This window comes from Rhipicephalus microplus, chromosome 4 (assembly GCF_043290135.1).
Source record: "Rhipicephalus microplus isolate Deutch F79 chromosome 4, USDA_Rmic, whole genome shotgun sequence".
In the NCBI taxonomy this organism is placed as follows: Eukaryota; Metazoa; Arthropoda; class Arachnida; order Ixodida; family Ixodidae; genus Rhipicephalus; species Rhipicephalus microplus.
In genome coordinates, this window is record NC_134703.1 from 176,514,659 (window position 1) to 176,586,747 (window position 72,089).

Genomic DNA, 72,089 nt, shown 5'->3' on the forward strand with positions numbered 1-72,089 from the left:
TAGCCAACTGCGCAACGGAGACAGTCCTGCTCCACTCTCACCACCCTCAGAACATATCTTCATAGCTATCAGCCCAAAGAAAAAAAAAGCGCCGCACCACCACCGGGTGGGCTCGAAACTCCAACCTTTCGGTTAACAGCCGATCACGCTAGCCAATTGCGCCATGGAGACAGTCCTGCTCCACTCTCACCACCATCAGAACATATCTTCAAAGCTATTAGCGCGAAGAAAAAAAAGTGCCGCACAACCACCGGGTGGGCTCGAACCTCCAACCTTTCGGTTAACAGCCCATCGCGCTAGCCAACTGCGCAACGGAGACAGTCCTGCTCCACTCTCACCACCCTCAGAACATATCTTCAAAGCTATCAGCCCAAAAGAAAAAAAAGCGCCGCACCACCACCGGGTGGGCTCGAAACTCCAACCTTTCGGTTAACAGCCCATCACGCTAGCCAATTGCGCCACAGAGACAGTCCTGCTTCACACTCACCACCATCAAAACATATCTTCAAAGCTATTAGCCCAAAGAAAAAAAAGCGCCGCACCACCACCGGGTGGGCTTGAACCTCCAATTTTTTGGTCAACAGCCGATCGCGCTAGCCCATTGCACCACGGAGACAGTCCTGCTCCACTCTCACCACCATCAGAACATATCTTCAAAGCTATCAGCCCAAAGAAAAAAAAGCGCCGCACCACCACCGGGTGGGCTCGAAACTCCAACTTTTCGGTTAACAGCCGATCGCGCTAGCCAATTGCGCCACGGAGACAGTTCTGCTCCACTCTCACCCCCATCAGAACATATCTTCAAAGCTATCAGCCCAAAGAAAAAAAAGCGCCGCACCACCACCGGGTGGGCTCGAACCTCCAACCTTTCGGTTAACAGCCAATCGCGCTAGCCATTTGCGCCACGGAGACAGTCGTGCTCCACTCTCACCACCGTCAGAACATTTTTTCAGAGCTATCAGCCCCCCCAAAAAAAGCTCCGCACCACCACCGGGTGGGCTCGAACCTCCAGCCTTTCGGTTAACAGCCGATCGCGCTAGCCAATTGCGCCACGGAGACCGTTCTGCTCCACTCTCACCACCATCAGAACATATCTTCAAAGCTATCAGCCCAAAAGAAAAAAACGCGCCGCACCACCACCGGGTGCGCTCGAAACTCCAACCTTTCGGTTAACAGCCGATCACGCTAGCCAATTGCGCCACGGAGACAGTCCTGCATCACATTCACGACCATCAAAACATATCTTCAAAGCTATCAGCCCAAAAGAAAAAAAAGCGCCGCACCACCACCGGGTGGGCTCGAACCTCCAATTTTTCGGTTAACAGCCGATCGCGCTGGCCAATTGCGCCACGGAGACAGTCCTGCTCCACTCTCACCACCATCAGAACATATCTTCAAAGCTATCAGCCCAAAGAAAGAAAAGCGCCGCACCACCACCGGTTGGGCTCGAAACTCCAACCTTTCTGTAAACAGCCGATCGCGCTATCCAATTGCGCCATGGAGACAGTCGTGCTCCACTCTCACCACCATCAGAGCATATCTTCAAAGCTATCAGCGCAAAGAAAAAAGCAACACACCACTCCCGGGAGGGCTCGAAACTCCAAACTTTCGGTCAACAGCCGATTGCGCTAGCCTATTGCGCCACGGAAACAGTCCTGCTCCCCTCTCACCACCATCAGAACATATCTTCAAAGCTATCAGCCCAAAGAAAAAAAAGCGCCGCACCACCACCGGGTGGGCTCGAAACTCCAACTTTTCGGTTAACAGCCGATCGCGCTAGCCAATTGCGCTAAGGAGGCAGTCGTGCTCCACTCTCACAACCATCAGAACATATCTTCAAAGCTATCAGCGCAAAGAAAAAAGCAACACACCACTCCCGGGAGGGCTCGAAACTCCAACCTATCGGTTAACAGCCGATCGTGCTAGCCAATTGCGCCACGGAGACAGTTCTGCTCCACTCTCACCCCCATCAGAACATATCTTCAAAGCTATCAGCCCAAAGAAAAAAAAGCGCCGCACCACCACCGGGTGGGCTCGAACCTCCAATCTTTCGGTTAACAGCCAATCGCGCTAGCCATTTGCGCCACGGAGACAGTCGTGCTCCACTCTCACCACCGTCAGAACATTTTTTCAGAGCTATCAGCCCCCCCCAAAAAAGCTCCGCACCACCACCGGGTGGGCTCGAACCTCCAGCCTTTCGGTTAACAGCCGATCGCGCTAGCCAATTGCGCCACGGAGACCGTTCTGCTCCACTCTCACCACCATCAGAACATATCTTCAAAGCTATCAGCCCAAAAGAAAAAAACGCGCCGCACCACCACCGGGTGGGCTCGAAACTCCAACCTTTCGGTTAACAGCCGATCACGCTAGCCAATTGCGCCACGGAGACAGTCCTGCTTCACACTCACGACCATCAAAACATATCTTCAAAGCTATCAGCCCAAAAGAAAAAAAAGCGCCGCACCACCACCGGGTGGGCTCGAACCTCCAATTTTTCGGTTAACAGCCGATCGCGCTGGCCAATTGCGCCACGGAGACAGTCCTGCTCCACTCTCACCACCATCAGAACATATCTTCAAAGCTATCAGCCCAAAGAAAGAAAAGCGCCGCACCACCACCGGTTGGGCTCGAAACTCCAACCTTTCTGCAAACAGCCGATCGCGCTATCCAATTGCGCCATGGAGACAGTCGTGCTCCATTCTCACCACCATCAGAGCATATCTTCAAAGCTATCAGCGCAAAGAAAAAAGCAACACACCACTCCCGGGAGGGCTCGAAACTCCAAACTTTCGGTCAACAGCCGATTGCGCTAGCCTATTGCGCCACGGAAACAGTCCTGCTCCACTCTCACCACCATCAGAACATATCTTCAAAGCTATTAGCGCGAAGAAAAAAAAGTGCCGCACAACCACCGGGTGGGCTCGAACCTCCAACCTTTCGGGTAACAGCCCATCGCGCTAGCCAACTGCGCAACGGAGACAGTCCTGCTCCACTCTCACCACCCTCAGAACATATCTTCATAGCTATCAGCCCAAAGAAAAAAAAAGCGCCACACCACCACCGGGTGGGCTCGAAACTCCAACCTTTCTGTTAACAGCGGATCGCGCTAGCCAATTGCGCCATGGAGACAGTCGTGCTCCACTCTCACCATCATCAGAGCATATCTTCAAAGCTATCAGCGCAAAGAAAAAAGCAACACACCACTCCCGGGAGGGCTCGAAACTCCAACCTTTTGGTCAACAGCCGATCGCGCTAGCATATTGCGCCACGGAGACAGTCCTGCTCCACTCTCACCACCATCAGAACATATCTTCAAAGCTATCAGCCCAAAGAAAAAAACAACACACCACTCCCGGGAGGGCTCAAAACCCCAACCTTTCGGTTAACAGCCGATCGCGCTAGCCAATTGCGCCACGGAGACAGTCCAGCTCCACTCTCACCACCATCAGAACATATCCCCAAAGCTAGTAGCGCGAAGAAAAAAAAGTGCCGCACAACCACCGGGTGGGCTCGAACCTCCAACCTTTCGGTTAACAGCCCATCGCGCTAGCCAACTGCGCAACGGAGACAGTCCTGCTCCACTCTCGCCACCCTCAGAACATATCTTCATAGCTATCAGCCCAAAGAAAAAAAGCCCCGCACCACCACCGGGTGGGCTCGATACTCCAACCTTTCGGTTAACAGCCGATCGCGCTAGCCATTTGCGCCACGGAGACACTCTTGCTCCACTCTCACCACCATCAGAACATATCTGCAAAGCTATCAGCCCAAAGAAAAAAAAGCGCCGCACCAGCACCGGGTGGGCTCGAAACTCCAACTTTTCAGTTAACAGCCGATCGCGCTAGCCAATTGCGCCAAGGAGGTAGTCGTGCTCCACTCTCACCACCATCAGAACATATCTTCAAAGCTATCAGCGCAAAGAAAAAAACAACACACCACTCCCGGGAGGGCTCAAAACCCCAACCTTTCGGTTAACAGCCGATCGCGCTAGCCAATTGCGCCACGGAGACAGTCCTTCTCCACTCTCACCACCATCAGAACATATCTTCAAAGCTATTAGCGCGAAGAAAAAAAAGTGCCGCACAACCACCGGGTGGGCTCAAACCTCCAACCTTTCGGTTAACAGCCCATCGCGCTAGCCAACTGCGCAACGGAGACAGTCCTGCTCCACTCTCACCACCCTCAGAACATATCTTCATAGCTATCAGCCCAAAGAAAAAAAAGCGCCGCACCACCACCGGGTGGGCTCGAAACTCCAACCTTTCGGTTAACAGCCGATCACGCTAGCCAATTGCGCCACGGAGACAGTCCTGCTCCACTCTCACCACCCTCAGAACATATCTTCATAGCTATCAGCCCAAAGAAAAAAAAAGCGCCACACCACTCCCGGGAGGGCTCAAAACTCCAACCTTTTGGTTAACAGCCGATTGCGCTAGCCAATTGCGCCACGGAGACAGTCGTGCTCCATACTCACCACCATCAGAACATATCTTCAAAGCTATCAGCGCAAAGAAAAAAGCAACACACCACTCCCGGGAGGGCTCCGAACTCCAACCTTTCGGTTAACAGCCAATTCAGCTAGTCGATTGCGCCACGGAGACAGTCTCCCTCCACTCTCACCACCATCAAAACATATCTTCAAAGCTATCAGCCCAAAGAAAAAAAAGCGCCGCACCACCACCGGGTGGGCTCGAACCTCCAACCTTTCGGTTAACAGCCAATCGCGCTAGGATTTGCGCCACGAAGACAGTCGTGCTCCACTCTCACCACCGTCAGAACATTTCTTCAGAGCTATCAGCCCCCCAAAAAAAAGCGCCGCACCACCACCGGGTGGGCTCGAACCTCCAGCCTTTTGGTTAACAGCCGATCGCGCTAGCCAATTCCGCCACGGAGACAGTCGTGTTCCACTTTCACCACCATCAGAACATATCTTCAAAGCTATCAGCGCAACGAAAAAACAACACACCACTCTCGGGAGGGCTCGAAACTCCAACCTTTCGGTTAACAGCCGATCGCGCTAGCCAATTGTGCCACGGAGACAGTCCTGCTCCACTCTCACCACCATCAGAACATATCTTCAAAGCTATCAGCCCAAAGAAAAAAAAGCGCCGCACCACCACCGGGTGGGCTCGAAACTCCAACCTTTCGGTGAACAGCCGATCACGCTAGCCAATTGCGCCACGGAGACAGTGCTGCTTCACAATCACCACCATCAGTACATATCTTCAAAGCTATCAGCGCAAAGAAAAAAACAACACACCACTCTCGGGAGGGCCCGAAACTCCAACCTTTCGGTTAACAGCCGATCGCGCTAGCCAATTGTGCCACGGAGACAGTCCTGCTCCACACTCACCACCATCAGAACATATCTTCAAAGCTATCAGCCCAAAGAAAAAAAGCGCCGCACCACCACTGGGTGGGCTCGAAACTCCAACTTTTCGGTTAACAGCCGATCGCGCTAGCCAATTGCGCCAAGGAGGCAGTCGTGCTCCACTCTCACCACCATCAGAACATATCTTCAAAGCCATCAGCGAAAAGAAAAAAGCAACACACCACTCCCGGGAGGGCTCGAAACTCCAACCCATCGGTTAACAGCCCATCGTGCTAGCCGATTGCGCCAGGGAGACAGTCCTGCTCCACTCTCACCACCATCAGAATATATCTTCAAAGGTATCAGCCCAAAGAAAAAAAAGCGCCGCAACTCCACCAGGTGGGCTCGAACCTCCAACTTTTTGGTTAACAGCCGATCGTGCTAGCCAATTGCGCCACGGAGACAGTCATGCTCCACACTCACCACCATCAGAACATATCTTCAAAGCTATCAGCGCAAAGAAAAAAGCAACACACCACTCCCGGGAGGGCTCCGAACTCCAACCTTTCGGTTAACAGCCAATTCAGCTAGTAAATTTTGCCACGAAGACAGTCTCGCTCCACTCTCACCACCATCAAAACATATTTTCAAAGCTATCAGCCCAAAGAAAAAAAAGCGCCGCACCACCACCGGGTGGGCTCGAACCTCCATCCTTTCGGTTGACAGCCGATAGCGCTAGCCAAATGCGCCACGGAGACAGTCGTGCTCCAGTCTCACCACCATCAGAACATATCTTCAAGCTATCAGCGCAAAGAAAAAAGCAACACACCACTCCCTGGAGGGCTCGAAACTCCAACCTATCGGTTAACAGCCGATCGTGCTAGCCAATTGCGCCACGGAGACAGTCCTGCTCCACTCTCACCACCATCAGAACATTACTTCAAAGCTATCAGCCCAAAGAAAAAAAAGCGCCGCACCACCACCGGGTGGGCTCGAAACTCCAACCTTTCGGTTAACAGCCGATCGCGCTAGCCATTTGCGCCACGGAGGCAGTCCTGCTCCACTCTCACCACCATCAGAACATATCTTCAAAGCTATCAGCCCAAAGAAAAAAAAGCGCCGCACCACCACCGGGTGGGCTCGAACCTCCAATCTTTCGGTTAACAGCCAATCGCGCTAGCCATTTGCGCCACGGAGACAGTCGTGCTCCACTCTCACCACCGTCAGAACATTTTTTCAGAGCTATCAGCCCCCCCCCAAAAAAGCTCCGCACCACCACCGGGTGGGCTCGAACCTCCAGCCTTTCGGTTAACAGCCGATCGCGCTAGCCAATTGCGCCACGGAGACCGTTCTGCTCCACTCTCACCACCATCAGAACATATCTTCAAAGCTATCAGCCCAAAAGAAAAAAACGCGCCGCACCACCACCGGGTGGGCTCGAAACTCCAACCTTTCGGTTAACAGCCGATCACGCTAGCCAATTGCGCCACGGAGACAGTCCTGCTTCACACTCACGACCATCAAAACATATCTTCAAAGCTATCAGCCCAAAAGAAAAAAAAGCGCCGCACCACCACCGGGTGGGCTCGAACCTCCAATTTTTCGGTTAACAGCCGATCGCGCTGGCCAATTGCGCCACGGAGACAGTCCTGCTCCACTCTCACCACCATCAGAACATATCTTCAAAGCTATCAGCCCAAAGAAAGAAAAGCGCCGCACCACCACCGGTTGGGCTCGAAACTCCAACATTTCTGCAAACAGCCGATCGCGCTATCCAATTGCGCCATGGAGACAGTCGTGCTCCATTCTCACCACCATCAGAGCATATCTTCAAAGCTATCAGCGCAAAGAAAAAAGCAACACACCACTCCCGGGAGGGCTCGAAACTCCAAACTTTCGGTCAACAGCCGATTGCGCTAGCCTATTGCGCCACGGAAACAGTCCTGCTCCACTCTCACCACCATCAGAACATATCTTCAAAGCTATTAGCGCGAAGAAAAAAAAGTGCCGCACAACCACCGGGTGGGCTCGAACCTCCAACCTTTCGGGTAACAGCCCATCGCGCTAGCCAACTGCGCAACGGAGACAGTCCTGCTCCACTCTCACCACCCTCAGAACATATCTTCATAGCTATCAGCCCAAAGAAAAAAAAAGCGCCACACCACCACCGGGTGGGCTCGAAACTCCAACCTTTCTGTTAACAGCGGATCGCGCTAGCCAATTGCGCCATGGAGACAGTCGTGCTCCACTCTCACCATCATCAGAGCATATCTTCAAAGCTATCAGCGCAAAGAAAAAAGCAACACACCACTCCCGGGAGGGCTCGAAACTCCAACCTTTTGGTCAACAGCCGATCGCGCTAGCATATTGCGCCACGGAGACAGTCCTGCTCCACTCTCACCACCATCAGAACATATCTTCAAAGCTATCAGCCCAAAGAAAAAAACAACACACCACTCCCGGGAGGGCTCAAAACCCCAACCTTTCGGTTAACAGCCGATCGCGCTAGCCAATTGCGCCACGGAGACAGTCCAGCTCCACTCTCACCACCATCAGAACATATCCCCAAAGCTAGTAGCGCGAAGAAAAAAAAGTGCCGCACAACCACCGGGTGGGCTCGAACCTCCAACCTTTCGGTTAACAGCCCATCGCGCTAGCCAACTGCGCAACGGAGACAGTCCTGCTCCACTCTCACCACCCTCAGAACATATCTTCATAGCTATCAGCCCAAAGAAAAAAAGCCCCGCACCACCACCGGGTGGGCTCGATACTCCAACCTTTCGGTTAACAGCCGATCGCGCTAGCCATTTGCGCCACGGAGACACTCTTGCTCCACTCTCACCACCATCAGAACATATCTGCAAAGCTATCAGCCCAAAGAAAAAAAAGCGCCGCACCAGCACCGGGTGGGCTCGAAACTCCAACTTTTCAGTTAACAGCCGATCGCGCTAGCCAATTGCGCCAAGGAGGCAGTCGTGCTCCACTCTCACCACCATCAGAACATATCTTCAAAGCTATCAGCGCAAAGAAAAAAACAACACACCACTCCCGGGAGGGCTCAAAACCCCAACCTTTCGGTTAACAGCCGATCGCGCTAGCCAATTGCGCCACGGAGACAGTCCTTCTCCACTCTCACCACCATCAGAACATATCTTCAAAGCTATTAGCGCGAAGAAAAAAAAGTGCCGCACAACCACCGGGTGGGCTCAAACCTCCAACCTTTCGGTTAACAGCCCATCGCGCTAGCCAACTGCGCAACGGAGACAGTCCTGCTCCACTCTCACCACCCTCAGAACATATCTTCATAGCTATCAGCCCAAAGAAAAAAAAGCGCCGCACCACCACCGGGTGGGCTCGAAACTCCAACCTTTCGGTTAACAGCCGATCACGCTAGCCAATTGCGCCACGGAGACAGTCCTGCTCCACTCTCACCACCCTCAGAACATATCTTCATAGCTATCAGCCCAAAGAAAAAAAAAGCGCCACACCACTCCCGGGAGGGCTCAAAACTCCAACCTTTTGGTTAACAGCCGATTGCGCTAGCCAATTGCGCCACGGAGACAGTCGTGCTCCATACTCACCACCATCAGAACATATCTTCAAAGCTATCAGCGCAAAGAAAAAAGCAACACACCACTCCCGGGAGGGCTCCGAACTCCAACCTTTCGGTTAACAGCCAATTCAGCTAGTCGATTGCGCCACGGAGACAGTCTCCCTCCACTCTCACCACCATCAAAACATATCTTCAAAGCTATCAGCCCAAAGAAAAAAAAGCGCCGCACCACCACCGGGTGGGCTCGAACCTCCAACCTTTCGGTTAACAGCCAATCGCGCTAGGATTTGCGCCACGAAGACAGTCGTGCTCCACTCTCACCACCGTCAGAACATTTCTTCAGAGCTATCAGCCCCCCAAAAAAAAGCGCCGCACCACCACCGGGTGGGCTCGAACCTCCAGCCTTTTGGTTAACAGCCGATCGCGCTAGCCAATTCCGCCACGGAGACAGTCGTGTTCCACTTTCACCACCATCAGAACATATCTTCAAAGCTATCAGCGCAACGAAAAAACAACACACCACTCTCGGGAGGGCTCGAAACTCCAACCTTTCGGTTAACAGCCGATCGCGCTAGCCAATTGTGCCACGGAGACAGTCCTGCTCCACTCTCACCACCATCAGAACATATCTTCAAAGCTATCAGCCCAAAGAAAAAAAAGCGCCGCACCACCACCGGGTGGGCTCGAAACTCCAACCTTTCGGTGAACAGCCGATCACGCTAGCCAATTGCGCCACGGAGACAGTGCTGCTTCACAATCACCACCATCAGTACATATCTTCAAAGCTATCAGCGCAAAGAAAAAAACAACACACCACTCTCGGGAGGGCCCGAAACTCCAACCTTTCGGTTAACAGCCGATCGCGCTAGCCAATTGTGCCACGGAGACAGTCCTGCTCCACACTCACCACCATCAGAACATATCTTCAAAGCTATCAGCCCAAAGAAAAAAAGCGCCGCACCACCACTGGGTGGGCTCGAAACTCCAACTTTTCGGTTAACAGCCGATCGCGCTAGCCAATTGCGCCAAGGAGGCAGTCGTGCTCCACTCTCACCACCATCAGAACATATCTTCAAAGCCATCAGCGAAAAGAAAAAAGCAACACACCACTCCCGGGAGGGCTCGAAACTCCAACCCATCGGTTAACAGCCCATCGTGCTAGCCGATTGCGCCAGGGAGACAGTCCTGCTCCACTCTCACCACCATCAGAATATATCTTCAAAGGTATCAGCCCAAAGAAAAAAAAGCGCCGCAACTCCACCAGGTGGGCTCGAACCTCCAACTTTTTGGTTAACAGCCGATCGTGCTAGCCAATTGCGCCACGGAGACAGTCATGCTCCACACTCACCACCATCAGAACATATCTTCAAAGCTATCAGCGCAAAGAAAAAAGCAACACACCACTCCCGGGAGGGCTCCGAACTCCAACCTTTCGGTTAACAGCCAATTCAGCTAGTAAATTTTGCCACGAAGACAGTCTCGCTCCACTCTCACCACCATCAAAACATATTTTCAAAGCTATCAGCCCAAAGAAAAAAAAGCGCCGCACCACCACCGGGTGGGCTCGAACCTCCATCCTTTCGGTTGACAGCCGATAGCGCTAGCCAAATGCGCCACGGAGACAGTCGTGCTCCAGTCTCACCACCATCAGAACATATCTTCAAGCTATCAGCGCAAAGAAAAAAGCAACACACCACTCCCTGGAGGGCTCGAAACTCCAACCTATCGGTTAACAGCCGATCGTGCTAGCCAATTGCGCCACGGAGACAGTCCTGCTCCACTCTCACCACCATCAGAACATTACTTCAAAGCTATCAGCCCAAAGAAAAAAAAGCGCCGCACCACCACCGGGTGGGCTCGAAACTCCAACCTTTCGGTTAACAGCCGATCGCGCTAGCCATTTGCGCCACGGAGACAGTCCTGCTCCACTCTCACCACCATCAGAACATATCTTCAAAGCTATCAGCCTAAAGAAAAAAACAGCCGCACCACCAACGGGTGGGCTCCAAACTCCAACCTTTCGGTTAACAGCCGATCGCGCTAGCCAATTGCGCCATGGAGACAGTCGTGCTCCACTCTCACCACCATCAGAACATATCTTCAAAGCTATCCGCGCAAAGAAAAAAACAACACACCACTCTCGGGAGGGCTCGAAACTCCAACCTTTCGATTAACAGCCGATCGCACTAGCCAATTGTGCCACGGAGACAGTCCTGCTCCACTCTCACCACCATCAGAACATATCTTCAAAGCTATCAGCCCAAAGAAAAAAAAGCGCCGCACCACCACCGGGTGGGCTCGAACCTCCAACCTTTCGGTTAACAGCCCATCGCGCTAGCCATTTGCGCCACGGAGACAGTCGTGCTCCACTCTCACCACCGTCAGAACATTTCTTCAGAGCTATCAGCCCCCCAAAAAAAGCGCCGCACCTCCACTGGGTGGGCTCGAACCTCCAGCCTTTCGGTTAACAGCCGATCGCGCTAGCCAATTGCGCCACGGAGACAGTTCTGCTCCACTCTCACCACCATCAGAACATATCTTCAAAGCTATCAGCCCAAAAGAAAAAAAAGCGCAGCACCACCACCGGGTGGGCTCGAAACTCCAACCTTTCGGTTAACAGCCGATCACGCTAGCCAATTGCGCCACGGAGACAGTCATGCTCCACTCTCACCACCATCGGAACATATCTTCAAAGCTATCAGCGCAAAGAAAAAAACAACACACCACTCCCGGGAGGGCTCGAAACTCCAACCTTTCGATTAACAGCCGATCGCACTAGCCAATTGTGCCACGGAGACAGTCCTGCTCCACTCTCACCACCCTCAGAACATATCTTCATAGCTATCAGCCCAAAGAAAAAAAAGCGCCGCACCACCACCGGGTGGGCTCGAACCTCCAACCTTTCGGTTAACAGCCGATCACGCTAGCCAATTGCGCCACGGAGACAGTCGTGCTCCATACTCACCACCATCAGAACATATCTTCAAAGCTATCAGCGCAAAGAAAAAAGCAACACACCACTCCCGGGAGGGCTCCGAACTCCAACCCATCGGTTAACAGCCGATCGTGCTAGCCGATTGCGCCAGGGAGACAGTCCTGCTCCACTCTCACCACCATCAGAATATATCTTCAAAGGTATCAGCCCAAAGAAAAAAAAGCGCCGCAACTCCACCAGGTGGGCTCGAACCTCCAACTTTTTGGTTAACAGCCGATCGCGCTAGCCAATTGCGCCACGGAGACAGTCGTGCTCCACACTCACCACCATCAGAACATATCTTCAAAGCTATCAGCGCAAAGAAAAAAGCAACACACCACTCCCGGGAGGGCTCCGAACTCCAACCTTTCGGTTAACAGCCAATTCAGCTAGTAAATTTTGCCACGAAGACAGTCTCGCTCCACTCTCACCACCATCAAAACATATCTTCAAAGCTATCAGCCCAAAGAAAAAAAAGCGCCGCACCACCACCGGGTGGGCTCGAACCTCCATCCTTTCGGTTGACAGCCGATCGCGCTAGCCAAATGCGCCACGGAGACAGTCGTGCTCCAGTCTCACCACCATCAGAACATATCTTCAAGCTATCAGCGCAAAGAAAAAAGCAACACACCACTCCCTGGAGGGCTCGAAACTCCAACCTATCGGTTAACAGCCGATCGTGCTAGCCAATTGCGCCACGGAGACAGTCCTGCTCCACTCTCACCACCATCAGAACATTACTTCAAAGCTATCAGCCCAAAGAAAAAAAAGCGCCGCACCACCACCGAGTGGGCTCGAAACTCCAACCTTTCGGTTAACAGCCGATCGCGCTAGCCATTTGCGCCACGGAGACAGTCCTGCTCCACTCTCACCACCATCAGAACATATCTTCAAAGCTATCAGCCTAAAGAAAAAAACAGCCGCACCACCAACGGGTGGGCTGGCTCAAAACTCCAACCTTTTGGTCAACAGCCGATCGCGCTAGCATATTGCGCCACGGAGACAGTCCTGCTCCACTCTCACCACCATCAGAACATATCTTCAAAGCTATCAGCCCAAAGAAAAAAACAACACACCACTCCCGGGAGGGCTCAAAACCCCAACCTTTCGGTTAACAGCCGATCGCGCTAGCCAATTGCGCCACGGAGACAGTCCAGCTCCACTCTCACCACCATCAGAACATATCCCCAAAGCTAGTAGCGCGAAGAAAAAAAAGTGCCGCACAACCACCGGGTGGGCTCGAACCTCCAACCTTTCGGTTAACAGCCCATCGCGCTAGCCAACTGCGCAACGGAGACAGTCCTGCTCCACTCTCACCACCCTCAGAACATATCTTCATAGCTATCAGCCCAAAGAAAAAAAGCCCCGCACCACCACCGGGTGGGCTCGATACTCCAACCTTTCGGTTAACAGCCGATCGCGCTAGCCATTTGCGCCACGGAGACACTCTTGCTCCACTCTCACCACCATCAGAACATATCTGCAAAGCTATCAGCCCAAAGAAAAAAAAGCGCCGCACCAGCACCGGGTGGGCTCGAAACTCCAACTTTTCAGTTAACAGCCGATCGCGCTAGCCAATTGCGCCAAGGAGGCAGTCGTGCTCCACTCTCACCACCATCAGAACATATCTTCAAAGCTATCAGCGCAAAGAAAAAAACAACACACCACTCCCGGGAGGGCTCAAAACCCCAACCTTTCGGTTAACAGCCGATCGCGCTAGCCAATTGCGCCACGGAGACAGTCCTTCTCCACTCTCACCACCATCAGAACATATCTTCAAAGCTATTAGCGCGAAGAAAAAAAAGTGCCGCACAACCACCGGGTGGGCTCAAACCTCCAACCTTTCGGTTAACAGCCCATCGCGCTAGCCAACTGCGCAACGGAGACAGTCCTGCTCCACTCTCACCACCCTCAGAACATATCTTCATAGCTATCAGCCCAAAGAAAAAAAAGCGCCGCACCACCACCGGGTGGGCTCGAAACTCCAACCTTTCGGTTAACAGCCGATCACGCTAGCCAATTGCGCCACGGAGACAGTCCTGCTCCACTCTCACCACCCTCAGAACATATCTTCATAGCTATCAGCCCAAAGAAAAAAAAAGCGCCACACCACTCCCGGGAGGGCTCAAAACTCCAACCTTTTGGTTAACAGCCGATTGCGCTAGCCAATTGCGCCACGGAGACAGTCGTGCTCCATACTCACCACCATCAGAACATATCTTCAAAGCTATCAGCGCAAAGAAAAAAGCAACACACCACTCCCGGGAGGGCTCCGAACTCCAACCTTTCGGTTAACAGCCAATTCAGCTAGTCGATTGCGCCACGGAGACAGTCTCCCTCCACTCTCACCACCATCAAAACATATCTTCAAAGCTATCAGCCCAAAGAAAAAAAAGCGCCGCACCACCACCGGGTGGGCTCGAACCTCCAACCTTTCGGTTAACAGCCAATCGCGCTAGGATTTGCGCCACGAAGACAGTCGTGCTCCACTCTCACCACCGTCAGAACATTTCTTCAGAGCTATCAGCCCCCCAAAAAAAAGCGCCGCACCACCACCGGGTGGGCTCGAACCTCCAGCCTTTTGGTTAACAGCCGATCGCGCTAGCCAATTCCGCCACGGAGACAGTCGTGTTCCACTTTCACCACCATCAGAACATATCTTCAAAGCTATCAGCGCAACGAAAAAACAACACACCACTCTCGGGAGGGCTCGAAACTCCAACCTTTCGGTTAACAGCCGATCGCGCTAGCCAATTGTGCCACGGAGACAGTCCTGCTCCACTCTCACCACCATCAGAACATATCTTCAAAGCTATCAGCCCAAAGAAAAAAAAGCGCCGCACCACCACCGGGTGGGCTCGAAACTCCAACCTTTCGGTGAACAGCCGATCACGCTAGCCAATTGCGCCACGGAGACAGTGCTGCTTCACAATCACCACCATCAGTACATATCTTCAAAGCTATCAGCGCAAAGAAAAAAACAACACACCACTCTCGGGAGGGCCCGAAACTCCAACCTTTCGGTTAACAGCCGATCGCGCTAGCCAATTGTGCCACGGAGACAGTCCTGCTCCACACTCACCACCATCAGAACATATCTTCAAAGCTATCAGCCCAAAGAAAAAAAGCGCCGCACCACCACTGGGTGGGCTCGAAACTCCAACTTTTCGGTTAACAGCCGATCGCGCTAGCCAATTGCGCCAAGGAGGCAGTCGTGCTCCACTCTCACCACCATCAGAACATATCTTCAAAGCCATCAGCGAAAAGAAAAAAGCAACACACCACTCCCGGGAGGGCTCGAAACTCCAACCCATCGGTTAACAGCCCATCGTGCTAGCCGATTGCGCCAGGGAGACAGTCCTGCTCCACTCTCACCACCATCAGAATATATCTTCAAAGGTATCAGCCCAAAGAAAAAAAAGCGCCGCAACTCCACCAGGTGGGCTCGAACCTCCAACTTTTTGGTTAACAGCCGATCGTGCTAGCCAATTGCGCCACGGAGACAGTCATGCTCCACACTCACCACCATCAGAACATATCTTCAAAGCTATCAGCGCAAAGAAAAAAGCAACACACCACTCCCGGGAGGGCTCCGAACTCCAACCTTTCGGTTAACAGCCAATTCAGCTAGTAAATTTTGCCACGAAGACAGTCTCGCTCCACTCTCACCACCATCAAAACATATTTTCAAAGCTATCAGCCCAAAGAAAAAAAAGCGCCGCACCACCACCGGGTGGGCTCGAACCTCCATCCTTTCGGTTGACAGCCGATAGCGCTAGCCAAATGCGCCACGGAGACAGTCGTGCTCCAGTCTCACCACCATCAGAACATATCTTCAAGCTATCAGCGCAAAGAAAAAAGCAACACACCACTCCCTGGAGGGCTCGAAACTCCAACCTATCGGTTAACAGCCGATCGTGCTAGCCAATTGCGCCACGGAGACAGTCCTGCTCCACTCTCACCACCATCAGAACATTACTTCAAAGCTATCAGCCCAAAGAAAAAAAAGCGCCGCACCACCACCGGGTGGGCTCGAAACTCCAACCTTTCGGTTAACAGCCGATCGCGCTAGCCATTTGCGCCACGGAGACAGTCCTGCTCCACTCTCACCACCATCAGAACATATCTTCAAAGCTATCAGCCTAAAGAAAAAAACAGCCGCACCACCAACGGGTGGGCTCCAAACTCCAACCTTTCGGTTAACAGCCGATCGCGCTAGCCAATTGCGCCATGGAGACAGTCGTGCTCCACTCTCACCACCATCAGAACATATCTTCAAAGCTATCCGCGCAAAGAAAAAAACAACACACCACTCTCGGGAGGGCTCGAAACTCCAACCTTTCGATTAACAGCCGATCGCACTAGCCAATTGTGCCACGGAGACAGTCCTGCTCCACTCTCACCACCATCAGAACATATCTTCAAAGCTATCAGCCCAAAGAAAAAAAAGCGCCGCACCACCACCGGGTGGGCTCGAACCTCCAACCTTTCGGTTAACAGCCCATCGCGCTAGCCATTTGCGCCACGGAGACAGTCGTGCTCCACTCTCACCACCGTCAGAACATTTCTTCAGAGCTATCAGCCCCCCAAAAAAAGCGCCGCACCTCCACTGGGTGGGCTCGAACCTCCAGCCTTTCGGTTAACAGCCGATCGCGCTAGCCAATTGCGCCACGGAGACAGTTCTGCTCCACTCTCACCACCATCAGAACATATCTTCAAAGCTATCAGCCCAAAAGAAAAAAAAGCGCAGCACCACCACCGGGTGGGCTCGAAACTCCAACCTTTCGGTTAACAGCCGATCACGCTAGCCAATTGCGCCACGGAGACAGTCATGCTCCACTCTCACCACCATCGGAACATATCTTCAAAGCTATCAGCGCAAAGAAAAAAACAACACACCACTCCCGGGAGGGCTCGAAACTCCAACCTTTCGATTAACAGCCGATCGCACTAGCCAATTGTGCCACGGAGACAGTCCTGCTCCACTCTCACCACCCTCAGAACATATCTTCATAGCTATCAGCCCAAAGAAAAAAAAGCGCCGCACCACCACCGGGTGGGCTCGAACCTCCAACCTTTCGGTTAACAGCCGATCACGCTAGCCAATTGCGCCACGGAGACAGTCGTGCTCCATACTCACCACCATCAGAACATATCTTCAAAGCTATCAGCGCAAAGAAAAAAGCAACACACCACTCCCGGGAGGGCTCCGAACTCCAACCCATCGGTTAACAGCCGATCGTGCTAGCCGATTGCGCCAGGGAGACAGTCCTGCTCCACTCTCACCACCATCAGAATATATCTTCAAAGGTATCAGCCCAAAGAAAAAAAAGCGCCGCAACTCCACCAGGTGGGCTCGAACCTCCAACTTTTTGGTTAACAGCCGATCGCGCTAGCCAATTGCGCCACGGAGACAGTCGTGCTCCACACTCACCACCATCAGAACATATCTTCAAAGCTATCAGCGCAAAGAAAAAAGCAACACACCACTCCCGGGAGGGCTCCGAACTCCAACCTTTCGGTTAACAGCCAATTCAGCTAGTAAATTTTGCCACGAAGACAGTCTCGCTCCACTCTCACCACCATCAAAACATATCTTCAAAGCTATCAGCCCAAAGAAAAAAAAGCGCCGCACCACCACCGGGTGGGCTCGAACCTCCATCCTTTCGGTTGACAGCCGATCGCGCTAGCCAAATGCGCCACGGAGACAGTCGTGCTCCAGTCTCACCACCATCAGAACATATCTTCAAGCTATCAGCGCAAAGAAAAAAGCAACACACCACTCCCTGGAGGGCTCGAAACTCCAACCTATCGGTTAACAGCCGATCGTGCTAGCCAATTGCGCCACGGAGACAGTCCTGCTCCACTCTCACCACCATCAGAACATTACTTCAAAGCTATCAGCCCAAAGAAAAAAAAAGCGCCGCACCACCACCGAGTGGGCTCGAAACTCCAACCTTTCGGTTAACAGCCGATCGCGCTAGCCATTTGCGCCACGGAGACAGTCCTGCTCCACTCTCACCACCATCAGAACATATCTTCAAAGCTATCAGCCTAAAGAAAAAAACAGCCGCACCACCAACGGGTGGGCTGGCTCAAAACTCCAAACTTTCGGTTAACAGCCGATCGCGCTAGCCAATTGCGCCATTGAGACAGTCGTGCTCCACTCTCACCACCATCAGAACATATCTTCAAAGCTATCCGCGCAAAGAAAAAAACAACACACCACTCTCGGGAGGGCTCGAAACTCCAACCTTTCGATTAACAGCCGATCGCACTAGCCAATTGTGCCACGGAGACAGTCCTGCTCCACTCTCACCACCATCAGAACATATCTTCAAAGCTATCAGCCCAAAAGAAATAAAGCGCAGCACCACCACCGGGTGGGCTCGAAACTCCAACCTTTCGGTTAACAGCCGATCACGCTAGCCAATTGCGCCACGGAGACAGTCGTGCTCCATACTCACCACCATCAGAACATATCTTCAAAGCTATCAGCGCAAAGAAAAAACAACACACCACTCCCGGGAGGGCTCCGAACTCCAACCTTTCGGTTAACAGCCAATTCAGCTAGTCGATTGCGCCACGGAGACAGTCTCCCTCCACTCTCACCACCATCAAAACATATCTTCAAAGCTATCAGCCCAAAGAAAAAAAAGCGCCGCACCACCACCGGGTGGGCTCGAACCTCCAACCTTTCGGTTAACAGCCGATCGCGCTAGCCAATTGTGCCACGGAGACAGTCCTGCTCCACACTCACCACCATCAGAACATATCTTCAAAGCTATCAGCCCAAAGAAAAAAAGCGCCGCACCACCACCGGGTGGGCTCGAAACTCCAACTTTTCGGTTAACAGCCGATCGCGCTAGCCAATTGCGCCAAGGAGGCAGTCGTGCTCCACTCTCACCACCATCAGAACATATCTTCAAAGCCATCAGCGAAAAGAAAAAAGCAACACACCACTCCCGGGAGGGCTCGAAACTCCAACCCATCGGTTAACAGCCGATCGTGCTAGCCGATTGCGCCAGGGAGACAGTCCTGCTCCACTCTCACCACCATCAGAATATATCTTCAAAGGTATCAGCCCAAAGAAAAAAAGCGCCGCAACTCCACCAGGTGGGCTCGAACCTCCAACTTTTTGGTTAACAGCCGATCGCGCTAGCCAATTGCGCCACGGAGACAGTCGTGCTCCACACTCACCACCATCAGAACAAAGCTTCAAAGCTATCAGCGCAAAGAAAAAAGCAACACACCACTCCCGGGAGGGCTCCGAACTCCAACCTTTCGGTTAACAGCCAATTCAGCTAGTAAATTTTGCCACGAAGACAGTCTCGCTCCACTCTCACCACCATCAAAACATATCTTCAAAGCTATCAGCCCAAAGAAAAAAAAGCGCCGCACCACCACCGGGTGGGCTCGAACCTCCATCCTTTCGGTTGACAGCCGATCGCGCTAGCCAAATGCGCCACGGAGACAGTCGTGCTCCAGTCTCACCACCATCAGAACATATCTTCAAGCTATCAGCGCAAAGAAAAAAGCAACACACCACTCCCTGGAGGGCTCGAAACTCCAACCTATCGGTTAACAGCCGATCGTGCTAGCCAATTGCGCCACGGAGACAGTCCTGCTCCACTCTCACCACCATCAGAACATTACTTCAAAGCTATCAGCCCAAAGAAAAAAAAGCGCCGCACCACCACCGGGTGGGCTCGAAACTCCAACCTTTCGGTTAACAGCCGATCGCGCTAGCCATTTGCGCCACGGAGACAGTCCTGCTCCACTCTCACCACCATCAGAACATATCTTCAAAGCTATCAGCCTAAAGAAAAAAACAGCCGCACCACCAACGGGTGGGCTGGCTCAAAACTCGAACCTTTCGGTTAACAGCCGATCGCGCTAGCCAATTGCGCCATGGAGACAGTCGTGCTCCACTCTCACCACCATCAGAACATATCTTCAAAGCTATCCGCGCAAAGAAAAAAACAACACACCACTCTCGGGAGGGCTCGAAACTCCAACCTTTCGATTAACAGCCGATCGCACTAGCCAATTGTGCCACGGAGACAGTCCTGCTCCACTCTCACCACCATCAGAACATATCTTCAAAGCTATCAGCCCAAAAGAAATAAAGCGCAGCACCACCACCGGGTGGGCTCGAAACTCCAACCTTTCGGTTAACAGCCGATCACGCTAGCCAATTGCGCCACGGAGACAGTCATGCTCCACTCTCACCACCATCGGAACATATCTTCAAAGCTATCAGCGCAAAGAAAAAAAACAACACACCACTCCCGGGAGGGCTCGAAACTCCAACCTTTCGATTAACAGCCGATCGCACTAGCCAATTGTGCCACGGAGACAGTCCTGCTCCACTCTCACCACCCTCAGAACATATCTTCATAGCTATCAGCCCAAAGAAAAAAAAGCGCCGCACCACCACCGGGTGGGCTCGAAACTCCAACCTTTCGGTTAACAGCCGATCACGCTAGCCAATTGCGCCACGGAGACAGTCCTGCTCCACTCTCACCACCCTCAGAACATATCTTCATAGCTATCAGCCCAAAGAAAAAAAAAGCGCCACACCACCACCGGGTGGGCTCGAAACTCCAACCTTTCTGTTAACAGCGGATCGCGCTAGACAATTGCGCCATGGAGACAGTCGTGCTCCACTCTCACCATCATCAGAGCATATCTTCAAAGCTATCAGCGCAAAGAAAAAAGCAACACACCACTCCCGGGAGGGCTCGAAACTCCAACCTTTTGGTCAACAGCCGATCGCGCTAGCATATTGCGCCACGGAGACAGTCCTGCTCCACTCTCACCACCATCAGAACATATCTTCAAAGCTATCAGCCCAAAGAAAAAAACAACACACCACTCCCGGGAGGGCTCAAAACCCCAACCTTTCGGTTAACAGCCGATCGCGCTAGCCAATTGCGCCACGGAGACAGTCCAGCTCCACTCTCACCACCATCAGAACATATCCCCAAAGCTAGTAGCGCGAAGAAAAAAAAGTGCCGAACAACCACCGGGTGGGCTCGAACCTCCAACCTTTCGGTTAACAGCCCATCGCGCTAGCCAACTGCGCAACATAGACAATCCTGCTCCACTCTCACCACCCTCAGAACATATCTTCATAGCTATCAGCCCAAAGAAAAAAAGCCCCGCACCACCACCGGGTGGGCTCGATACTCCAACCTTTCGGTTAACAGCCGATCGCGCTAGCCATTTGCGCCACGGAGACAGTCTTGCTCCACTCTCACCACCATCAGAACATATCTGCAAAGCTATCAGCCCAAAGAAAAAAAAGCGCCGCACCAGCACCGGGTGGGCTCGAAACTCCAACTTTTCAGTTAACAGCCGATCGCGCTAGCCAATTGCGCCAAGGAGGCAGTCGTGCTCCACTCTCACCACCATCAGAACATATCTTCAAAGCTATCAGCGCAAAGAAAAAAACAACACACCACTCCCGGGAGGGCTCAAAACCCCAACCTTTCGGTTAACAGCCGATCGCGCTAGCCAATTGCGCCACGGAGACAGTCCTTCTCCACTCTCACCACCATCAGAACATATCTTCAAAGCTATTAGCGCGAAGAAAAAAAAGTGCCGCACAACCACCGGGTGGGATCAAACCTCCAACCTTTCGGTTAACAGCCCATCGCGCTAGCCAACTGCGCAACGGAGACAGTCCTGCTCCACTCTCACCACCCTCAGAACATATCTTCATAGCTATCAGCCCAAAGAAAAAAAAGCGCCGCACCACCACCGGGTGGGCTCGAAACTCCAACCTTTCGGTTAACAGCCGATCACGCTAGCCAATTGCGCCACGGAGACAGTCCTGCTCCACTCTCACCACCCTCAGAACATATCTTCATAGCTATCAGCCCAAAGAAAAAAAAAGCGCCACACCACTCCCGGGAGGGCTCAAAACTCCAACCTTTTGGTTAACAGCCGATTGCGCTAGCCAATTGCGCCACGGAGACAGTCGTGCTCCATACTCACCACCATCAGAACATATCTTCAAAGCTATCAGCGCAAAGAAAAAAGCAACACACCACTCCCGGGAGGGCTCCGAACTCCAACCTTTCGGTTAACAGCCAATTCAGCTAGTCGATTGCGCCACGGAGACAGTCTCCCTCCACTCTCACCACCATCAAAACATATCTTCAAAGCTATCAGCCCAAAGAAAAAAAAGCGCCGCACCACCACCGGGTGGGCTTGAACCTCCAACCTTTCGGTTAACAGCCAATCGCGCTAGGATTTGCGCCACGAAGACAGTCGTGCTCCACTCTCACCACCGTCAGAACATTTCTTCAGAGCTATCAGCCCCCCAAAAAAAAGCGCCGCACCACCACCGGGTGGGCTCGAACCTCCAGCCTTTCGGTTAACAGCCGATCGCGCTAGCCAATTCCGCCACGGAGACAGTCGTGTTCCACTTTCACCACCATCAGAACATATCTTCAAAGCTATCAGCGCAACGAAAAAACAACACACCACTCTCGGGAGGGCTCGAAACTCCAACCTTTCGGTTAACAGCCGATCGCGCTAGCCAATTGTGCCACGGAGACAGTCCTGCTCCACTCTCACCACCATCAGAACATATCTTCAAAGCTATCAGCCCAAAGAAAAAAAAGCGCCGCACCACCACCGGGTGGGCTCGAAACTCCAACCTTTCGGTGAACAGCCGATCACGCTAGCCAATTGCGCCACGGAGACAGTGCTGCTTCACAATCACCACCATCGGAACATATCTTCAAAGCTATTAGTCCAAAGAAAAAAGCAACACACCACTCCCTGGAGGGCTCGAAACTCCAACCTATCGGTTAACAGCCGATCGTGCTAGCCAATTGCGTCACGGAGACAGTCCTGCTCCACTCTCACCACCATCAGAACATTACTTCAAAGCTATCAGCCCAAAGAAAAAAAAGCGCCGCACCACCACCGGGTGGGCTCGAAACTCCAACCTTTCGGTTAACAGCCGATCGCGCTAGCCATTTGCGCCACGGAGACAGTCCTGCTCCACTCTCACCACCATCAGTACATATCTTGAAAGCTATCAGCGCAAAGAAAAAAACAACACACCACTCTCGGGAGGGCTCGAAACTCCAACCTTTCGGTTAACAGCCGATCGCGCTAGCCAATTGTGCCACGGAGACAGTCCTGCTCCACACTCACCACCATCAGAACATATCTTCAAAGCTATCAGCCCAAAGAAAAAAAGCGCCGCACCACCACTGGGTGGGCTCGAAACTCCAACTTTTCGGTTAACAGCCGATCGCGCTAGCCAATTGCGCCAAGGAGGCAGTCGTGCTCCACTCTCACCACCATCAGAACATATCTTCAAAGCCATCAGCGAAAAGAAAAAAGCAACACACCACTCCCGGGAGGGCTCGAAACTCAACCCATCGGTTAACAGCCCATCGTGCTAGCCGATTGCGCCAGGGAGACAGTCCTGCTCCACTCTCACCACCATCAGAATATATCTTCAAAGGTATCAGCCCAAAGAAAAAAAAGCGCCGCAACTCCACCAGGTGGGCTCGAACCTCCAACTTTTTGGTTAACAGCCGATCGTGCTAGCCAATTGCGCCACGGAGACAGTCATGCTCCACACTCACCACCATCAGAACATATCTTCAAAGCTATCAGCGCAAAGAAAAAAGCAACACACCACTCCCGGGAGGGCTCCGAACTCCAACCTTTCGGTTAACAGCCAATTCAGCTAGTAAATTTTGCCACGAAGACAGTCTCGCTCCACTCTCACCACCATCAAAACATATTTTCAAAGCTATCAGCCCAAAGAAAAAAAAGCGCCGCACCACCACCGGGTGGGCTCGAACCTCCATCCTTTCGGTTGACAGCCGATAGCGCTAGCCAAATGCGCCACGGAGACAGTCGTGCTCCAGTCTCACCACCATCAGAACATATCTTCAAGCTATCAGCGCAAAGAAAAAAGCAACACACCACTCCCTGGAGGGCTCGAAACTCCAACCTATCGGTTAACAGCCGATCGTGCTAGCCAATTGCGCCACGGAGACAGTCCTGCTCCACTCTCACCACCATCAGAACATTACTTCAAAGCTATCAGCCCAAAGAAAAAAAAGCGCCGCACCACCACCGGGTGGGCTCGAAACTCCAACCTTTCGGTTAACAGCCGATCGCGCTAGCCATTTGCGCCACGGAGACAGTCCTGCTCCACTCTCACCACCATCAGAACATATCTTCAAAGCTATCAGCCTAAAGAAAAAAACAGCCGCACCACCAACGGGTGGGCTCCAAACTCCAACCTTTCGGTTAACAGCCGATCGCGCTAGCCAATTGCGCCATGGAGACAGTCGTGCTCCACTCTCACCACCATCAGAACATATCTTCAAAGCTATCCGCGCAAAGAAAAAAACAACACACCTCTCTCGGGAGGGCTCGAAACTCCAACCTTTCGATTAACAGCCGATCGCACTAGCCAATTGTGCCACGGAGACAGTCCTGCTCCACTCTCACCACCATCAGAACATATCTTCAAAGCTATCAGCCCAAAGAAAAAAAAGCGCCGCACCACCACCGGGTGGGCTCGAACCTCCAACCTTTCGGTTAACAGCCCATCGCGCTAGCCATTTGCGCCACGGAGACAGTCGTGCTCCACTCTCACCACCGTCAGAACATTTCTTCAGAGCTATCAGCCCCCCAAAAAAAGCGCCGCACCTCCACTGGGTGGGCTCGAACCTCCAGCCTTTCGGTTAACAGCCGATCGCGCTAGCCAATTGCGCCACGGAGACAGTTCTGCTCCACTCTCACCACCATCAGAACATATCTTCAAAGCTATCAGCCCAAAAGAAAAAAAGCGCAGCACCACCACCGGGTGGGCTCGAAACTCCAACCTTTCGGTTAACAGCCGATCACGCTAGCCAATTGCGCCACGGAGACAGTCATGCTCCACTCTCACCACCATCGGAACATATCTTCAAAGCTATCAGCGCAAAGAAAAAAACAACACACCACTCCCGGGAGGGCTCGAAACTCCAACCTTTCGATTAACAGCCGATCGCACTAGCCAATTGTGCCACGGAGACAGTCCTGCTCCACTCTCACCACCCTCAGAACATATCTTCATAGCTATCAGCCCAAAGAAAAAAAAGCGCCGCACCACCACCGGGTGGGCTCGAAACTCCAACCTTTCGGTTAACAGCCGATCACGCTAGCCAATTGCGCCACGGAGACAGTCGTGCTCCATACTCACCACCATCAGAACATATCTTCAAAGCTATCAGCGCAAAGAAAAAAGCAACACACCACTCCCGGGAGGGCTCCGAACTCCAACCTTTCGGTTAACAGCCAATTCAGCTAGTCGATTGCGCCACGGAGACAGTCTCCCTCCACTCTCACCACCATCAAAACATATCTTCAAAGCTATCAGCCCAAAGAAAAAAAAGCGCCGCACCACCACCGGGTGGGCTCGAACCTCCAACCTTTCGGTTAACAGCCGATCGCGCTAGCCAATTGTGCCACGGAGACAGTCCTGCTCCACACTCACCACCATCAGAACATATCTTCAAAGCTATCAGCCCAAAGAAAAAAAGCAACACACCACTCCCTGGAGGGCTCGAAACTCCAACCTATCGGTTAACAGCCGATCGTGCTAGCCAATTGCGCCACGGAGACAGTCCTGCTCCACTCTCACCACCATCAGAACATTACTTCAAAGCTATCAGCCCAAAGAAAAAAAAGCGCCGCACCACCACCGGGTGGGCTCGAAACTCCAACCTTTCGGTTAACAGCCGATCGCGCTAGCCATTTGCGCCACGGAGACAGTCGTGCTCCACTCTCACCACCATCAGAACATATCTTCAAAGCCATCAGCGAAAAGAAAAAAGCAACACACCACTCCCGGGAGGGCTCGAAACTCCAACCCATCGGTTAACAGCCGATCGTGCTAGCCGATTGCGCCAGGGAGACAGTCCTGCTCCACTCTCACCACCATCAGAATATATCTTCAAAGGTATCAGCCCAAAGAAAAAAAAGCGCCGCAACTCCACCAGGTGGGCTCGAACCTCCAACTTTTTGGTTAACAGCCGATCGCGCTAGCCAATTGCGCCACGGAGACAGTCGTGCTCCACACTCACCACCATCAGAACATATCTTCAAAGCTATCAGCGCAAAGAAAAAAGCAACACACCACTCCCGGGAGGGCTCCGAACTCCAACCTTTCGGTTAACAGCCAATTCAGCTAGTAAATTTTGCCACGAAGACAGTCTCGCTCCACTCTCACCACCATCAAAACATATCTTCAAAGCTATCAGCCCAAAGAAAAAAAAGCGCCGCACCACCACCGGGTGGGCTCGAACCTCCATCCTTTCGGTTGACAGCCGATCGCGCTAGCCAAATGCGCCACGGAGACAGTCGTGCTCCAGTCTCACCACCATCAGAACATATCTTCAAGCTATCAGCGCAAAGAAAAAAGCAACACACCACTCCCTGGAGGGCTCGAAACTCCAACCTATCGGTTAACAGCCGATCGTGCTAGCCAATTGCGCCACGGAGACAGTCCTGCTGAACTCTCACCACCATCAGAACATTACTTCAAAGCTATCAGCCCAAAGAAAAAAAAGCGCCGCACCACCACCGGGTGGGCTCGAAACTCCAACCTTTCGGTTAACAGCCGATCGCGCTAGCCATTTGCGCCACGGAGACAGTCCTGCTCCACTCTCACCACCATCAGAACATATCTTCAAAGCTATCAGCCTAAAGAAAAAAACAGCCGCACCACCAACGGGTGGGCTGGCTCAAAACTCCAACCTTTCGGTTAACAGCCGATCGCGCTAGCCAATTGCGCCATGGAGACAGTCGTGCTCCACTCTCACCACCATCAGAACATATCTTCAAAGCTATCCGCGCAAAGAAAAAAACAACACACCACTCTCGGGAGGGCTCGAAACTCCAACCTTTCGATTAACAGCCGATCGCACTAGCCAATTGTGCCACGGAGACAGTCCTGCTCCACTCTCACCACCATCAGAACATATCTTCAAAGCTATCAGCCCAAAAGAAATAAAGCGCAGCACCACCACCGGGTGGGGTCGAAACTCCAATCTTTCGGTTAACAGCCGATCACGCTAGCCAATTGCGCCACGGAGACAGTCATGCTCCACTCTCACCACCATCGGAACATATCTTCAAAGCTATCAGCGCAAAGAAAAAAAACAACACACCACTCCCGGGAGGGCTCGAAACTCCAACCTTTCGATTAACAGCCGATCGCACTAGCCAATTGTGCCACGGAGACAGTCCTGCTCCACTCTCACCACCCTCAGAACATATCTTCATAGCTATCAGCCCAAAGAAAAAAAAGCGCCGCACCACCACCGGGTGGGCTCGAAACTCCAACCTTTCGGTTAACAGCCGATCACGCTAGCCAATTGCGCCACGGAGACAGTCCTGCTCCACTCTCACCACCATCAGAACATATCTTCAAAGCTATCAGCGCAAAGAAAAAAGCAACACACCACTCCCGGGAGGGCTCCGAACTCCAACCTTTCGGTTAACAGCCAATTCAGCTAGTCGATTGCGCCGTGGAGACAGTCTCCCTCCACTCTCACCACCATCAAAACATATCTTCAAAGCTATCAGCCCAAAGAAAAAAAAAGCGCCGCACCACCACCGGGTGGGCTCGAACCTCCAACCTTTCGGTTAACAGCCGATCGCGCTAGCCAATTGTGCCACGGAGACAGTCCTGCTCCACACTCACCACCATCAGAACATATCTTCAAAGCTATCAGCCCAAAGAAAAAAAGCGCCGCACCACCACCGGGTGGGCTCGAAACTCCAACTTTTCGGTTAACAGCCGATCGCGCTAGCCAATTGCGCCAAGGAGGCAGTCGTGCTCCACTCTCACCACCATCAGAACATATCTTCAAAGCCATCAGCGAAAAGAAAAAAGCAACACACCACTCCCGGGAGGGCTCGAAACTCCAACCCATCGGTTAACAGCCGATCGTGCTAGCCGATTGCGCCAGGGAGACAGTCCTGCTCCACTCTCACCACCATCAGAACATTACTTCAAAGCTATCAGCCCAAAGCAAAAAAAGCGCCGCACCACCACCGGGTGGGCTCGAAACTCCAACCTTTCGGTTAACAGCCGATCGCGCTAGCCATTTGCGCCACGGAGACAGTCCTGCTCCACTCTCACCACCATCAGAACATATCTTCAAAGCTATCAGCCTAAAGAAAAAAACAGCCGCACCACCAACGGGTGGGCTCGAAACTCCAACCTTTCGATTAACAGCCGATCGCGCTAGCCAATTGCGCCATGGAGACAGTCGTGCTCCACTCTCACCACCATCAGAACATATCTTCAAAGCTATCCGCGCAAAGAAAAAAACAACACACCACTCTCGGGAGGGCTCGAAACTCCAACCTTTCGATTAACAGCCGATCGCACTAGCCAATTGTGCCACGGAGACAGTCCTGCTCCACTCTCACCACCATCAGAACATATCTTCAAAGCTATCAGCCCAAAGAAAAAAAAGCGCCGCACCACCACCGGGTGGGCTCGAACCTTTGACCTTTCGGTTAACAGCCCATCGCGCTAGCCATTTGCGCCACGGAGACAGTCGTGCTCCACTCTCACTACCGTCAGAACATTTCTTCAGAGCTATCAGCCCCCGAAAAAAAGCGCCGCGCCACCACTGGGTGGGCTCGAACCTCCAGCCTTTCGGTTAACAGCCGATCGCGCTAGCCAATTGCGCCACGGAGACAGTTCTGCTCCACTCTCACCACCATCAGAACATATCTTCAAAGCTATCAGCCCAAAAGAAAAAAAAGCGCAGCACCACCACCGGGTGGGCTCGAAACTCCAACCTTTCGGTTAACAGCCGATCACGCTAGCCAATTGCGCCACGGAGACAGTCATGCTCCACTCTCACCACCATCGGAACATATCTTCAAAGCTATCAGCGCAAAGAAAAAAACAACACACCACTCCCGGGAGGGCTCGAAACTCCAACCTTTCGATTAACAGCCGATCGCACTAGCCAATTGTGCCACGGAGGCAGTCCTGCTCCACTCTCACCACCCTCAGAACATATCTTCATAGCTATCAGCCCAAAGAAAAAAAAGCGCCGCACCACCACCGGGTGGGCTCGAAACTCCAACCTTTCGGTTAACAGCCGATCACGCTAGCCAATTGCGCCACGGAGACAGTCGTGCTCCATACTCACCACCATCAGAACATATCTTCAAAGCTATCAGCGCAAAGAAAAAAGCAACACACCACTCCCGGGAGGGCTCCGAACTCCAACCTTTCGGTTAACAGCCAATTCAGCTAGTCGATTGCGCCACGGAGACAGTCTCCCTCCACTCTCACCACCATCAAAACATATCTTCAAAGCTATCAGCCCAAAGAAAAAAAAGCGCCGCACCACCACCGGGTGGGCTCGAACCTCCAACCTTTCGGTTAACAGCCGATCGCGCTAGCCAATTGTGCCACGGAGACAGTCCTGCTCCACACTCACCACCATCAGAACATATCTTCAAAGCTATCAGCCCAAAGAAAAAAAGCGCCGCACCACCACCGGGTGGGCTCGAAACTCCAACTTTTCGGTTAACAGCCGATCGCGCTAGCCAATTGCGCCAAGGAGGCAGTCGTGCTCCACTCTCACCACCATCAGAACATATCTTCAAAGCCATCAGCGAAAAGAAAAAAGCAACACACCACTCCCGGGAGGGCTCGAAACTCCAACCCATCGGTTAACAGCCGATCGTGCTAGCCGATTGCGCCAGGGAGACAGTCCTGCTCCACTCTCACCACCATCAGAATATATCTTCAAAGGTATCAGCCCAAAGAAAAAAAAGCGCCGCAACTCCACCAGGTGGGCTCGAACCTCCAACTTTTTGGTTAACAGCCGATCGCGCTAGCCAATTGCGCCACGGAGACAGTCGTGCTCCACACTCACCACCATCAGAACATATCTTCAAAGCTATCAGCGCAAAGAAAAAAGCAACACACCACTCCCGGGAGGGCTCCGAACTCCAACCTTTCGGTTAACAGCCAATTCAGCTAGTAAATTTTGCCACGAAGACAGTCTCGCTCCACTCTCACCACCATCAAAACATATCTTCAAAGCTATCAGCCCAAAGAAAAAAAAGCGCCGCACCACCACCGGGTGGGCTCGAACCTCCATCCTTTCGGTTGACAGCCGATCGCGCTAGCCAAATGCGCCACGGAGACAGTCGTGCTCCAGTCTCACCACCATCAGAACATATCTTCAAGCTATCAGCGCAAAGAAAAAAGCAACACACCACTCCCTGGAGGGCTCGAAACTCCAACCTATCGGTTAACAGCCGATCGTGCTAGCCAATTGCGCCACGGAGACAGTCCTGCTGAACTCTCACCACCATCAGAACATTACTTCAAAGCTATCAGCCCAAAGAAAAAAAAGCGCCGCACCACCACCGGGTGGGCTCGAAACTCCAACCTTTCGGTTAACAGCCGATCGCGCTAGCCATTTGCGCCACGGAGACAGTCCTGCTCCACTCTCACCACCATCAGAACATATCTTCAAAGCTATCAGCCTAAAGAAAAAAACAGCCGCACCACCAACGGGTGGGCTGGCTCAAAACTCCAACCTTTCGGTTAACAGCCGATCGCGCTAGCCAATTGCGCCATGGAGACAGTCGTGCTCCACTCTCACCACCATCAGAACATATCTTCAAAGCTATCCGCGCAAAGAAAAAAACAACACACCACTCTCGGGAGGGCTCGAAACTCCAACCTTTCGATTAACAGCCGATCGCACTAGCCAATTGTGCCACGGAGACAGTCCTGCTCCACTCTCACCACCATCAGAACATATCTTCAAAGCTATCAGCCCAAAAGAAATAAAGCGCAGCACCACCACCGGGTGGGGTCGAAACTCCAATCTTTCGGTTAACAGCCGATCACGCTAGCCAATTGCGCCACGGAGACAGTCATGCTCCACTCTCACCACCATCGGAACATATCTTCAAAGCTATCAGCGCAAAGAAAAAAAACAACACACCACTCCCGGGAGGGCTCGAAACTCCAACCTTTCGATTAACAGCCGATCGCACTAGCCAATTGTGCCACGGAGACAGTCCTGCTCCACTCTCACCACCCTCAGAACATATCTTCATAGCTATCAGCCCAAAGAAAAAAAAGCGCCGCACCACCACCGGGTGGGCTCGAAACTCCAACCTTTCGGTTAACAGCCGATCACGCTAGCCAATTGCGCCACGGAGACAGTCCTGCTCCACTCTCACCACCATCAGAACATATCTTCAAAGCTATCAGCGCAAAGAAAAATGCAACACACCACTCCCGGGAGGGCTCCGAACTCCAACCTTTCGGTTAACAGCCAATTCAGCTAGTCGATTGCGCCACGGAGACAGTCTCCCTCCACTCTCACCACCATCAAAACATATCTTCAAAGCTATCAGCCCAAAGAAAAAAAAAGCGCCGCACCACCACCGGGTGGGCTCGAACCTCCAACCTTTCGGTTAACAGCCGATCGCGCTAGCCAATTGTGCCACGGAGACAGTCCTGCTCCACACTCACCACCATCAGAACATATCTTCAAAGCTATCAGCCCAAAGAAAAAAAGCGCCGCACCACCACCGGGTGGGCTCGAAACTCCAACTTTTCGGTTAACAGCCGATCGCGCTAGCCAATTGCGCCAAGGAGGCAGTCGTGCTCCACTCTCACCACCATCAGAACATATCTTCAAAGCCATCAGCGAAAAGAAAAAAGCAACACACCACTCCCGGGAGGGCTCGAAACTCCAACCCATCGGTTAACAGCCGATCGTGCTAGCCGATTGCGCCAGGGAGACAGTCCTGCTCCACTCTCACCACCATCAGAACATTACTTCAAAGCTATCAGCCCAAAGAAAAAAAAGCGCCGCACCACCACCGGGTGGGCTCGAAACTCCAACCTTTCGGTTAACAGCCGATCGCGCTAGCCATTTGCGCCACGGAGACAGTCCTGCTCCACTCTCACCACCATCAGAACATATCTTCAAAGCTATCAGCCTAAAGAAAAAAACAGCCGCACCACCAACGGGTGGGCTCGAAACTCCAACCTTTCGATTAACAGCCGATCGCGCTAGCCAATTGCGCCATGGAGACAGTCGTGCTCCACTCTCACCACCATCAGAACATATCTTCAAAGCTATCCGCGCAAAGAAAAAAACAACACACCACTCTCGGGAGGGCTCGAAACTCCAACCTTTCGATTAACAGCCGATCGCACTAGCCAATTGTGCCACGGAGACAGTCCTGCTCCACTCTCACCACCATCAGAACATATCTTCAAAGCTATCAGCCCAAAGAAAAAAAAGCGCCGCACCACCACCGGGTGGGCTCGAACCTTTGACCTTTCGGTTAACAGCCCATCGCGCTAGCCATTTGCGCCACGGAGACAGTCGTGCTCCACTCTCACTACCGTCAGAACATTTCTTCAGAGCTATCAGCCCCCGAAAAAAAGCGCCGCGCCACCACTGGGTGGGCTCGAACCTCCAGCCTTTCGGTTAACAGCCGATCGCGCTAGCCAATTGCGCCACGGAGACAGTTCTGCTCCACTCTCACCACCATCAGAACATATCTTCAAAGCTATCAGCCCAAAAGAAAAAAAAGCGCAGCACCACCACCGGGTGGGCTCGAAACTCCAACCTTTCGGTTAACAGCCGATCACGCTAGCCAATTGCGCCACGGAGACAGTCATGCTCCACTCTCACCACCATCGGAACATATCTTCAAAGCTATCAGCGCAAAGAAAAAAACAACACACCACTCCCGGGAGGGCTCGAAACTCCAACCTTTCGATTAACAGCCGATCGCACTAGCCAATTGTGCCACGGAGGCAGTCCTGCTCCACTGTCACCACCCTCAGAACATATCTTCATAGCTATCAGCCCAAAGAAAAAAAAGCGCCGCACCACCACCGGGTGGGCTCGAAACTCCAACCTTTCGGTTAACAGCCGATCACGCTAGCCAATTGCGCCACGGAGACAGTCCTGCTCCACTCTCACCACCCTCAGAACATATCTTCATAGCTATCAGCCCAAAGAAAAAAAAAGCGCCACACCACTCCCGGGAGGGCTCAAAACTCCAACCTTTTGGTTAACGGCCGATTGCGCTAGCCAATTGCGCCACGGAGACAGTCGTGCTCCATACTCACCACCATCAGAACATATCTTCAAAGCTATCAGCGCAAAGAAAAAAGCAACACACCACTCCCGGGAGGGCTCCGAACTCCAACCTTTCGGTTAACAGCCAATTCAGCTAGTCGATTGCGCCACGGAGACAGTCTCCCTCCACTCTCACCACCATCAAAACATATCTTCAAAGCTATCAGCCCAAAGAAAAAAAAGCGCCGCACCACCACCGGGTGGGCTCGAACCTCCAACCTTTCGGTTAACAGCCAATCGCGCTAGGATTTGCGCCACGGAGACAGTCGTGCTCCACTCTCACCACCGTCAGAACATTTCTTCAGAGCTATCAGCCCCCCAAAAAAAGCGCCGCACCACCACCGGGTGGGCTCGAACCTCCAGCCTTTCGGTTAACAGCCGATCGCGCTAGCCAATTCCGCCACGGAGACAGTCGTGTTCGACTTTCACCACCATCAGAACATATCTTCAAAGCTATCAGCGCAAAGAAAAAAACAACACACCACTCTCGGGAGGGCTCGAAACTCCAACCTTTCGGTTAACAGCCGATCGCGCTAGCCAATTGTGCCACGGAGACAGTCCTGCTCCACTCTCACCACCATCAGAACATATCTTCAAAGCTATCAGCCCAAAGAAAAAAAAGCGCCGCACCACCACCGGGTGGGCTCGAAACTCCAAACTTTCGTTGAACAGCCGATCACGCTAGCCAATTGCGCCACGGAGACAGTCCTGCTTCACACTCACCACCATCGGAACATATCTTCAAAGCTATTAGCCCAAAGAAAAAAGCAACACACCACTCCCTGGAGGGCTCGAAACTCCAACCTATCGGTTAACAGCCGATCGTGCTAGCCAATTGCGTCACGGAGACAGTCCTGCTCCACTCTCACCACCATCAGAACATTACTTCAAAGCTATCAGCCCAAAGAAAAAAAAGCGCCGCACCACCACCGGGTGGGCTCGAAACTCCAACCTTTCGGTTAACAGCCGATCGCGCTAGCCATTTGCGCCACGGAGACAGTCCTGCTCCACTCTCACCACCATCAGAACATATCTTCAAAGCTATCAGCCTAAAGAAAAAAAAGAGCCGCACCACCAACGGGTGGGCTCGAAACTCCAACCTTTCGGTTAACAGCCGATCGCGCTAGCCAATTGCGCCATGGAGACAGTCGTGCTCCACTCTCACCACCATCAGAACATATCTTCAAAGCTATCAGCGCAAAGAAAAAAACAACACACCACTCTCGGGAGGGCTCGAAACTCCAACCTTTCGGTTAACAGCCGATCGCGCTAGACAATTGTGCCACGGAGACAGTCCTGCTCCACACTCACCACCATCAGAACATATCTTCAAAGCTATCAGCCCAAAGAAAAAAAGCGCCGCACCACCACCGGGTGGGCTCGAAACTCCAACTTTTCGGTTAACAGCCGATCGCGCTAGCCAATTGCGCCAAGGAGGCAGTCGTGCTCCACTCTCACCACCATCAGAACATATCTTCAAAGCTATCAGCCCAAAGAAAAAAAAGCGCCGCAACTCCACCAGGTGGGCTCGAACCTCCAACCTTTTGGTTAACAGCCGATCGCGCTAGCCAATTGCGACACGGAGACAGTCCTGCTCCACTCTCACCACCATCAGAACATATCTTCAAAGCTATCAGCCCAAAGAAAAAAAAGCGCCGCACCACCACCGGGTGGGCTCGAAACTCCAACTTTTCGGTTAACAGCCGATCGCGCTAGCCAATTGGGCCAAGGAGGCAGTCGTGCTCCACTCTCACCACCATCAGAACATATCTTCAAAGCTATCAGCGCTAAGAAAAAAGCAACACGCCACTCCCGGGACGGCTCGAAACTCCAACCCATCGGTTAACAGCCGATCGTGCTAGCCAATTGCGCCACGGAGACAGTCCTGCTCCATTCTCACCACCATCAGAACATTACTTCAAAGCTATCAGCCAAAGAAAAAAAAAGCCCCGCACTACCACCGGGTGGGCTCGAAACTCCAACCTTTCGGTTAACAGCCGATCGCGCTAGCCATTTGCGCCACGGAGACAGTCCTGCTCCACTCTCACCACCATGAGAACATATCTTCAAAGCTATCAGCCCAAAGAAAAAAAGCACCGCACCGCCACCGGGTGGGCTCGAAACTCCAACTCTTCGGTTAACAGCCGGTCGCGCTAGCCAATTGCGCCAAGGAGGCAGTCGTGCTCCACACTCACCACCATCAGAACATATCTTCAAAGCTATCAGCCCAAAGAAAAAAAAGCGCCGCACCACCACCGGGTGGGCTCGAACCTCCATCCTTTCGGTTGACAGCCGATCGCGCTAGCCAATTGCGCCACGCAGACAGTCGTCATCAACTTCACCACCATCAGAACATATCTTCAAAGCTATCAGCGCAAAGAAAAAAGCAACACACCACTCCCGGGAGGGCTCGAAACTCTAACCTTTCGGTTAACAGCCGATCGCGCTAGCCAATTGCGCCACGGAGACAGTTCTGCTCCACTCTCACCACCATCAGAACATATCTTCAAAGCTATCAGCCCAAAGAAAAAAAAAGCGCCGCACCACCACCGGGTGGGCTCGAACCTCGAACCTTTCGGTTAACAGCCAATCGCGCTAGCCATTTGCGCCACGGAGACAGTCGTGCTCCACTCTCACCACCGTCAGAACATTTCTTCAGAGCTATCAGCCCCCTAAAAAAAGCGCCGCACCACCACCGGGTGGGCTCGAACCTCCAGCCTTTCGGTTAACAGCCGATCGCGCTAGCCAATTGCGCCACGGAGACAGTTCTGCTCCACTCTCACCACCATCAGAACATATCTTCAAAGCTATCAGCCCAAAAGAAAAAAAAGCGCCGCACCACCACCGGGTGGGCTCGAAACTCCAACCTTTCGGTTAACAGCCGATCACGCTAGCCAATTGCGCCACAGAGACAGTCCTGCTTCACACTCACCACCATCAAAACATATCTTCAAAGCTATTAGCCCAAAGAAAAAAAAGCGCCGCACCACCACCGGGTGGGCTTGAACCTCCACTTTTTTGGTCAACAGCCGATCGCGCTAGCCAATTGCACCACGGAGACAGTACTGCTCCACTCTCACCACCATCAGAACATATCTTCAAAGCTATCAGCCCAAAGAAAAAAAAGCGCCGCACCACCACCGGGTGGGCTCGAAACTCCAACTTTTCGGTTAACAGCCGATCGCGCTAGCCAATTGCGCCAAGGAGGCAGTCGTGCTCCACTCTCACCAACATCAGAACATATCTTCAAAGCTATCAGCGCAAAGAAAAAAGCAACACAACACTCCCGCAAGGGCTCGAAACTCCAACCTATCGGTTAACAGCCGATCGTGCTAGCCAAATGCGCCACGGAGACAGTCCTGCTCCACTTCACCACTATCAGAACATATCTTCAAAGCTATCAGCGCAAAGAAAAAAGCAACACACCACTCTCGGGAGGGCTCGAAACTCTAACCTTTCGGTTAACAGCCGATCGCGCTAGCCAATTGCGCCACGGAGACAGTTCTGCTCCACTCTCACCACCATCAGAACATATCTTCAAAGCTATCAGCCCAAAGAAAAAAAAGCGCCGCACCACCACCGGGTGGGCTCGAACCTCCAACCTTTCGGTTAACAGCCAATCGCGCTAGCCATTTGCGCCACGGAGACAGTCGTGCTCCACTCTCACCACCGTCAGAACATTTCTTCAGAGCTATCAGCCCCCCCCAAAAAAGCGCCGCACCACCACCGGGTGGGCTCGAACCTCCAGCCTTTCGGCTAACAGCCGATCGCGCTAGCCAATTGCGCCACGGAGACAGTTCTGCTCCACTCTCACCACCATCAGAACATATCTTCAAAGCTATCAGCCCAAAAGAAAAAAACGGGCCGCACCACCACCGGGTGGGCTCGAAACTCCAACCTTTCGGTTAACAGCCGATCACGCTAGCCAATTGCGCCACGGAGACAGTCCTGCTTCACACTCACCACCATCAAAACATATCTTCAAAGCTATTAGCTCAAAGAAAAAAAAGCGCCGCACCACCACCGGGTGGGCTTGAACCTCCAATTTTTTGGTTAACAGCCGATCGCGCTAGCCAATTGCACCACGGAGACAGTCCTGCTCCACTCTCACCACCATCAGAACATATCTTCAAAGCTATCAGCCCAAAGAAAAAAAAGCGCCGCACCACCACCGGGTGGGCTCGAAACTCCAACTTTTCGGTTAACAGCCGATCGCGCTAGCCAATTGCGCCAAGGAGGCAGTCGTGCTCCACTCTCACCACCATCAGAACATATCTTCAAAGCTATCAGCGCAAAGAAAAAAGCAACACACCACTCCCGGGAGGGCTCGAAACTCCAACCTATCGGTTAACAGCCGATCGTGCTAGCCAATTGCGCCACGGAGACAGTCCTGCTCCACTCTCACCACCATCAGAACATTACTTCAAAGCTATCAGCCCAAAGAAAAAAAAGCGCCGCACCACCACCGGGTGGGCTCGAAACTCCAACCTTTCGGTTAATAGCCGATCGCGCTAGCCAATTGCGCCATGGAGACAGTCGTGCTCCACTCTCACCACCATCAGAACTTATCTTCAAAGCTATCAGCGCAAAGAAAAAAACAACACACCATTCCCGGGAGGGCTCGAAACTCCAACCTTTCGGTTAACAGCCGATCGCGCTAGCCAATTGTGCCACGGAGACAGTCCTGCTCCACTCTCACCACCATGAGAACATATCTTCAAAGCTATCAGCCCAAAGAAAAAAAAGCGCCGCACCACCACCGGGTGGGCTCGAAACTCCAACTTTTCGGTTAACAGCCGATAACGCTAGCCAATTGCGCCAAGAAGGCAGTCGTGCTCCACTCTCACCACCATCAGAACATATCGTCAAAGCTATCAGCGCAAAGAAAAAAGCAACACACCACTCCCGGGAGGGCTCGAAACTCCAACCTATCGGTTAACAGCCGATCGTGCTAGCCAATTGCGCCACGGAGACAGTCCTGCTCCACTCTCACCACCATCAGAACATTACTTCAAAGCTATCAGCCCAAAGAAAAAAAAGCGCCGCAGCACCACTGGGTGGGCTCGAAACTCCAACCTTTCGGTTAACAGCCGATTGCTCTAGCCATTTGCACCACGGAGACAGTCCTGCTCCACTCTCACCACCATCAGAACATAACTTCAAAGCTAACAGCCCAAAGAAAAAAAGAGCCGCACCACCACCGGGTGGGCTTGAAACTCCAACCTTTCGGTTAACAGCCGATCGCGCTAGCCAATTGCGCCATGGAGACAGTCGTGCTCCACTCTCACCACCATCAGAACATATCTTCAAAGCTATCAGCCCAAAGAAAAAAAAGCGCCGCACCACCACCGGGTGGGCTCGAAACTCCAACTTTTCGGTTAACAGCCGATCGCGCTAGCCAATTGCGCCAAGGATGCAGTCGTGCTCCACTCTCACCACCATCAGAACATATCTTCAAAGCTATCAGCGCAAAGAAAAAAGCAACACACCACTCCCGGGAGGGCTCGAAACTCCAACCTATCGGTTAACAGCCGATCGTGCTAGCCGATTGCGCCACGGAGACAGTCCTGCTCCACTCTCACCACCATCAGAACATTACTTCAAAGCTATCAGCCCAAAGAAAAAAAAAGCCCCGCACCACCACCGGGTTGCCTCGAAACTCCAACCTATCGGTTAACAGCCGATTGCGCTAGCCATTTGCGCCACGGAGACAGTCCTGCTTCACTCTCACCACCATCAGAACATATCTTCAAAGCTATCAGCCCAAAGAAAAAAAAGAGCCACACCACCACCTTGTGGGCTCGAAACTCCAACCTTTCGGTTAACAGCCGATCGCGCTAGCCAATTGCGCCATGGAGACAGTCGTGCTCCACTCTCACCACCATCAGAACATACCTTCAAAGCTATCAGCGCAAAGAAAAAAACAACACACCACTCCCGGGAGGGCTCAAAACTCCAACCTTTCGGTTAACAGCCGATCGCGCTAGCCAATTGCGCCACGGAGACAGTCCTGCTCCACTCTCCCCACCATCAGAACATATCTTCAAAGCTATTAGCGCGAAGAAAAAAAAGTGCCGCACAACCACCGGGTGGGCTCGAACCTCCAACCTTTCGGTTAACAGCCCATCGCGCTAGCCAACTGCGCAACGGAGACAGTCCTGCTCCACTCTCACCACCCTCAGAACATATTTTCATAGCTATCAGCCCAAAGAAAAAAAAAGCGCCGCACCACCACCGGGTGGGCTCGAACCTCCAATTTTTCGGTTAACAGCCGATTGCGCAGGCCAATTGCGCCCCGGAGACAGTCCTGCTCCACTCTCACCACCATCAGAACATATCTTCAAAGCTATCAGCCCTAAGAAAAAAAAGCGCCGCACCACCACAGGATGGGCTCGAAATTCCAACCTTTCTGTAAACAGCCGATCGCGCTAGCCAATTGCGCCATGGAGACAGTCGTGCTCCACTCTCACCACCATCAGAGCATATCTTCAAAGCTATCAGCGCAAAGAAAAAAGCAACACACCACTCCCGGGAGGGCTCGAAACTCCAAACTTTCGGTCAACAGCCGATCGCGCTAGCCTACTGCGCCACGGAGACAGTCCTGCTCTACTCTCACCACCATCAGAACATAACTTCAAAGCTATCAGCCCAAAGAAAAAAAAGCGCCGCAACACCACCGGGCAGGCTCGAAACTCCAACCTTTCGGTTAACAGCCCATCACGCTAGTCAAATGCGCCACGGAGACAGTCCTGCTCTACTCTCACCACCATCAGAACATATGTTCAAAGCTATCAGCCCAAAGAAAAAAAAGCGCCGCACCACCACCAGGTGGGCTCGAACCTCCAACCTTTCGGTTAACAGCCGATCACGCTAGTCAATTGCGCCTCGGAGACAGTCCTGCTCCACTCTCACCACCATCTGAACATATCTTCAAAGCTATCAGCCCAAAGAAAAAAATGCACCGCACCACCACCAGGTGGGCTCGAACCTCCAACCTTTCGGTTAACATCCGATCGCGCTAGCCATTGGGTCACGGAGACAGTCGTGCTCCACACTCACCACCATCAGAACATATCTTCAAAGCTATCAGCGCAAAGAAAAAAGCAACACACCACTCCCGAGAGGGCTCGAAACTCCAACCTTTTGGTTAACAGCCGATTCAGCTAGTCAATTGCGCCACGGAGACAGTCTTGCTCCACTCTCACCACCATCAGAACATATCTTCAAAGCTATCAGCCCAAAGAAAAAAAAGCGCCGCACTACCACCGGGTGGGCTCGAACCTCCAACCTTTCGGTAAACAGCCGATCGCGCTAGCCAAATGCGCCACGGAGACAGTCGTGCTCCACTCTCACCACCATCAGAACATATCTTCGAAGCTATCAGCGCAAAGAAAAAAGCAACACACCACTCCCGGGAGGGCTCGAACCTCCAACCTTTCGGTTAACAGCCAATCGCGCTAGCTAATTGCGCCACGGAGACAGTCCTGCTCCACTCTCACAAACATCAGAACATATCTACAAAGCTATCAGCCCAAAGAAAAAAACGCGCCGCACCACCACCGGGTGGGCTCGAAACTCGAAGCTTTCGGTTAACAGCCGATCGCGCTAGCCAATTGCGCCATGGAGACAGTCCTGCTCCACTCTCACCGCCATCAGAACATATCTTAATTTTATCAGCCCAAATAAAAAATGCGCCTTACACCACCGGGTGGGCTCGAACTTCCAACCTTTTGGTTAAATGCCGATCGTGCTAGCCAATTGCGCCAAGGAGACAGTCCTGCTCCACTCTCACCACCATCAGAACATATCTTCAAAGCTATTAGCTCAAAGAAAAAAAAGTGGCGCACCACCACCGGGTGGGCTCGAACCTCCAACCTTTCGGTTAACAGCCCATCGCGCTAGACAATTGCGCCACGGAGAAGTCCTGCTCCACTCTCACCACCATCAGAACATATCTTCAAAGCTATCAGCGCAAAGAAAAAAGCAACACACCACTCCCGGGAGGGCTCGAAACCCCAACCCATCGGTTAACAGCCGATCATGCTAGCCAATTGCGCCACGGAGACAGTCCTGCTCCACTCTCACCACCATCAGAACATATCTTCAAAGCTATTAGCTTAAAGAAAAAAAAGTGCCGCACCACCACCGCATGGGCTCGAACCTCCAACCTTTCGGTTAACAACCCATCGCGCTAGACAATTGCGCCACGGAGAAGTTCTGCTCCACTCTCACGACCCTCAGAACATATCTTCAAAGCTATCAGCCCAAAGAAACAAAAGCGCCGCACCACCACCGGTTGGGCTCGAAACTCCAAATTTTCGGTTAACAGCCGATTGCGCTAGCCATTTGGGCCAAGGAGGCAGTTGTGCTCCACTCTCACCACCATCAGAACATATCTTCAAAGCTATCAGCGCAAAGAAAAAAGCAACACACCACTCCCGGGAGGGCTCGAAACTCCTACCCATCGGTTAACAGCCGATCGTGCTAGCCAATTGCGCCACGGAGACAGTCCTGCTCCATTCTCACCACCATCAGAACATTACTTCAAAGCTATCAGCCCAAAGAAAAAAAAAGCCCCGCACCACCACCGGGTGGGCTCGAAACTCAAACCTTTCGGTTAACAGCCGATCGCGCTAGCCATTTGCGCCACGGAGACAGTCCTGCTCCACTCTCACCACCATCAGAACATATCTTCAAAGCTATCAGCCCAAAGAAAAAAAGCACCGCACCACCACCGGGTGGGCTCGAAACTCCAACTCTTTGGTTAACAGCCGATCGCGCTAGCCTATTGCGCCAAGGAGCCAGTCGTGCTCCACTCTCACCACCATCAAAACGTATCTTCAAAGCTATCAGTCCAAAGAAAAAAAAGCGCCGCACCACCACCGGGTGGCTCGAACCTCCATCCTTTCGGTTAACAGGCGATCGCGCTAACCAAATGCGCCACGGAGACAGTCGTGCTCCACTCTCACCACCATCAGAACATTATTTCAAAGCTATCAGCCCAAAGAAAAAAAAGCGCCGCACCACCACCGGGTGGGCTCGAAACTCCAACCTTTCGGTTAACAGCCGATCGCGCTAGCCATTTGCGCCACGGAGACAGTCGTCCTCCACTTCACCACCATCAGAACATATCTTCAAAGCTATCAGCGCAAAGAAAAAAGCAACACACCACTCCCGGGAGGGCTCGAAACTCCAAACTATCGGTTAACAGCCGATCGTGCTAGCCAATTGCGCCACGGAGACAGTCGTGCTCCACTCTCACCACCATCAGAACTTATCTTCAAAGCTATCAGCGCAAAGAAAAAAACAACACACTACTCCCGGGAGGGCTCGAAACTCCAACCTTTCGGTTAACAGCAGATCGCGCTAGCCAATTGTGCCACGGAGACAGTCCTGCTCCACTCTCACCACCATCAGAACATATCTTCAAAGCTATCAGCCCAAAGAAAAAAAAGCGCCGCACCACCACCAGGTGGGCTCGAAACTCCAAATTTTCGGTTAACAGCCGATCGCACTAGCCAATTGCGCCAAGGAGGCAGTCGTGCTGCACTCTCACCACCATCAGAACATTACTTCAAAGCTATCATCCCAAAGAAAAAAAAAGCCGCGCACCACCACCGGGTGGGCTCGAAACTCCAACCTTTCGGTTAACAGCCGATCGCGCTAGCCATTTGCGCCACGGAGACAGTCCTGCTCCACTCTCACCACCATCAGAACATATCTTCAAAGCTGTCAGCCCAAAGAAAAAAAAGCGCCGCACCACCACCGGGTGGGCTCGAAACTCCAACTTTTCGGTTAACAGCCGATCGCGCTAGCCAATTGCGCCAAGGAGGCAGTCGTGCTCCACTCTCACCACCATCAGAACATATCTTCAAAGCTATCAGCGCAAAGAAAAAAACAACACACCACTCCCGGGAGGGCTCGAAACTCCAACCTATCGGTTAACAGCCGATCGTGCTAGCCAAATGCCCCACGGAGACAGTCCTGCTCCACTCTCACCACCATCAGAACATTACTTCAAAGCTATCAGCCCAAAGAAAAAAAAGCGCCGCACCACCACTGGGTGGGCTCGAAACTCCAACCTTTCGGTTGACAGCCGATTGCGCTAGCCATTTGCACCACGGAGACAGTCCTGCTCCACTCTCACCACCATCAGAACATAACTTCAAAGCTAACAGCCCAAAGAAAAAAAGAGCCGCACCACCACCGGGTGGGCTCGAAACTCCAACCTTTCGGTTAACAGCCGATCGCGCTAGCCAATTGCGCCATGGAGACAGTCGTGCTCCACTCTCACAATCATCAGAACATATCTTCAAAGCTATCAGCGCAAAGAAAAAAACAACACACCACTCCCGGGAGGGCTCGAAACTCCAACCTTTCGGTTAACAGCCGATCGCGCTAGCCAATTGTGCCACGGAGACAGTCCTGCTCCACTCTCACCACCATCAGAACATGACTTCAAAGCTATCAGCCCAAAGAAAAAAAAGCGCCGCACCACCACCGGGTGGGCTCGAAACACCAACTTTTCGGTTAACAGCCGATAGCGCTAGCCAATTGCGCCAAGGATGCAGTCGTGCTCCACTCTCACCACCATCAGAACATATCTTCAAAGCTATCAGCGCATAGAAAAAAGCAACACACCACTCCCGGGAGGGCTCGAAACTCCAACCCATCGGTTAACAGCTGATCGCGCTAGCCATATGCGCTACGGAGACAGTCCTGCTCCACTCTCACCACCATCTGAACATATCTTCAAAGCTGTCAGCCCAAAGAAAAAAAAGCGCCGCACTACCACCGGGTGGGCTCGAACCTCCATCCTTTCGGTTAACAGCCGATCGCGCTAACCAAATGCGCCACGGAGACAGTCGTGCTCCACTCTCACCACCATCAGAACATATCTTCAAAGCTATCAGCGCAAAGAAAAAAGCAGCACACCACTCCCGGGAGGGCTCGAACCTGCAACTTTTCGGTTAAAAGCCGATCGCGCAGGCCAAATGCGCCAAGGAGACAGTCGTGCTCCACTCTCACCACCATCAGAACATATCTTCGAAGCTATCAGCGCAAACAAAAAAGCAACACACCACTCCCGGGAGGGCTCGAACCTCCACCTTTCGGTTAACAGCAGATCGCGCTAGCTAATTGCGCCACGGAGACAGTCCTGCTCCACTCTCACAAACATCAGAACATATCTACAAAGCTATCAGCCCAAAGAAAACAACGCGCCGCACCACCACCGGGTGGGCTCGAAACTCGAACCTTTCGGTTAACAGCCGATCACGCTAGCCAATTGCGCCACGGAGACAGTCCTGCTCCACTCTCACCGCCATCAGAACATATCTTAATTCTATCAGCCCAAATAAAAAAAGCGCCTTACACCACCGAGTAGGCTCGAACTTCCAACCTTTTGGTTAACAGCCGATCGCGCTAGCCAATTGCGCCACGGAGACAGTCCTGCTCCACTCTCACCACCATCAGAACATATCTTCAAAGCTATTAGCTCAAAGAAAAAAAAGTGCCGCACCACCACCGGGTGGGCTCGAACCTCCAACCTTTCGGTTAACAGCCCATCGCGCTAGACAATTGCGCCACGGAGAAGTCCTGCTCCACTCTCACGACCCTCAGAACATATCTTGATAGCTATCAGCCCAAAGAAAAAAAAGCGCCGCACCACCACCGGGTTGGCTCGAACCTCCAATGTTTCGGTTAACAGCCGATCGCGCTAGCCAATTGCGCCACGGAGACAGTCCTGCTCCACTCTCACCACCATCAGAACATATCTTCAAAGCTATCAGCGCAAAGAAAAAAGCAACACACCACTCCCGGCAGGGCTCGAAACTCCAACCTTTCGGTTAACAGCAGATCGCGCTAGCCAATTGTGCCACGGAGACAGTCCTGCTCCACTCTCACCACCATCAGAACATATCTTCAAAGCTATCAGCCCAAAGAAAAAAAAGCGCCGCACCACCACCAGGTGGGCTCGAAACTCCAAATTTTCGGTTAACAGCCGATCGCACTAGCCAATTGCGCCAAGGAGGCAGTCGTGCTGCACTCTCACCACCATCAGAACATTACTTCAAAGCTATCAGCCCAAAGAAAAAAAAAGCCGCGCACCACCACCGGGTGGGCTCGAAACTCCAACCTTTCGGTTAACAGCCGATCGCGCTAGCCATTTGCGCCACGGAGACAGTCCTGCTCCACTCTCACCACCATCAGAACATATCTTCAAAGCTGTCAGCCCAAAGAAAAAAAAGCGCCGCACTACCACCGGGTGGGCTCGAAACTCCAACTTTTCGGTTAACAGCCGATCGCGCTAGCCAATTGCGCCAAGGAGGCAGTCGTGCTCCACTCTCACCACCATCAGAACATATCTTCAAAGCTATCAGCGCAAAGAAAAAAACAACACACCACTCCCGGGAGGGCTCGAAACTCCAACCTATCGGTTAACAGCCGATCGTGCTAGCCAAATGCCCCACGGAGACAGTCCTGCTCCACTCTCACCACCATCAGAACATTACTTCAAAGCTATCAGCCCAAAGAAAAAAAAGCGCCGCACCACCACTGGGTGGGCTCGAAACTCCAACCTTTCGGTTGACAGCCGATTGCGCTAGCCATTTGCACCACGGAGACAGTCCTGCTCCACTCTCACCACCATCAGAACATAACTTCAAAGCTAACAGCCCAAAGAAAAAAAGAGCCGCACCACCACCGGGTGGGCTCGAAACTCCAACCTTTCGGTTAACAGCCGATCGCGCTAGCCAATTGCGCCATGGAGACAGTCGTGCTCCACTCTCACAATCATCAGAACATATCTTCAAAGCTATCAGCGCAAAGAAAAAAACAACACACCACTCCCGGGAGGGCTCGAAACTCCAACCTTTCGGTTAACAGCCGATCGCGCTAGCCAATTGTGCCACGGAGACAGTCCTGCTCCACTCTCACCACCATCAGAACATGACTTCAAAGCTATCAGCCCAAAGAAAAAAAAGCGCCGCACCACCACCGGGTGGGCTCGAAACACCAACTTTTCGGTTAACAGCCGATAGCGCTAGCCAATTGCGCCAAGGATGCAGTCGTGCTCCACTCTCACCACCATCAGAACATATCTTCAAAGCTATCAGCGCATAGAAAAAAGCAACACACCACTCCCGGGAGGGCTCGAAACTCCAACCCATCGGTTAACAGCTGATCGCGCTAGCCATATGCACTACGGAGACAGTCCTGCTCCACTCTCACCACCATCAGAACATATCTTCAAAGCTATCAGCCCAAAGAAAAAAAGAGCCACACCACCACCGGGTGGGCTCGAAACTCCAACCTTTCGGTTAACAGCCGATCGCGCTAGCCAATTGCGCCATGGAGACAGTCGTGCTCCACTCTCACCACCATCAGAACATACCTTCAAAGCTATCAGCGCAAAGAAAAAAACAACACACCACTCCCGGGAGCGCTCAAAACTCCAACCTTTCGGTTAACAGCCGATCGCGCTAGCCAATTGCGCCACGGAGACAGTCCTGCTCCACTCTCACCACCATCTGAACATATCTTCAAAGCTGTCAGCCCAAAGAAAAAAAAGCGCCGCACTACCACCGGGTGGGCTCGAACCTCCATCCTTTCGGTTAACAGCCGATCGCGCTAACCAAATGCGCCACGGAGACAGTCGTGCTCCACTCTCACCACCATCAGAACATATCTTCAAAGCTATCAGCGCAAAGAAAAAAGCAGCACACCACTCCCGGGAGGGCTCGAACCTGCAACTTTTCGGTTAAAAGCCGATCGCGCAGGCCAAATGCGCCAAGGAGACAGTCGTGCTCCACTCTCACCACCATCAGAACATATCTTCGAAGCTATCAGCGCAAACAAAAAAGCAACACACCACTCCCGGGAGGGCTCGAACCTCCACCTTTCGGTTAACAGCAGATCGCGCTAGCTAATTGCGCCACGGAGACAGTCCTGCTCCACTCTCACAAACATCAGAACATATCTACAAAGCTATCAGCCCAAAGAAAACAACGCGCCGCACCACCACCGGGTGGGCTCGAAACTCGAACCTTTCGGTTAACAGCCGATCACGCTAGCCAATTGCGCCACGGAGACAGTCCTGCTCCACTCTCACCGCCATCAGAACATATCTTAATTCTATCAGCCCAAATAAAAAAAGCGCCTTACACCACCGAGTAGGCTCGAACTTCCAACCTTTTGGTTAACAGCCGATCGCGCTAGCCAATTGCGCCACGGAGACAGTCCTGCTCCACTCTCACCACCATCAGAACATATCTTCAAAGCTATTAGCTCAAAGAAAAAAAAGTGCCGCACCACCACTGGGTGGGCTCGAACCTCCAACCTTTCGGTTAACAGCCCATCGCGCTAGACAATTGCGCCACGGAGAAGTCCTGCTCCACTCTCACGACCCTCAGAACATATCTTGATAGCTATCAGCCCAAAGAAAAAAAAGCGCCGCACCACCACCGGGTTGGCTCGAACCTCCAATGTTTCGGTTAACAGCCGATCGCGCTAGCCAATTGCGCCACGGAGACAGTCCTGCTCCACTCTCACCACCATCAGAACATATCTTCAAAGCTATCAGCGCAAAGAAAAAAGCAACACACCACTCCCGGCAGGGCTCGAAACTCCAACCTTTCGGTTAACAGCAGATCGCGCTAGCCAATTGTGCCACGGAGACAGTCCTGCTCCACTCTCACCACCATCAGAACATATCTTCAAAGCTATCAGCCCAAAGAAAAAAAAGCGCCGCACCACCACCAGGTGGGCTCGAAACTCCAAATTTTCGGTTAACAGCCGATCGCACTAGCCAACTGCGCCAAGGAGGCAGTCGTGCTGCACTCTCACCACCATCAGAACATTACTTCAAAGCTATCAGCCCAAAGAAAAAAAAAGCCGCGCACCACCACCGGGTGGGCTCGAAACTCCAACCTTTCGGTTAACAGCCGATCGCGCTAGCCATTTGCGCCACGGAGACAGTCCTGCTCCACTCTCACCACCATCAGAACATATCTTCAAAGCTGTCAGCCCAAAGAAAAAAAAGCGCCGCACTACCACCGGGTGGGCTCGAAACTCCAACTTTTCGGTTAACAGCCGATCGCGCTAGCCAATTGCGCCAAGGAGGCAGTCGTGCTCCACTCTCACCACCATCAGAACATATCTTCAAAGCTATCAGCGCAAAGAAAAAAACAACACACCACTCCCGGGAGGGCTCGAAACTCCAACCTATCGGTTAACAGCCGATCGTGCTAGCCAAATGCGCCACGGAGACAGTCCTGCTCCACTCTCACCACCATCAGAACATTACTTCAAAGCTATCAGCCCAAAGAAAAAAAAGCGCCGCACCACCACTGGGTGGGCTCGAAACTCCAACCTTTCGGTGTACAGCCGATTGCGCTAGCCATTTGCACCACGGAGACAGTCCTGCTCCACTCTCACCACCATCAGAACATAACTTCAAAGCTAACAGCCCAAAGAAAAAAAGAGCCGCACCACCACCGGGTGGGCTCGAAACTCCAACCTTTCGGTTAACAGCCGATCGCGCTAGCCAATTGCGCCATGGAGACAGTCGTGCTCCACTCTCACCATCATCAGAACATATCTTCAAAGCTATCAGTGCAAAGAAAAAAACAACACACCACTCCCGGGAGGGCTCGAAACTCCAACCTTTCGGTTAACAGCCGATCGCGCTAGCCAATTGTGCCACGGAGACAGTCCTGCTCCACTCTCACCACCATCAGAACATGACTTCAAAGCTATCAGCCCAAAGAAAAAAAAGCGCCGCACCACCACCGGGTGGGCTCGAAACACCAACTTTTCGGTTAACAGCCGATCGCGCTAGCCAATTGCGCCAAGGATGCAGTCGTGCTCCACTCTCACCACCATCAGAACATATCTTCAAAGCTCTCAGCGCATAGAAAAAAGCAACACACCACTCCCGGGAGGGCTCGAAACTCCAACCCATCGGTTAACAGCTGATCGCGCTAGCCATATGCGCTACGGAGACAGTCCTGCTCCACTCTCACCACCATCAGAACATATCTTCAAAGCTATCAGCCCAAAGAAAAAAAGAGCCACACCACCACCGGGTGGGCTCGAAACTCCAACCTTTCGGTTAACAGCCGATCGCGCTAGCCAATTGCGCCATGGAGACAGTCGTGCTCCACTCTCACCACCATCAGAATATACCTTCAAAGCTATCAGCGCAAAGAAAAAAACAACACACCACTCCCGGGAGCGCTCAAAACTCCAACCTTTCGGTTAACAGCCGATCGCGCTAGCCAATTGCGCAACGGAGACAGTCCTGCTCCACTCTCACCACCATCTGAACATATCTTCAAAGCTATTAGCGCGAAGAAAAAAAAGTGCCGCACAACCACCGGGTGGGCTCGAACCTCCAACCTTTCGGTTAACAGCCCATCGCGCTAGCCAACTGCGCAACGGAGACAGTCCTGCTCTACTCTCACCACCCTCAGAACATATCTTCATAGCTATCAGCCCAAAGAAAAAAAAAGCGCCGCACCACCACCGGGTGGGCTCGAACCTCCAATTTTTCGGTTAACAGCCGATCGCGCTGGCCAATTGCGCCACGGAGACAGTCCAGCTCCACTCTCACCACCATCAGAACATAACTTCAAAGCTATCAGCCCAAAGAAAAAAAAGCGCCGCACCACCACCGGGCAGGCTCGAAACTCCAACCTTTCGGTTAACAGCCCATCACTCTAGTCAAATGCGCCACGGAGACAGTCCTGCTCTACTCTAACTACCATCAGAACTTATCTTCAAAGCTATCAGCCCAAAGAAAAAAAAGCGCCGCACCACAACCAGGTGGGCCCGAACTTCCAACCTTTCGGTTAACAGCCAATCGCGCTAGCCAATTGCGCCACGGAGACAGTCGTGCTCTACACTCACCACCTTCAGAACATATCTTCAAAGCTCTCAGCGCAAAGAAAAAAGCAACACACCAATCCCGGGAGGGCTCGGAACTCCAACCTTTCGGTTAGCAGCCAATTCAGCTAGTCAATTGCGCCACGGAGACAGTCTTGCTCCACTCTCACCACCATCAAAACATATCTTCAAAGCTATCAGCCCAAAGAAAACAAAGCGCCGCACCACCACCGGGTGGCTCGAACCTCCATCCTTTCGGTTAACAGCCGATCGCGCTAACCAAATGCGCCACGGAGACAGTCGTGCTCCACTCTCACCACCATCAGAACATATCTTCAAAGCTATCAGCGCAAAGAAAAAAGCAGCACACCACTCCCGGGAGGGCTCGAACCTGCAACTTTTCGGTTAAAAGCCGATCGCGCAGGCCAAATGCGCCAAGGAGACAGTCGTGCTCCACTCTCACCACCATCAGAACATATCTTCGAAGCTATCAGCGCAAACAAAAAAGCAACACACCACTCCCGGGAGGGCTCGAACCTCCACCTTTCGGTTAACAGCAGATCGCGCTAGCTAAGTGCGCCACGGAGACAGTCCTGCTCCACTCTCACAAACATCAGAACATATCTACAAAGCTATCAGCCCAAAGAAAAAAAAAGCCGCGCACCACCACCGGGTGGGCTCGAAACTCCAACCTTTCGGTTAACAGCCGATCGCGCTAGCCATTTGCGCCACGGAGACAGTCCTGCTCCACTCTCACCACCATCAGAACATATCTTCAAAGCTGTCAGCCCAAAGAAAAAAAAGCGCCGCACTACCACCGGGTGGGCTCGAAACTCCAACTTTTCGGTTAACAGCCGATCGCGCTAGCCAATTGCGCCAAGGAGGCAGTCGTGCTCCACTCTCACCACCATCAGAACATATCTTCAAAGCTATCAGCGCAAAGAAAAAAACAACACACCACTCCCGGGAGGGCTCGAAACTCCAACCTATCGGTTAACAGCCGATCGTGCTAGCCAAATGCGCCACGGAGACAGTCCTGCTCCACTCTCACCACCATCAGAACATTACTTCAAAGCTATCAGCCCAAAGAAAAAAAAGCGCCGCACCACCACTGGGTGGGCTCGAAACTCCAACCTTTCGGTGTACAGCCGATTGCGCTAGCCATTTGCACCACGGAGACAGTCCTGCTCCACTCTCACCACCATCAGAACATAACTTCAAAGCTAACAGCCCAAAGAAAAAAAGAGCCGCACCACCACCGGGTGGGCTCGAAACTCCAACCTTTCGGTTAACAGCCGATCGCGCTAGCCAATTGCGCCATGGAGACAGTCGTGCTCCACTCTCACCATCATCAGAACATATCTTCAAAGCTATCAGTGCAAAGAAAAAAACAACACACCACTCCCGGGAGGGCTCGAAACTCCAACCTTTCGGTTAACAGCCGATCGCGCTAGCCAATTGTGCCACGGAGACAGTCCTGCTCCACTCTCACCACCATCAGAACATGACTTCAAAGCTATCAGCCCAAAGAAAAAAAAGCGCCGCACCACCACCGGGTGGGCTCGAAACACCAACTTTTCGGTTAACAGCCGATCGCGCTAGCCAATTGCGCCAAGGATGCAGTCGTGCTCCACTCTCACCACCATCAGAACATATCTTCAAAGCTCTCAGCGCATAGAAAAAAGCAACACACCACTCCCGGGAGGGCTCGAAACTCCAACCCATCGGTTAACAGCTGATCGCGCTAGCCATATGCGCTACGGAGACAGTCCTGCTCCACTCTCACCACCATCAGAACATATCTTCAAAGCTATCAGCCCAAAGAAAAAAAGAGCCACACCACCACCGGGTGGGCTCGAAACTCCAACCTTTCGGTTAACAGCCGATCGCGCTAGCCAATTGCGCCATGGAGACAGTCGTGCTCCACTCTCACCACCATCAGAATATACCTTCAAAGCTATCAGCGCAAAGAAAAAAACAACACACCACTCCCGGGAGCGCTCAAAACTCCAACCTTTCGGTTAACAGCCGATCGCGCTAGCCAATTGCGCAACGGAGACAGTCCTGCTCCACTCTCACCACCATCTGAACATATCTTCAAAGCTATTAGCGCGAAGAAAAAAAAGTGCCGCACAACCACCGGGTGGGCTCGAACCTCCAACCTTTCGGTTAACAGCCCATCGCGCTAGCCAACTGCGCAACGGAGACAGTCCTGCTCTACTCTCACCACCCTCAGAACATATCTTCATAGCTATCAGCCCAAAGAAAAAAAAAGCGCCGCACCACCACCGGGTGGGCTCGAACCTCCAATTTTTCGGTTAACAGCCGATCGCGCTGGCCAATTGCGCCACGGAGACAGTCCAGCTCCACTCTCACCACCATCAGAACATAACTTCAAAGCTATCAGCCCAAAGAAAAAAAAGCGCCGCACCACCACCGGGCAGGCTCGAAACTCCAACCTTTCGGTTAACAGCCCATCACTCTAGTCAAATGCGCCACGGAGACAGTCCTGCTCTACTCTAACTACCATCAGAACTTATCTTCAAAGCTATCAGCCCAAAGAAAAAAAAGCGCCGCACCACAACCAGGTGGGCCCGAACTTCCAACCTTTCGGTTAACAGCCAATCGCGCTAGCCAATTGCGCCACGGAGACAGTCGTGCTCTACACTCACCACCTTCAGAACATATCTTCAAAGCTCTCAGCGCAAAGAAAAAAGCAACACACCAATCCCGGGAGGGCTCGGAACTCCAACCTTTCGGTTAGCAGCCAATTCAGCTAGTCAATTGCGCCACGGAGACAGTCTTGCTCCACTCTCACCACCATCAAAACATATCTTCAAAGCTATCAGCCCAAAGAAAACAAAGCGCCGCACCACCACCGGGTGGCTCGAACCTCCATCCTTTCGGTTAACAGCCGATCGCGCTAACCAAATGCGCCACGGAGACAGTCGTGCTCCACTCTCACCACCATCAGAACATATCTTCAAAGCTATCAGCGCAAAGAAAAAAGCAGCACACCACTCCCGGGAGGGCTCGAACCTGCAACTTTTCGGTTAAAAGCCGATCGCGCAGGCCAAATGCGCCAAGGAGACAGTCGTGCTCCACTCTCACCACCATCAGAACATATCTTCGAAGCTATCAGCGCAAACAAAAAAGCAACACACCACTCCCGGGAGGGCTCGAACCTCCACCTTTCGGTTAACAGCAGATCGCGCTAGCTAAGTGCGCCACGGAGACAGTCCTGCTCCACTCTCACAAACATCAGAACATATCTACAAAGCTATCAGCCCAAAGAAAACAACGCGCCGCACCACCACCGGGTGGGCTCGAAACTCGAACCTTTCGGTTAACAGCCGATCACGCTAGCCAATTGCGCCACGTAGACAGTCCTGCTCCACTCTCACCGCCATCAGAACATATCTTAATTCTATCAGCCCAAATAAAAAAAGCGCATTACACCACCGAGTAGGCTCGAACTTCCAACCTTTTGGTTAACAGCCGATCGCGCTAGCCAATTGCGCCAAGGAGGCAGTCGTGCTCCACTCTCACCACCATCAGAACATAACTTCAAAGCTATCAGCGCAAAGAAAAAAACAACACACCACTCTCGGGAGGGCTCAAAACCCCAACCTTTCGGTTAACAGCCGATCGCGCTAGCCAATTGTGCCACGGAGAAAGTCCTGCTCCACTCTCACCACCATCAGAACATATCTTCAAAGCTATCAGCCCAAAGAAAAAAAGCGCCGCACCACCATCGGGTGGGCTCGAAACTCCAACCTTTCGGTTAACAGCCGATCGCGCTAGCCATTTGCGCCACGGAGACAGTCGTCCTCCACTTCACCACCATCAGAACATATCTTCAAGGCTATCAGCGCAAAGAAAAAAGCAACACACCACTCCCGGGAGGGCTCGAAACTCTAACCTTTCGGTTAACAGCCGATCGCGCTAGCCAATTGCGCCACGAAGACAGTTCTGCTCCACTCTCACCACCATCAGAACATATCTTCAAAGCTATCAGCCCAAAGAAAAAAAAGCGCCGCACCACCACCGGGTGGGCTCGAACCTCCAACCTTTCGGTTAACAGCCAATCGCGCTAGCCATTTGCGCCACGGAGACAGTCGTGCTCCACTCTCACCACCGTCAGAACATTTCTTCAGAGCTATCAGCCCCTAAAAAAAAGCGCAGCACCACCACCGGGTGGGCTTGAACCTCCAATTTTTTGGTTAACAGCCGATCGTCGCTAGCCAATTGCACCACGCAGACAGTCCTACTCCACTCTCACCACCATCAGAACATATCTTCAAAGCTATCAGCCCAAAGAAAAAAACAACCCACCACTCCCTGGAGGGCTCGAAACTCCAACCTATCAGTTAACAGCCGATCGTGCTAGCCCATTGCGCCACAGAGACAGTCCTGCTCCACTCTCACCAACATCAGAACATTACTTCAAAGCTATCAGCCCAAAGAAAAAAAAGCGCCGCACCACCACCGGGTGGCTCGAAACTCCAACTCTTCGGTTAACAGGCGATCGCGCTAGCCAATTGCGCCAAGGAGGCAGTCGTGCTCCACTCTCACCACCATCAAAACATATCTTCAAAGCTATCAGCCTAAAGAAAAAAAAGAGCCGCACCACCACCGGGTGGGCTCGAAACTCCAATCTTTCGGTTAACAGCCGATCGCGCTAGCCAATTGCGCCATGGAGATAGTCGTGCTTTACTCTCACCACCATCAGAACTTATCTTCAAAGCTATCAGCGCAAAGAAAAAAAACAACACACCACTCCCGGGAGGGCTCGAAACTCCAACCTTTCGGTTAACAGCCGATCGCGCTAGCCAATTGTGCCACGGAGACAGTCCTGCTCCACTCTCACCACCATCAGAACATATCTTCAAAGCTATCAGCCCAAAGAAAAAAAAGCGCCGCACCACCACCGGGTGGGCTCAAAACTGCAAATTTTCGGTTAACAGCCGATCGCACTAGCCAATTGCGCCAAGGAGGCAGTCGTGCTCCACTCTCACCACCATTGGAACATATCTTCAAGGCTATCAGCGCAAAGAAAAAAGCAACACACCACTCCCGGGAAGGCTCCAAACTCCAACCCATCGGTTAACAGCCGATCGTGCTAGCCAATTGCGCCACGGAGACAGTCCTGCTCCACTCTCACCACCATCAGAACATTACTTCAAAGCTATCAGCCCAAAGAAAAAAAAAGCCCCGCACCACCACCGGGTGGGCTCGAAACTCCAACCTTTCGGTTAACAGCCGATCGCGCTAGCCATTTGCGCCACGGAGACAGTCCTGCTCCACTCTCACCACCATCAGAACATATCTTCAAAGCTATCAGCCCAAAGAAAAAAAAGCGCCGCACCACCACCGGGTGGGCTCGAAACTCCAAATTTTCGGTTAACAGCCGATCGCACTAGCCAATTGCGCCAAGGAGGCAGTCGTGCTCCACTCTCATCACCATCGGAACATATCTTCAAAGCTATCAGCGCAAAGAAAAAAGCAACACACCACTCCCGGGAAGGCTCGAAACTCCAACTCATCGGTTAACAGCCGATCGTGCTAGCCAATTGCGCCACGGAGACAGTCCTGCTCCACTCTCACCAACATCAAAACATTACTTCAAAGCTATCAGCCCAAAGAAAAAAAAAGCCCCGCACCACCACCGGGTGGGCTCGAAACTCCAACCTTTCGGTTAACAGCCGATCGCGCTAGCCATTTGCGCCACGGAGACAGTCCTGCTCCACTCTCACCACCATCAGAACATATCTTCAAAGCTATCAGCCCAAAGAAAAAAAAGCGCCGCACCACCACTGGGTGGGCTCGAAACTCCAACTTTTCGGTTAACAGCCGATCGCGCTAGCCAATTGCGCCAAGGAGGCAGTCCTGCTCCACTCTCACCACCATCAGAACATATCTTCAAAGCTATCAGCCCAAAGAAAAAAAAGTGCCGCACCACCACCGGGTGGGCTCGAAACTCCAACTTTTCGGTTAACAGCCGATTACGGTAGCCAATTGCGCCAAGAAGGCAGTCGTGCTCCACTCTCACCACCATCAGAACATATCTTCAAAGCTCTCAGCGCAAAGAAAAAAGCAACACACCACTCCCGGGAGGGCTCGAAACTCCAACCTATCGGTTAACAGCCGATCACGCTAGCCATTTGCTCCACGGAGACAGTCCTGCTCCACTCTCACCACCATCAGAACATATCTTCAAAGCTATCAGCGCAAAGAAAAAAGCAACACACCACTCCCGGGAGGGCTCGAATTTCTAACTTTTCGGTTAACAGCCGATCGCGCTAGCCAATTGCGCCAAGGAGGCAGTCGTGCTCCACTCTCACCACCATCAGAACATATCTTCAAAGCTATCAGCGCAAAGAAAAAAGCAACACACCACTCCCGGGAGGGCTCGAAACTCCAACCTATCGGCTAACAGCCGATCGTGCTAGCCAATTGCGCCACGGAGACAGTCCTGCTCCACTCTGACCACCATCAGAACATTACTTCAAAGCTATCAGCCCAAAGAAAGAAAAGCCCCGCACCACCACCGGGTGGGCTCGAAACTCCAACCTTTCGGGTAACAGCTGATCGCGCTAGCCATTTGCGCCACGGAGACAGTCCTGCTCTACTCTCACCACCATCAGAACATATCTTCAAAGCTATCAGCCCAAAGAAAAAAAAGCGCCGCACCACCACGGGTGGGCTCGAAACTCCAACTTTTCGGTTAACAGCCGATCGCGCTAGCCAATCGCGCCATGGAGACAGTCGTGCTCCACTCTCACCACCATCAGAACTTATCTTCAAAACTATCAGCGCAAAGAAAAAAACAACACACCACTACCGGGAGGGCTCGAAACTCCAAACTTTCGGTTAACAGCCGATCGCGCTAGCCAATTGTGCCACGGAGATAGTCCTGCTCCACTCTCACCACCATCAGAACATATCTTCAAAGCTATCAGCCCAAAGAAAAAAAAGCGCCGCACCACCACCGGGTGGGCTCGAAACTCCAAACTTTCGGTTAACAGCCGATCGCACTAGCCAATTGCGCCAAGGAGGCAGTCGTGCTCCACTCTCACCACCATCAGAACATATCTTCAAAGCTATCAGCGCAAAGAAAAAAGCAACACACCACTCCCGGGAAGGCTCGAAACTCCAACCCATCGGTTAACAGCCGATCGTGCTAGCCAATTGCGCCACGGAGACAGTCCTCCTCCACTCTCACCACCATCAGAACATTACTTCAAAGCTATCAGCCCAAAGAAAGAAAAGCCCCGCACCACCACCGGGTGGGCTCGAAACTCCAACCTTTCGGGTAACAGCTGATCGCGCTAGCCATTTGCGCCACGGAGACAGTCCTGCTCTACTCTCACCACCATCAGAACATATCTTCAAAGCTATCAGCCCAAAGAAAAAAAAGCGCCGCACCACCACGGGTGGGCTCGAAACTCCAACTTTTCGGTTAACAGCCGATCGCGCTAGCCAGTTGCGCCAAGGAGGCAGTCGTGCTCCACTTTCACCACCATCAGAACATATCTTCAAAGCTATTAGCGCGAAGAAAAAAAAGTGCCGCACAACCACCGGGTGGGCTCGAACCTCCAACCTTTCGGTTAACAGCCCATCGCGCTAACCAACTGCGCAACGGAGACAGTCCTGCTCCACTCTCACCACCCTCAGAACATATCTTCATAGCTATCAGCCCAAAGAAAAAAAAGCGCCGCACCACCACCGGGTGGGCTCGAAACTCCAACCTTTCGGCTAACAGCCGATCACGCTAGCCAATTGCGCCACGGAGACAGTCCTGCTTCACACTCACCACCATCAAAACATATCTTCAAAGCTATCAGCCCAAAGAAAAAAAAGCGCCGCACCACCACCGGGTGGGCTCGAACCTCCAATTTTTTGGTTAACAGCCGATCGCGCTAGCCAATTGCACCACGGAGACAGTCCTGCTCCACTCTCACCACCATCAGAACATATCTTCAAAGCTATCAGCCCAAAGAAAAAAAAGTGCCGCACCACCACCGGGTGGGCTCGAAACTCCAACTTTTCGGTTAACAGCCGATAACGCTAGCCAATTGCGCCAAGAAGGCAGTCGTGCTCTACTCTCACCACCATCAGAATATATCTTCAAAGCTATCAGCGCAAAGAAAAAAGCAACACACCACTCCCGGGTGGGCTCGAAACTCCAACCTTTCGGTTAACAGCCGATCGCGCTAGCCAATTGCGCCATGGAGACAGTCGTGCTCCACTCTCACCACCATCAGAACATTACTTCAAAGCTATCAGCCCAAAGAAAAAAAAAGCCCCGCACCACCACCGGGTGGGCTCGAAACTCCAACCTTTCGGTTAAAAGCCGATCGCGCTAGCCATTTGCGCCACGGACACAGTCCTGCTCTACTCTCACCACCATCAGAACATATCTTCAAAGCTAACAGCCCAAAGAAAAAAAGAGCCGCACCACCACCGGGTGGGCTCGAAACTCCAACCTTTCGGTTAACAGCCGATCGCGCTAGCCAACTACGCAACGGAGACAGTCCTGCTCCACTCTCACCACCCTCAGAACATATCTTCATAGCTATCAGCCCAAAGAAAAAAAAGCGCCGCACCACCACCGGGTGGGCTCGAAACTCCAACCTTTCGGTTAACAGCCGATCAGGCTAGCCAATTGCGCCACGGAGACAGTCCTGCTTCACACTCACCACCATCAAAACATCTTCAAAGCTATCAGCCCAAAGAAAAAAAAGAGCCGCACCAACACCGGGCGGGCTCGAACCTCCAATTTTTTGGTTAACGGCCGATCGCGCTAGCCAATTGCTCCACGGAGACAGTCCTGCTCCACTCTCACCACCATCAGAACATATCTTCAAAGCTATCAGCCCAAAGAAAAAAAAGTGCCGCACCACCACCGGGTGGGCTTGAAACTCCAACCTTTCGGTTAACAGCCGATTGCGCTAACCATTTGCGCCACGGAGACAGTCCTCCACTCTCACCACCATCAGAACATATCTTCAAAGCTAACAGCCCAAAGAAAAAAAGAGCCGCACCACTCCCGGGAGAGCTCGAAACTCCAACCTTTCGGTTAACAGCCGATCGCGCTAGCCAATTGTGCCACGGAGACCGTCCTGCTCCACTCTCACCACCATCAGAACATATCTTCAAAGCTATCAGCCTAAAGAAAAAAAAGCGCCGCACCACCACCGGGTGGGCTCGAAACTCCAACTTTTCGCTTAACAGCCGATTGCGCTAGCCAATTGCGCCAAGGAGGCAGTTGTGCTCCACTCTCACCACCATCAGAACATATCTTCAAAGCTATCAGCGCATAGAAAAAAGCAACACACCACTCCCGGGAGGGCTAGAAACTCCAACCCATCAGTTAACAGCCGATCGTGCTAGCCGATTGCGCAACGGAGACAGTCCTGCTCCACTCTCACCACCATCAGAACATATCTTCAAAGCTATCAGCCCAAAGAAAAAAAAAGCGCCGCACCACCACCGGATGGGCTCGAAACTCCAACCTTTCTGTTAACAGCCGATCGCGCTAGCCAATTGCGCCATGGAGACAGTCATGCTCCACTCTCACCACCATCAGAGCATATCTTCAAAGCTATCAGCGCAAAGAAAAAAGCAACACACCACTCCCGGGAGGGCTCGAAACTCCAACCTTTCTGTTAACAGCCGATCGCACTAGCCAATTGCGCCATGGAGACAGTCATGCTCCACTCTCACCACCATCAGAGCATATCTTCAAAGCTATCAGCGCAAAAAAAAAGCAACACACCACTCCCGGGAGGGCTCGAAACTCCAACCCATCAGTTAACAGCCGATCGTGCTAGCCGATTGCGCCACGGAGACAGTCCTGCTCCACTCTCACCACCATCAGAACATTACTTCAAAGCTATCAGCCCAAAGAACAAAAAGCCCCGCACCACCACCGGGTGGGCTCGAAACTCCAACCTTTCGGTTAACAGCCGATCGCGCTAGCCATTTGCGCCACGGAGACAGTCCTGCTCCACTCTCACCACCATCAGAACATATCTTCAAAGCTAACAGCCCAAAGAAAAAAAGAGCAGCACCACCACCGGGTGGGCTCGAAACTCCAACCTTTCGGTTAACAGCCGATCGCGCTAGCCAATTGCGCCATGGAGACAGTCTTGCTTCACACTCACCACCATCAAAACATATCTTCAAAGCTATCAGCCCAAAGAAAAAAATGCCGCACCACCACCGGGTGGGCTCGAAACTCCAACTTTTCGGTTAACAGCCGATAACGCTAGCCAATTGCGCCAAGAAGGCAGTCGTGCTCCACTCTCACCACCATCAGAACATATCTTCAAAGCTATCAGTGCAAAGAAAAAAACGCCGCACCACCGGTGGGCTCGAAACTCCAAACTTTCGGTTAACAGCCGATCGCACTAGCCAATTGCGCCAAGGAGGCAGTCGTGCTCCACTCTCACCACCATCAGAACATATCTTCAAAGCTATCAGCGCAAAGAAAAAAGCAACACACCACTCCCGGGAAGGCTCGAAACTCCAACCCATCGGTTAACAGCCGATCGTGCTAGCCAATTGCGCCACGGAGACAGTCCTCCTCCACTCTCACCACCATCAGAACATTACTTCAAAGCTATCAGCCCAAAAAAAAAAGCCCTGCACCACCACCGGGTGGGCTCGAAACTCCAACCTTTCGGGTAACAGCTGATCGCGCTAGCCATTTGCGCCACGGAGACAGTCCTGCTCTACTCTCACCACCATCAGAACATATCTTCAAAGCTATCAGCCCAAAGAAAAAAAAGCGCCGCACCACCACGGGTGGGCTCGAAACTCCAACTTTTCGGTTAACAGCCGATCGCGCTAGCCAATTGCGCCAAGGAGGCAGTCGTGCTCCACTTTCACCACCATCAGAACATATCTTCAAAGCTATTAGCGCGAAGAAAAAAAAGTGCCGCACAACCACTGGGTGGGCTCGAACCTCCAACCTTTCGGTTAACAGCCGATAACGCTAGCCAATTGCGCCAAGAAGGCAGTCGTGCTCCACTCTCATCACCATCAGAACATATCTTCAAAGCTATCAGCGCAAAGAAAAAAACAACACACCACTCCCGGGACGGCTCAAAACCCCAATCTTTCGGTTAACAGCCGATCGCGCTAGCCAATTGCGCCACGGAGACAGTCCAGCTCCAATCTCACCACCATCAGAACATATCTTCAAAGCTATTAGCGCGAAGAAAAAAAAGTGCCGCACAACCACCGGGTGGGCTTGAACCTCCAACCTTTCGGTTAACAGCCCATCGCGCTAGCCAACTGCGCAACGGAGACAGTCCTGCTCCACTCTCACAAACATCAAAACATATCTACAAAGCTATCAGCCCAAAGAAAAAAACGCGCCGCACCACCACCGGGTGGGCTCAAAACTCCAACCTTTCGGTTAACAGCCGATCGCGCCAGCCAATTGTGCCACGGAGACAGTCCTGCTCCACTCTCACCACCATCAGAACATATCTTCAAAGCTATCAGCCCAAAGAAAAAAAAGCGCCGCACCACCACCGGGTGGGCTCGAAACTCCAAATTTTCGGTTAACAGCCGATCGCACTAGCCAATTGCGCCAAGGAGGCAGTCGTGCTCCACTCTCATCACCATCGGAACATATCTTCAAAGCTATCAGCGCAAAGAAAAAAGCAACACACCACTCCCGGGAAGGCTCGAAACTCCAACCCATCGGTTAACAGCCGATCGTGCTAGCCAATTGCGCCACGGAGACAGTCCTGCTCCACTCTCACCAACATCAAAACATTACTTCAAAGCTATCAGCCCAAAGAAAAAAAAAAGCCCCGCACCACCACCGGGTGGGCTCGAAACTCCAACCTTTCGGTTAACAGCCGATCGCGCTAGCCATTTGCGCCACGGAGACAGTCCTGCTCCACTCTCACCACCATCAGAACATATCTTCAAAGCTATCAGCCCAAAGAAAAAAAAGCGCCGCACCACCACTGGGTGGGCTCGAAACTCCAACTTTTCGGTTAACAGCCGATCGCGCTAGCCAATTGCGCCAAGGAGGCAGTCCTGCTCCACTCTCACCACCATCAGAACATATCTTCAAAGCTATCAGCCCAAAGAAAAAAAAGCGCCGCACCACCACCGGGTGGGCTCGAAACTCCAACCTTTCGGTTAACAGCCGATCGCGCTAGCCATTTGCGCCACGGAGACAGTCGTCCTCCACTTCACCACCATCAGAACATATCTTCAAGGCTATCAGCGCAAAGAAAAAAGCAACACACCACTCCCGGGAGGGCTCGAATTCCTAACCTTTCGGTTAACAGCCGATCGCGCTAGCCAATTGCGCCACGGAGACAGTTCTGCTCCACTCTCACCACCATCAGAACATATCTTCAAAGCTATCAGCCCAAAGAAAAAAAAGCGCCGCACCACCACCGGGTGGGCTCGAACCTCCAACCTTTCGGTTAACAGCCAATCGCGCTAGCCATTTGCGCCACGGAGACAGTCGTGCTCCACTCTCACCACCGTCAGAACATTTCTTCAGAGCTATCAGCCCCTAAAAAAAGCGCCGTACCACCACCGGGTGGGCTCGAACCTCCAGCCTTTCGGTTAACAGCCGATCGCGCTAGCCAATTGCGCCACGGAGACAGTTCTGCTGCACTCTCACCACCATCAGAACTTATCTTCAAAGCTATCAGCCCAAAAGAAAAAAAAGCGCCGCACCACCACCGGGTGGGCTCGAAACTTCAACCTTTTGGTTAACAGCCGATCACGCTAGCCAAATGCGCCACGGAGACAGTCCTGCTTCACACTCACCACCATCAAAACATATCTTCAAAGCTATTAGCCCGAAGAAAAAAAAGCGCCGCACCACCACCGGGTGGGCTTGAACCTCCAATTTTTTGGTTAACAGCCGATCGCGCTAGCCAATTGCACCACGGAGACAGTCCTACTCCACTCTCACCACCATCAGAACATATCTTCAAAGCTATCAGCCCAAAGAAAAAAAAGCGCCGCACCACCGCCGGGTGGGCTCGAAACTCCAACCTTTCGGTTAACAGCCGATCGCGCTAGCCGTTTGCGCCACGGAGACAGTCCTGCTCCACTCTCACCACCATCAGAACATTACTTCAAAGCTATCAGCCCAAAGAAAAAAAAGCGCCGCACCACCACCGGGTGGGCTCGAAACTCCAACCTTTCGGTTAACAGCCGATCGCGCTAGCCATTTGCGCCACGGAGACAGTTGTCCTCCACTTCACCACCATCAGAACATATCTTCAAGGCTATCAGCGCAAAGAAAAAAGCAACACACCACTCCCGGGAGGGCTCGAATTTCTAACTTTTCGGTTAACAGCCGATCGCGCTAGCCAATTGCGCCAAGGAGGCAGTCGTGCTCCACTCTCACCACCATCAGAACATATCTTCAAAGCTATCAGCGCAAAGAAAAAAGCAACACACCACTCCCGGGAGGGCTCGAAACTCCAACCTATCGGCTAACAGCCGATCGTGCTAGCCAATTGCGCCACGGAGACAGTCCTGCTCCACTCTGACCACCATCAGAACATTACTTCAAAGCTATCAGCCCAAAGAAAGAAAAGCCCCGCACCACCACCGGGTGGGCTCGAAACTCCAACCTTTCGGGTAACAGCTGATCGCGCTAGCCATTTGCGCCACGGAGACAGTCCTGCTCTACTCTCACCACCATCAGAACATATCTTCAAAGCTATCAGCCCAAAGAAAAAAAAGCGCCGCACCACCACGGGTGGGCTCGAAACTCCAACTTTTCGGTTAACAGCCGATCGCGCTAGCCAATCGCGCCATGGAGACAGTCGTGCTCCACTCTCACCACCATCAGAACTTATCTTCAAAACTATCAGCGCAAAGAAAAAAACAACACACCACTACCGGGAGGGCTCGAAACTCCAAACTTTCGGTTAACAGCCGATCGCGCTAGCCAATTGTGCCACGGAGATAGTCCTGCTCCACTCTCACCACCATCAGAACATATCTTCAAAGCTATCAGCCCAAAGAAAAAAAAGCGCCGCACCACCACCGGGTGGGCTCGAAACTCCAAACTTTCGGTTAACAGCCGATCGCACTAGCCAATTGCGCCAAGGAGGCAGTCGTGCTCCACTCTCACCACCATCAGAACATATCTTCAAAGCTATCAGCGCAAAGAAAAAAGCAACACACCACTCCCGGGAAGGCTCGAAACTCCAACCCATCGGTTAACAGCCGATCGTGCTAGTCAATTGCGTCACGGAGACAGTCCTCCTCCACTCTCACCACCATCAGAACATTACTTCAAAGCTATCAGCCCAAAGAAAGAAAAGCCCCGCACCACCACCGGGTGGGCTCGAAACTCCAACCTTTCGGTTAACAGCCGATCACGCTAGCCAATTGCGCCACGGAGACAGTCCTGCTTCACACTCACCACCATCAAAACATCTTCAAAGCTATCAGCCCAAAGAAAAAAAAGAGCCGCACCAACACCGGGCGGGCTCGAACCTCCAATTTTTTGGTTAACGGCCGATCGCGCTAGCCAATTGCTCCACGGAGACAGTCCTGCTCCACTCTCACCACCATCAGAACATATCTTCAAAGCTATCAGCCCAAAGAAAAAAAAGTGCCGCACCACCACCGGGTGGGCATGAAACTCCAACCTTTCGGTTAACAGCCGATTGCGCTAACCATTTGCGCCACGGAGACAGTCCTCCACTCTCACCACCATCAGAACATATCTTCAAAGCTAACAGCCCAAAGAAAAAAAGAGCCGCACCACTCCCGGGAGAGCTCGAAACTCCAACCTTTCGGTTAACAGCCGATCGCGCTAGCCAATTGTGCCACGGAGACCGTCCTGCTCCACTCTCACCACCATCAGAACATATCTTCAAAGCTATCAGCCTAAAGAAAAAAAAGCGCCGCACCACCACCGGGTGGGCTCGAAACTCCAACTTTTCGCTTAACAGCCGATCGCGCTAGCCAATTGCGCCAAGGAGGCAGTCGTGCTCCACCCTCACCACCATCAGAACATATGTTCAAAGCTATCAGCGCAAAGAAAAAAGCAACACACCACTCCCGGGAGGGCTCGAAACTCCAACCTATCGGTTAACAGCCGATCGTGCTAGCCAATTGCGCCAAGGAGACAGTCCTCCTCCACTCTCACCACCATCAGAACATTACTTCAAAGCTATCAGCCCAAAGAAAGAAAAGCCCCGCACCACCACCGGGTGGGCTCGAAACTCCAACCTTTCGGGTAACAGCTGATCGCGCTAGCCATTTGTGCCACGGAGACAGTCCTGCTCTACTCTCACCACCATCAGAACATATCTTCAAAGCTATCAGCCCAAAGAAAAAAAAGCCCCGCACCACCACCGGGTGGGCTCGAAACTCCAACCTTTCGGTTAAAAGCCGATCGCGCTAGCCATTTGCGCCACGGAGACAGTCCTGCTCTACTCTCACCACCATCAGAACATATCTTCAAAGCTAACAGCCCAAAGAAAAAAAGAGCCGCACCACCACCGGGTGGGCTCGAAACTCCAACCTTTCGGTTAACAGCCGATCGCGCTAGCCAACTACGCAACGGAGACAGTCCTGCTCCACTCTCACCACCCTCAGAACATATCTTCATAGCTATCAGCCCAAAGAAAAAAAAGCGCCGCACCACCACCGGGTGGGCTCGAAACTCCAACCTTTCGGTTAACAGCCGATCACGCTAGCCAATTGCGCCACGGAGACAGTCCTGCTTCACACTCACCACCATCAAAACATCTTCAAAGCTATCAGCCCAAAGAAAAAAAAGAGCCGCACCAACACCGGGCGGGCTCGAACCTCCAATTTTTTGGTTAACGGCCGATCGCGCTAGCCAATTGCTCCACGGAGACAGTCCTGCTCCACTCTCACCACCATCAGAACATATCTTCAAAGCTATCAGCCCAAAGAAAAAAAAGTGCCGCACCACCACCGGGTGGGCTTGAAACTCCAACCTTTCGGTTAACAGCCGATTGCGCTAACCATTTGCGCCACGGAGACAGTCCTCCACTCTCACCACCATCAGAACATATCTTCAAAGCTAACAGCCCAAAGAAAAAAAGAGCCGCACCACTCCCGGGAGAGCTCGAAACTCCAACCTTTCGGTTAACAGCCGATCGCGCTAGCCAATTGTGCCACGGAGACCGTCCTGCTCCACTCTCACCACCATCAGAACATATCTTCAAAGCTATCAGCCTAAAGAAAAAAAAGCGCCGCACCACCACCGGGTGGGCTCGAAACTCCAACTTTTCGCTTAACAGCCGATTGCGCTAGCCAATTGCGCCAAGGAGGCAGTTGTGCTCCACTCTCACCACCATCAGAACATATCTTCAAAGCTATCAGCGCATAGAAAAAAGCAACACACCACTCCCGGGAGGGCTAGAAACTCCAACCCATCAGTTAACAGCCGATCGTGCTAGCCGATTGCGCAACGGAGACAGTCCTGCTCCACTCTCACCACCATCAGAACATATCTTCAAAGCTATCAGCCCAAAGAAAAAAAAAGCGCCGCACAACCACCGGGTGGGCTCGAACCTCCAACCTTTCGGTTAACAGCCCATCGCGCTAACCAACTGCGCAACGGAGACAGTCCTGCTCCACTCTCACCACCCTCAGAACATATCTTCATAGCTATCAGCCCAAAGAAAAAAAAGCGCCGCACCACCACCGGGTGGGCTCGAAACTCCAACCTTTCGGCTAACAGCCGATCACGCTAGCCAATTGCGCCACGGAGACAGTCCTGCTTCACACTCACCACCATCAAAACATATCTTCAAAGCTATCAGCCCAAAGAAAAAAAAGCGCCGCACCACCACCGGGTGGGCTCGAACCTCCAATTTTTTGGTTAACAGCCGATCGCGCTAGCCAATCGCACCACGGAGACAGTCCTGCTCCACTCTCACCACCATCAGAACATATCTTCAAAGCTATCAGCCCAAAGAAAAAAAAGTGCCGCACCACCACCGGGTGGGCTCGAAACTCCAACTTTTCGGTTAACAGCCGATAACGCTAGCCAATTGCGCCAAGAAGGCAGTCGTGCTCTACTCTCACCACCATCAGAATATATCTTCAAAGCTATCAGCGCAAAGAAAAAAGCAACACACCACTCCCGGGTGGGCTCGAAACTCCAACCTTTCGGTTAACAGCCGATCGCGCTAGCCAATTGCGCCATGGAGACAGTCGTGCTCCACTCTCACCACCATCAGAACATTACTTCAAAGCTATCAGCCCAAAGAAAAAAAAAGCCCCGCACCACCACCGGGTGGGCTCGAAACTCCAACCTTTCGGTTAAAAGCCGATCGCGCTAGCCATTTGCGCCACGGAGACAGTCCTGCTCTACTCTCACCACCATCAGAACATATCTTCAAAGCTAACAGCCCAAAGAAAAAAAGAGCCGCACCACCACCGGGTGGGCTCGAAACTCCAACCTTTCGGTTAACAGCCGATCGCGCTAGCCAACTACGCAACGGAGACAGTCCTGCTCCACTCTCACCACCCTCAGAACATATCTTCATAGCTATCAGCCCAAAGAAAAAAAAGCGCCGCACCACCACCGGGTGGGCTCGAAACTCCAACCTTTCGGTTAACAGCCGATCACGCTAGCCAATTGCGCCACGGAGACAGTCCTGCTTCACACTCACCACCATCAAAACATCTTCAAAGCTATCAGCCCAAAGAAAAAAAAGAGCCGCACCAACACCGGGCGGGCTCGAACCTCCAATTTTTTGGTTAACGGCCGATCGCGCTAGCCAATTGCTCCACGGAGACAGTCCTGCTCCACTCTCACCACCATCAGAACATATCTTCAAAGCTATCAGCCCAAAGAAAAAAAAGTGCCGCACCACCACCGGGTGGGCTTGAAACTCCAACCTTTCGGTTAACAGCCGATTGCGCTAACCATTTGCGCCACGGAGACAGTCCTCCACTCTCACCACCATCAGAACATATCTTCAAAGCTAACAGCCCAAAGAAAAAAAGAGCCGCACCACTCCCGGGAGAGCTCGAAACTCCAACCTTTCGGTTAACAGCCGATCGCGCTAGCCAATTGTGCCACGGAGACCGTCCTGCTCCACTCTCACCACCATCAGAACATATCTTCAAAGCTATCAGCCTAAAGAAAAAAAAGCGCCGCACCACCACCGGGTGGGCTCGAAACTCCAACTTTTCGCTTAACAGCCGATTGCGCTAGCCAATTGCGCCAAGGAGGCAGTTGTGCTCCACTCTCACCACCATCAGAACATATCTTCAAAGCTATCAGCGCATAGAAAAAAGCAACACACCACTCCCGGGAGGGCTAGAAACTCCAACCCATCAGTTAACAGCCGATCGTGCTAGCCGATTGCGCAACGGAGACAGTCCTGCTCCACTCTCACCACCATCAGAACATATCTTCAAAGCTATCAGTCCAAAGAAAAAAAAAGCGCCGCACCACCACCGGATGGGCTCGAAACTCCAACCTTTCTGTTAACAGCCGATCGCGCTAGCCAATTGCGCCATGGAGACAGTCATGCTCCACTCTCACCACCATCAGAGCATATCTTCAAAGCTATCAGCCCAAAGAAAAAAAAGCGCCGCACCACCACGGGTGGGCTCGAAACTCCAACTTTTCGGTTAACAGCCGATCGCGCTAGCCAATCGCGCCATGGAGACAGTCGTGCTCCACTCTCACCACCATCAGAACTTATCTTCAAAACTATCAGCGCAAAGAAAAAAACAACACACCACTACCGGGAGGGCTCGAAACTCCAAACTTTCGGTTAACAGCCGATCGCGCTAGCCAATTGTGCCACGGAGATAGTCCTGCTCAACTCTCACCACCATCAGAACATATCTTCAAAGCTATCAGCCCAAAGAAAAAAAAGCGCCGCACCACCACCGGGTGGGCTCGAAACTCCAAACTTTCGGTTAACAGCCGATCGCACTAGCCAATTGCGCCAAGGAGGCAGTCGTGCTCCACTCTCACCACCATCAGAACATATCTTCAAAGCTAACAGCCCAAAGAAAAAAAGAGCCGCACCACCACCGGGTGGGCTCGAAACTCCAAACTTTCGGTTAACAGCCGATCGCACTAGCCAATTGCGCCAAGGAGGCAGTCGTGCTCCACTCTCACCACCATCAGAACATATCTTCAAAGCTATCAGCGCAAAGAAAAAAGCAACACACCACTCCCGGGAAGGCTCGAAACTCCAACCCATCGGTTAACAGCCGATCGTGCTAGCCAATTGCGCCACGGAGACAGTCCTCCTCCACTCTCACCACCATCAGAACATTATTTCAAAGCTATCAGCCCAAAAAAAAAGCCCTGCACCACCACCGGGTGGGCTCGAAACTCCAACCTTTCGGGTAACAGCTGATCGCGCTAGCCATTTGCGCCACGGAGACAGTCCTGCTCTACTCTCACCACCATCAGAACATATCTTCAAAGCTATCAGCCCAAAGAAAAAAAAGCGCCGCACCACCACGGGTGGGCTCGAAACTCCAACTTTTCGGTTAACAGCCGATCGCGCTAGCCAATTGCGCCAAGGAGGCAGTCGTGCTCCACTTTCACCACCATCAGAACATATCTTCAAAGCTATTAGCGCGAAGAAAAAAAAGTGCCGCACAACCACTGGGTGGGCTCGAACCTCCAACCTTTCGGTTAACAGCCGATAACGCTAGCCAATTGCGCCAAGAAGGCAGTCGTGCTCCACTCTCACCACCATCAGAATATATCTTCAAAGCTATCAGCGCAAAGAAAAAAGCAACACACCAGTCCCGGGTGGGCTCGAAATTCCAACCTTTCGGTTAACAGCCGATCGCGCTAGCCAATTGCGCCATGGAGACAGTCGTGCTACACTCTCACCACCATCAGAACATCACTTCAAAGCTATCAGCCCAAAGAAAAAAAAAGCCCCGCACCACCACCGGGTGGGCTCGAAACTCCAACCTTTCGGTTAAAAGCCGATCGCGCTAGCCATTTGCGCCACGGAGACAGTCCTGCTCCACTCTCACCACCATCAGAACATATCTTCAAAGCTAACAGCCCAAAGAAAAAAAGAGCCGCACCACCACCGGGTGGGCTCGAAACTCCAACCTTTCGGTTAACAGCCGATCGCGCTAGCCAACTACGCAACGGAGACAGTCCTGCTCCACTCTCTCCACCCTCAGAACATATCTTCATAGCTATCAGCCCAAAGAAAAAAAAGCGCCGCACCACCACAGGGTGGGCTCGAAACTCCAACCTTTCGGTTAACAGCCGATCACGCTAGCCAATTGCGCCACGGAGACAGTCCTGCTTCACACTCACCACCATCAAAACATCTTCAAAGCTATCAGCCCAAAGAAAAAAAAAAGCGCCGCACCACCACCGGGCGGGCTCGAACCTCCAATTTTTTGGTTAACGGCCAATCGCGCTAGCCAATTGCTCCACGGAGACAGTCCTGCTCCACTCTCACCACCATCAGAACATATCTTCAAAGCTATCAGCCCAAAGAAAAAAAGTGCCGCACCACCACCGGGTGGGCTCGAAACTCCAACGTTTCGGTTAACAGCCGATTGCGCTAGCCATTTGCGCCACGGAGACAGTCCTCCACTCTCACCACCATCAGAACATATCTTCAAAGCTAACAGCCCAAAGAAAAAAAGAGCCGCACCACTCCCGGGAGGGCTCGAAACTCCAACCTTTCGGTTAACAGCCGATCGCGCTAGCCAATTGTGCCACGGAGACAGTCCTGCTCCACTCTCACCACCATCAGAACATATCTTCAAAGCTATCAGCCTAAAGAAAAAAAAGCGCCGCACCACCACCGGGTGGGCTCGAAACTCCAACTTTTCGGTTAACAGCCGATCGCGCTAGCCAATTGCGCCAAGGAGGCAGTCGTGCTCCACCCTCACCACCATCAGAACATATGTTCAAAGCTATCAGCGCAAAGAAAAAAGCAACACACCACTCCCGGGAGGGCTCGAAAGTCCAACCTATCGGTTAACAGCCGATCGTGCTAGCCAATTGCGCCAAGGAGACAGTCCTCCTCCACTCTCACCACCATCAGAACATTACTTCAAAGCTATCAGCCCAAAGAAAGAAAAGCCCCGCACCACCACCGGGTGGGCTCGAAACTCCAACCTTTCGGGTAACAGCTGATCGCGCTAGCCATTTGTGCCACGGAGACAGTCCTGCTCTACTCTCACCACCATCAGAACATATCTTCAAAGCTATCAGCCCAAAGAAAAAAAAGCGCCGCACCACCACGGGTGGGCTCGAAACTCCAACTTTTCGGTTAACAGCCGATCGCGCTAGCCAATTGCGCCAAGGAGGCAGTCGTGCTCCACTTTCACCACCATCAGAACATATCTTCAAAGCTATTAGCGCGAAGAAAAAAAAGTGCCGCACAACCACCGGGTGGGCTCGAACCTCCAACCTTTCGGTTAACAGCCCATCGCGCTAACCAACTGCGCAACGGAGACAGTCCTGCTCCACTCTCACCACCCTCAGAACATATCTTCATAGCTATCAGCCCAAAGAAAAAAAAGCGCCGCACCACCACCGGGTGGGCTCGAAACTCCAACCTTTCGGCTAACAGCCGATCACGCTAGCCAATTGCGCCACGGAGACAGTCCTGCTTCACACTCACCACCATCAAAACATATCTTCAAAGCTATCAGCCCAAAGAAAAAAAAGCGCCGCACCACCACCGGGTGGGCTCGAACCTCCAATTTTTTGGTTAACAGCCGATCGCGCTAGCCAATTGCACCACGGAGACAGTCCTGCTCCACTCTCACCACCATCAGAACATATCTTCAAAGCTATCAGCCCAAAGAAAAAAAAGTGCCGCACCACCACCGGGTGGGCTCGAAACTCCAACTTTTCGGTTAACAGCCGATAACGCTAGCCAATTGCGCCAAGAAGGCAGTCGTGCTCCACTCTCACCACCATCAGAATATATCTTCAAAGCTATCAGCGCAAAGAAAAAAGCAACACACCACTCCCGGGTGGGCTCGAAACTCCAACCTTTCGGTTAACAGCCGATCGCGCTAGCCAATTGCGCCATGGAGACAGTCGTGCTCCACTCTCACCACCATCAGAACATTACTTCAAAGCTATCAGCCCAAAGAAAAAAAAAGCCCCGCACCACCACCGGGTGGGCTCCAAACTCCAACTTTTCG